Consider the following 72,089-nt stretch of genomic DNA (forward strand, 5'->3'; position numbering starts at 1 on the left):
GAGTTCATTGAGAGCAGCTTAGGAATTAATCTGATAAGGCTAGACTTAGAACCTCTTTTAGTTATCTGTCAAAGCAGTATAAAACCAAATAATTTGTTAGTGTTTACTTATTTTGGAAAGGACTGAATTGACAAGCAAACTTAAAAATATGGTCTTGTTTTCATTGGTGTTCTGAATGATTTGTTTTTAGACTGCTGGCACTGAATAAATAATGGAGATTGACTGTTTTCTGTGTGGCGTTGTGCTCTGGGGCCTACAACCTCATGGCAGGTAATGACAGATCAGCTAAACATCTGCTTTAATATTCTTCTATGTAAGGATTATTGTACTCAATACTTTCCAGGATGAAGTTCTATTAGAAGAAAACAATCTGTAGAAAGCAAGCACAGTGAGAGTAACAGGTAGAACTGATCTGTTGTAATTATTAGGTTTGGTCAGTACGTAAGTTCCCTAGATACAGAATAGAATTGCTGGAAAATGCATGTTAATCAGGGTGTGAATCATGTAGGTACTACTCAACATATGGTCGAATCTCTGAGTTCAAACTCAAGAGCAGAAGTTTTTTTTATATGATTTGGGCTTTCCTAAGCATAGAAAGAAACTGCTTTACTTTTTGAAGCCTGAGCTCACTAATGTGTGCCTCCGGTACATCACAGCAGATCTGAAAGGAAGGCCAAATGGACAAGAATAGAATAAATTACTTCATCAGGTAATGTTTCTAACATTAGTCCGTCAATCTGGAGGATGCTAAGGCAGTTAGTGGTAATTCTAAACAGAATTGCTTCTTTTTGCTTGAATGTAACCAGCCTTCAAATATAAGCATTTGAGTTAAATATGAAGAGTAACAGTGTCAGAAGCAGGATAGGCAAATCCAAAGTCAATTTAAATAAAAAACTCCTACACTTATATTCTAAATAAAATGATGAAACAGCTTTCAAAGTTTTTATGATAGTGGAGCGATTTGCTTTAATACCACAGATGTAGCACAAATCCGAGTGTGTGTTATATCAACATTAACAAAATTGTGATGTGTTGATACAAGTAGTCTTCTATAAGTTGTTCTGCATTGCTGCCTAAGACACCTAGCCGTTACCATGCTGAGATTGTGGCACTCCATCACTCCCAGAGCAGTCACAATGATGCCTGAATGAGCTATATCCCCCTGCAGCGGTCTGCAAATGCAGGATGAAGGCAATCTATGGTGCTTTGGTAGAGTCTGGAAGGAATGGAAGGGCTTTCATAGCTTCTACATTGATGGGATCAGGAGGAGTCTGTCTGTAAGACTAGGCAGGGAAGTAGAGGTTGTACTGGAGAAAGTGATCTCTTACTGCAGCAGGTGGGATAGCATCCCTATTTCTGTGGTACCTCATTCATTAAGCCAATATGAAAACTTCTTATTGGTGTTTGGAACTAATAAGGAAACAACATTAATCTGACTCGTCATAGGACTGTAATATTGAAATATTACTACTGAAAACGTTAGTCACATCAAATATTCATCAGATAATCCTCAGAACGAAGCACTTGCATTAATCCTTTATCAAATGATTTCAAATCCAGGGGCTTGCTGTCTTTCTGTGTCATGATTATTCAACCCTTTTCTCCCACTTCCTTCATACAGAAGTCTTTCTGGCTTTAGTAAAGACCACATGACGTTGATAACTACAGTCAAAGTAATGCACTGATCTTCTTCCAACAAATCCTTTCTTCAATTGGACACTTTCCTATGAAATATTCTGATCTGGGTTGAAATCTATGCTAGATTATATTGTGAAGCTAGATACAGAACAGAGGGAGAAGGAAACTTTTGGTTGTTCTTTTTTTTGTTGTAGTTGGTTTTTGGGGAAAAGGCATTAAACACACTCATTCCAATTGTGTATTAAGATTGCTCCCAAGATCAAACCCAGGTAATTGAAGAACGAATGGCAAAACAGCTAGCTACTGGCCTCAAGATCATAAAGCTGATTTTTTCAGAGTGGTTTTCTCTAAGCCAGCAATGAGGAAAACAGATTACAACTTCTTCCTTAAAGAAACTGAGATATTTGGTAAGATGTTCAATAATTGATCTTTTGATGTTAAAGCATCTAAATATAGAAGATTCCTATCTTAGTTGATGTTAGCTGCATCACTCATTTTAAGATTAGAAGTTGCTATTGGTATATGCTGGAAGAAGCACTGAGACTTTCACAGCATTGGTTTATGTGTGAAATTCTATAATACTTCACAAAGCCCAAAACTTGTTGCATGTTGCCTCCTTGACTGAGTTTCTCCATTTTAGGAGAAATTCTATCAATTCAAAAGAATTAAAGTTTAAAGGCTACCCAGCAGCGTGTTCCTGCAGTCCAGAAGGCCGACAATATTCCTGGATTGCACCAGAAGAGGGATGGCCAGCTAGGAGAAGGAGGTGATTGTCTCCCCTTACTCTACCCTCTTGAAGTCCCATCTGCTGTACTGTGTCCAAGACTGGGTCCCCAGTACAGGAAAGATGCAGAGCTGTTGGAGTGGATCCAGAGGAGGGGCCACGAATATGATCAGAGGGCTGGAGCACCTCTCAACAAGCTGGGCTTGTTCAGTCCAGAGAAAAGAAGTCTCTGGGGAGACATCGTTGTGGCCTTTTAGTACCTGAAGGGAGCTTATAAACAGGAGAGAAACAGACTTTTTACGCAGTCTGAGAGTAATAGGATAAGTGGGAATGGCTTTAAACTTAAAGAGGGGAAATTCAGGTTAGATGTTCGGAAGAAATTTTTCATTCAGAGAGTGGTGAGGCACCAGCACAGGCTGCCCAGAGAAGCTGTGGATGTCCCATCAAGCCCAGATTGGGTTTGGGCACCGGGCAGCCTGAGCTGGTGGGAGGCAGCCCTGCCCAGCTCAGGAGGTTGGAACTGAGTGGGCTTTTAAGGTCCCCTCCAAACTAGGTCATTCTATGATTCTACTTTGGACTGAGATTTCAATTCTTGTTTTATTTGGGTCCGGTATTTGGAACAGAGTACTCTAGAAATGGCATTCTCTCTTCTGTCAGAGAAGAAGGTAGAACAGAGTCATAGCCTGAGAGGTCTTGACTTGCAGCTTTCTTTTTTAATGGTCAAGAGGAGGCTTTGAAGCTATGCTTGACAGTCTGATGGTTTTAGTGCTCTTTGTTGCTTCCTGCTACACTGCATCACCTCTTTGTGGGAAATGTTGTTGGATCTCCTTAATAGTTTGAGTACTTCTGCTGTGTTTTGTGATATATTCATATGCTCTCATTTGCATTTTGTGTCTGCAGTACTGAGTTCTGTTGTTTGTTGTATATCTGTGTTCCTCCATGAAAAGTCTTCAGACATCCCTGTGGTTATTCAATCTGTTGTTCATTTTCCAGTAGGTCTCTGCTTTGTCTATTATGGAGATGAGCAAAAGTATGCCATTTTAAAGCTCCTAAGGGAGATGGGACTTATTCCACTGGGATTACGGATATTGCTATTTATGTAGCATTAGAAAGGCCAACGGTGGCTTCTAGTTCCCTTTTCTGTATTTCTTTTCAAGACAGATGTGAGCCACCTGGGGGCAATTCAGTGAAGGTAAGAGGAAAAAATAAATTTATCTTCCAATTTATATCTGACTATTTCTCTTCAAGCTTGTATATCTCACTGCCTTATGCTCTTCAGAGAAGAATACTATAGAGCATTCCATATATTTCTAGTGTTATCTCTCCAAAGAGATGCAAATTGTTATTTCTCATTCAATCTGATAGATAAGTATTGGAGTACAGTGCCTTCTACTGTACAGAGATGTGACTATTGGATTGCTGCTTTGAATCTTCTAATATTAAAGTTATTAAAAATGCTTTATTTCTCTTTCAAACTTGCTTCCATTCTCTTAAGCAATGCTATGTGTATGATCCTGTAGAATGCAGACACTTTTTAAATTGCAAAATGTTCTGTAAACAACCAGTAAAACTGAATAACATGATGGTAACAATTACAACCTGGAATAACCTACTCCATCCCCTGAGCACTGTTGTAACTATTCTTCAAATTGGTTTTCTAGGCTCACTTTATTTCATTAATGTTTTTTACTGCATCCTTTGGGACATGATACCAGCACAATGTGGTTCTCACCCAGTAGGTGATATTTTTTTTTTTTTTTTTAGCTTCTTGAGATTGGCGACTTCTGGTACTATCCCTACCTTCTTTTTACTTATCTATTTATTTGCACTTTAACAGCAAGAGAACAAATTCAATTTACTGAAATAAACGTGCAAAACAAAGCTAATTTAAGTTAGATTCCTTAATAAGAGATGCCTGAAAGCTCAAGGAGACAGATCACTCAAGAACTGGAAAAATATTATCACATCTCTTCACAAAGAGAGGCAAAGGGTTTTTTAGGGGTCACTGCAATTTCTACAGGACTGTTTGCTCATTAATTTGTATATTCAGAAAGCAAAGAAAAGTATCGTTTGTGTGATGTGGGTTAGCAACGGTAATGAAAGATCACTGAAGTTATTTTAAAACTGCTGACTCTCTTAAAAACGTGTAATGATTTGTGAAAATTGTAGCAAAGGGTAATAGTATTAAGCAAAGTCTTTTAGTACCCTTTCATCTGTCAGTCTTATGTTATTCAAACTGCAGTAGTGAATCGTAAAACGAAAAGAAGAGAAGCTTTATAGCCTCATGGCAATTTTTAATACTGTGTATAGAGAGAATTGTATGCTCTTTTAATGTTACTCATACCTTGACCCAGCTTCATCTCTGTCAGGATGCTATCAGCTTTCTTTCAGTATTTCCTCTGCAGTAGTAGCATCTGCCCCTCTGCATCACTATTTCCTTCCCTCTTTGCCTCCTGTTTCTGTCTTTTCCTTCCTGCTTTCTCCACCTGATACTCCTGTCCAACACAAGTGTTTGTGTGTCAGTTGAACCCCAGTGCCACTTTCTGTTCTCAGTGAAGGCAGACCCCAACTGCCCAATAATGCTTCTGAGTGGAGAAAGATCCTCTTATCTCACTGCTTTGAAAAGTCCATCTCTTTTTAGGCACCATCATGGTCTTGAGGGAGATTGCTGTATTAAAGGGTGTTTATTGTACCATGCACATTTGTATTCTGCCTTTGAAAAGCTGTTTAATGTTTTTAAGACCTTCCCATACTCTGAGGTTATTCTGAGCGGCATTAGTTATCACTGTTTGGCGCTCCAGAATATGCAAGACAAAATTTGCTATTCAAAGAACTACCCAATGTGTGCTGTCATCACCATAGCAGATTTTATTACTGTACATTACTAAGATGTGAAAAGCTTGCAAACTGTTACTTTATTCCTTGAATTAGCATCCAAGTAGATTTCATTTGTTCCCAAATACCAATTGGAAAACAATAAGTGGATCCCATTTAAACTCTGACTCTAAGTAGGCTCATTAATTCCAGCGGGGCAGGACTAAGAAATGCCCTGTTTGAAAGAGTAATACATACTGTTTAAAAACCAGTGGAAGATTTTGTCTACTCACTGAGAGTCTTAACATAATTATTCTTTTGGTTCATTTATGTGAAATGTTGCAATGCTTCTTGTAGGATCACTACCTCAGCTCTCCTGTAATTCAGTGCATTGAATCTAATTTTTTTTTTTCCAAAACCCTGTATTGTCAGTAATATCTAAAGTTTATGCTATGATTTTCTGCTTAGTTAAATTAGTCTAGCAATAAAAATGGGAACATGTAATTTAATACTCATTTCCAGTGGAAAAAAAAAAAGAAAAAGGAAGAAAAAAGTAATTTGAGCAGAGTACAGAATGCATGCTATGACTTCAGATGAATAGAAATACTTGTTTTCAGTCACTGAAAGCAGTCATAAAAATAGATTGAATCTCAGATTTCAAAAGTAAATGACTGTTTTAGATACTTTTGATTTGGGATATCTTTGAAGTTTAATTCTTAGCACATTTGGAAATGAGTTTTAAAGCATATCAACTTTGATACTCTGTATGTGGAAGTGTCTTGCATTATTAATGATTCTAGGAAATGTATGCTTACATTATCAAGGGACAAGTTTTCTAGCAATTAACTGCCAAGAGAATTCCTGCTTGTTCTTGTGGGCAGTGCCAAGGGATGTGAAGATAGCAGGCTACAAGCAGGTGTGGGGAAGTAGGGGATATTGGCTGTCAAATGTAAGTCATCCTGTTTCCCAAAACGACATTGTCATGATGTAAAGCTGACTAGAGGCAATTTTAACTAAGCAATAAACTCTTTCTTCCACTGGACTAGCCAACAGGCAGTCATTCCTCAGTTCTTCATCACATTCAGGCTCTCATCTCTTGTCTTTCACAGCAGTTTCTGCTGAGTTGCAGGGAGAGAGCTTGCAATTATGGAAACTGTGTTTTATTCCTCAGAAACATAGGAAATAAGATTAGAAAGATCAATCAGCTCTACGTCCTTTCATTCAACTGTCTTATGGCAATTGTTCCCATGTAACCATTGAGCTCTCTAGGTTTCACCTGCCTCAAACTTATGCTCTTATAGCTGACAAACAGGAAATCCCAGGGACTTTATTAGAAACTACATTTGTATATCTTGGCTTTCCAAATTACCTTTTGAGAAGAACTTTCCCCTGTTTCAGAATGTCTGGAAAACTAATTAGAAGTTTAATGCATCTTTTCTCTGCTGAGATTCTTGTACCTTCTAATGTATTGGAGTAAACTTATACCTGACTTTATTAATTACAGGCTTCCTGGCATTTAGGGGTCTTTCTGGAAATGGAGTGTAGGAACTGTAGTTGCTGAAGCAATTCTGAAAATCCCACCTATTGTTTCTAATGATTATTTTTTTTAAAGAAAGATAGTAAGCTTGAAGTTTTGACTTGAAGTTTTAATATAGGAATACAATTTTCTCTGCTCTTGTAAAGTAGTTAAGGAACAATTTCCAGTGAGTGGTTTAATTTTGCTGGCTTGTTCATCAGTAATGAGTCTATGTTTTCACACTGTTGATCTAACCATCTGATAGTAATTAAATTACTCTACATAGCAGTCTCTAAGATGTTACAATACTACTCTCAGAGGCTGAAACAAGGCAGTTCTGGAATAAAATTATAACTGTGACATAAAACATTAATGGAGATAGAGAACTTTTCTCTGGTGTTTCTCATATGTCTCCAGAAAGGCCTTGTATTACCAAATGAAATGAAGCTGTTAGTGAGTTTGTTTAACTTTCAATGAGTCTGTTCTAGTAGATGTGTTGTTTAAATAATAATAAAAAGCAGTGTAATTAGCTTCCATAGCTGTAAATGTCTTCTACTTTATTTCATCCTTGCTAGAATTATCTTGAAAAGAAAAGGGACAGCTCTCTGAACTCCCTAGTCTATTGCTGCATGTGCAGACATTATTTTGCTCTCCTCATTTAGAAACTGTTGCTTCTGTCAGACTCCCAGCTCATTGAGGGAATGACTGAGCCATTAATTAGGTCCTTCCCTGTTCCATTGTGGCACATTATGTGGAGCTGCAGTGGCCAACTTCTGCGTGCAGGGAGACTAAGGACCTCTTTGTCCTTCACTGCAGTCAGAAAGGATGATAGCAGTGACTGATGGCTCTCGTGCTACATAGGTGACTCACTTGTCATTGCATTGAGTAAGTGTGACTAGGCATGACACTAAACTTAACTTCATTTGCCTGTTTCTGTGCGAGCCCAGAGATTTCAGGGACTTCTTTAGGTGGTAAGAAGTGTGGGATGCAAGACCAGTAACAGCCTTCAGTGGATCATGTAATGAAGTCTGGATCTTCCTGACCTCCAGCTCATTGCAACAGGCACCCAAAGCTCAGTACACCTGCACGGTCCCATAATTCTGCCATTGCTACATTGCAGTAGCATCCCATGTTGATGAGGAAAACCTGCGTTCATACTGGAGAACCTACAGGATCACAGTCCTGCAAAATGCTCTATTTTCTATGCAAGGTGCTTAAAGCTGTTGACTCCTACAGCTGGTTTTTAATTCTGATCTTTATGTCTGTCTGTAGCTAATGAGATATTTTCAAATGCTTCACAGAATGAGCTCAGTCAGCACATAAAGGTTAGCCAGACAAAGATGGGCTATTGCATAAGAAGTCAGACTTAGAAGAAGGTTAATGGAATTATTTAAAAGTCACCTAAATTAAGTGAGACATAATGATGGCTACAGTGTGGTGATATTCGTGCACATCTAAAATTTTGCAATACATATATGACTCATATGGAGACAGTGATTTCAGTTATTCTGTGAAATTCAATTTGATTTTCTCATTTAACCCGAGTCTGGATAAAACTGATGGAAAACATCAGGACAGTGTCATTGTGTCTCCATCTTCCCTTGCCTTCTGCATGACCAGGTTGGGTGCTGAAGACTTCACCTCTGTCAGACAATACTGTCAACGATGTTTGCCCTCTGGCTGCATGGGAATGCGTTTCAGTACTCCTATTAGCAGATATTAGAATGACAGTTCTTCTCACAGAGAGCTAAGAAGATCTTGTATTGTTTCCCTTTCTTCTGTGTGTAAAGAACAGTGGATATAAATGTATACTCATATGTATACATATGAAATCTGTACGTGTGTGTGAGTATAAGGAACAAGGACCACTTATTAACAAAACTGGGGATTTTTTTCCCCCAACGTTTTGCATAATTACATTAATGTCCATGAAGAGCTTTGGATTTTCTTTGCTTTGTTTCTGTGCATTAAAATAACCTACGTTTTGGGTGGATTGGAGGATAAAATGAGAAAGCAATGATGGTTATGTTAGTATACATGCATCTCTGATCTATGCTCATTTGTTTTCCACCTAGCTCCTTTTTTTTTTTTTTTTTTTTAATTTGTGTGTGTGTGATAGATGCATAAAACTTCCTGGTAGCTTAAACATATGGCAACCAAATAATTTTGGAAAGGTACTCATGGCAAGTTCTCTGTCCTGTATCATGTTTTAGCCAATGCTCAGTGCATTGTCTAGCAAAGATCCCATGCCCATTACAATCATAGGACATAAGCAACTGAAAAGATTCACAGTGTACCCAGGGCCAAGATGCTCATTTCTGTTCTGCATTGGTATTATAGTCTATGCAGAACAATCTATTTATTTTAGTATACATATTTCATTTCTGTAATTCCACCTACATCTATTTGTGGTCGTTTGTTTGTTTGTTTTAAATACTAATTCACCGGTAAATCAGACTGAAGAATTTTAAGCGTCTTCCTTGACCGTGTATCATTTGGGATGATTTCCTGGAGACAGAAAGGGGCTGGCAGAGCACGTACCGCTGCCTTTACTTAAGGGAAGGCTCGGCACAGAAATGCTCCGAAGACTGGGTGCTGTGCTTCTTGCAAGCTTCCACATGGGGGCACAGACGGTTCACTCTTGCAAACCTCTGCGACGGGCTGCGGGAGGAAGAAAACCTGGTAAGTTTAGTTCTGGCAAATCTTACGAAATAGCCATGGGACTGGAAGGTGTACAGGGGGCATGCCTGTTGAATCTCTGCCTGTGCTTTCTGGATACTCCAATTTCTACTTGCAGATTCAGCATACAGATGCTAACTTTCTTGAGGAAAACTGGGTTTCAAAAAGTGTTCTTGGTTTCCACATAGATGAGTTTGTGCATTTCCTTCTTAAAGTGGTTGGTTGTGATTTAATCTGGCAGGTGGCTGAGCACCACACAGTTGTTTGCTCACTCTCCAGCTCCCAGTGGATAGAGGAGATAATTTGGGGGGGAGTGGGGGGAGGAAGCAAAGTAGAACTCATGGCTGGAGATGAAACTATTTACTAAGGTAGAGAAAAGCAGAGGATAATTGTTATGATGATATATATATATATATGTATGTATGTATGTATGCATGTATGTATATAAAATGCTATATGACACCAGACATCGAAGAAAACATAGAGCAGCTAGAAAATATCATCATTCTTGTTTCAGCCATGAAATGTTAATGAGCCTAATAATGTGAAATATTGGTGGCTAATGGGTCATTTTTCCTTCTGGAAGAGGCGTTTAAGGGTTAAGAACTTGAAAGTGTTTTTTAACTGCTAACACACAAATAGATGAATCAATCAAAGTGCTCTGATTTTGAAATATTTTTGTTACTCTGCCCCCCCCCCCATATGAGTGCACTGAAACTTCTATAGATAAGAAGACAGGAAAATAAAAAATTTCCTTTTGAAACTGAGATATAGTAACACGCTATATATTTTTTTTCTTTAAAGAAAGTAAACACAACTGTTTAATCTTATTAAACGAACTTATTAAATGTCATCTTTTTCTCATAACTAATTCTGACAATTTTATTTAAAATGTTTTGGTAGCAGATATCTGACCAGCTCTTCTTAACTGACACTGAGTTAATTCAAGATTTCCTTGTATTTCTGATCCTCACAGAACCTTAACAAGAACAGATGTTTCTGGCACCTCTCTGCGTGTGGGATGTGTTGCACCTCCAGAGCATGCTGTTCTGCCCAACACATTGGTACCCAGAGGCAATTACGACTTACCTGGACATGTGTGCCAAGCTTCATTTTTTGACTGGTGAACTGATGAATTATGACATGTATCCTCTTTATAGAGACACAGTAGTGCTTGATAAATGGGAAGGAATTCCCTGGATTTCCTCACTTTGCCCATCATGATGCACAATAAAAATTACACCCCCTTGAACTTTCATGGACATAAATTTGCCTCCAGAAATCAGACTGAAGGAACCCTTGGAAATGATCTGCCTCTGCATGCACAGCCCCAAGAAGCAGGTCTGCTCCCCTCACAGGCTGGCAGAAAATATAACCCTAATGTGGCAGATAATAACCCTAAATGTGGTTGAACTCTCATCCCGCATGTTGGGTATTCCCCTGGGATGCACTCAAAAAATCTGAAGATTCAAAGAAACTAATCCATAAACTGTGAGCAGGTGTGAAGAGGTTTGCCCACTAAGCCTGAAGCAAGTCTCTAACATCAAGATAACCTGTTCAGCCTCCTCTGGTTCCTGAAGTGCCCTTGTGGAAAAGTGCTGCCAGTGTTACTGTTTTCCTGCTGAGACTGATAGGGTTGGAGACAGCATCTGTGAAATGAAATTACAGCTCTCGATGCTTTCTACTTCATCTTGAGGAGATTTCAAGAGATACCGTGTAACCACTCTCAGTAATTTTTAATCCACTTGCTACTGTGGAAATTAATTAAGAGATTGTGAAAACAGCAGTGCTTTGCGGTGTTGGCTTGAGTCGCGCTTCCAGCACGAGTTTATGGTAGACAAACAAAACCAATGAGATCCACTGTGCCTTCTGAAACAAAGAACTCAGTATTAAACAATTGGAAGGTTTTCATAAGAGAACACTAAGGCTGTAATGGTGGTCTGCTGAGTTTCTGTATATGCAACTAAAATGTCTGGAATTACCCTTGTGGTGAATGTAGCAATTAGAGTCCGGACAACATTGTTTCGTTTGGAGTCATCATGACAGAGGAAAGTTGAATCGCTGTTCACATTTTATGACGTGTATAATTCACTTATAGACCTGGGTTTGAGCTGTCAAGAAATGTAAAATAATCTAAGTTAACTTTTTTCTGAACTGAAGTAGTCCAAGAGAACAGAGTGCTCTCCAGAGTGCTTCACACATGAAGAGGAGGTACAGGTTAGTGGGCCAGAAGAGCCTCAGGGTGCTCTGTGATCCGGCACCTGACCTAAAAGGGTAGCAGGTTGGTGCTAGACTTTACACAACTGCTCTTCTTGATACTACTATGACAACTAAATATTTTCTGGTGGCACTTCCACCAATGAGAGAAGACAGGAGAATATTGTTTTAATCTGATTTTACACTGTATAGTAACTATGCCATATTCAGTATAAGTTTATTTAAATGAAAGATATGTATATGCTTACTGCAATTACCAGGGAGTGAGAGCAACGCACAGATTGATGTAACAGCTGAAAGATAGTCTGGGTGTTTAAAGGTAAAAATCCTTGAAAGGGTTCAACTCTTACTTTGTCACCTTCAGAGGGAAATTTGGGAAAGCTATGCAGAAGGGCAGAGGAGTGAAAGGAAACAGCTATTAAGACAACTGAAAACCTCTATTTGCAGTTAAATTAAATAGTTCAACTACCCAGGACCATATCTAGAGAAGGGCAGTGAAACTGTAAAGAGTCTGAAGCACAATCTTATGGGGAACAGTTGAGGAACTGGGATTGTTCAGTCTGGAGAAGAGGAGGCTCAGAAGAGACCTTATCACTCTCTACAATGACCTGAAAGGAGGTTGTGGCAAGGTGGGAGTTGACCTCTTCTCCCAGGTTACACCAATAGAATGAGAGGAAATGGATATAAGTTGTGCCAGGGGAGGTTCAGGTTGGATAGTAGGAAAATATTCTTCTCAGAAAGAGCGGTGAGGCATTGGAGCAGGCTGTCCAAGAAGATAGTGGAGTCATCATCCTTGGAGATGTTCAAGGAACTTGTAGATGTGACACAGGGACATGGCCTAAGGCATTTATAGGCAGGGGTTTATGGGTTGATGGTTGGAATCGACTGTCTTATTGGTCTTTCCAGCCTTAATGATTCTGTGCTTTAAACTCTCCTTCCTGAGCGTCCACAGAAGCAGCAGGAGGGTGGGAAAGTGAGAGATGTAAGTGGTTCAGCTGGTAAGAGGTCTTGTTTTCCACAGTGAGAAAACTGTTTTGAGAACTGAGAAATCTCACTTGCTTTACGCAGCTTTAACAGATCTGGATCAGTTTACTTGATGTGAATCAGTTTACTCGATTGAAGTATAGAAATTATCAAATACAGGGTACTTAATACACAGAAAGACAATGTCACATTGTATTCAGGCTTTATAGTGTAAGCTGAAACATGGGGCAGTCACTTGGCAGGAGAAGAAACAGCAGATATTAAAGAGCACCTACCACAGACTTTGAATTTTTAATTCAGGGTAAATGTAAAGACAAAAATCAAGTCTCTAAGCACAGGTTTAAACCCAACCTCACTGGCTAATGCAGAGGAGATAAATGTTTTATAACTTGTGCAATGCAGCTGTTCACAAAACCTCATTCACCTATTGGGAGTGCTTTGGGGGAAATGATCAGTTACCAAGTAGCAAGGATTAAAATGTTCATTTCAAAGTAGATATTTCTGCTCATGCAAGGAAAAGGGTCTGTTTTTTTGTTTGTTTTGGTTTTTTTTTTTCTTTGTGGGTTTTTTTTTTTGTTTTGTTTTGTTTTGTTTTTTTTGAGACTACCAAGTTCCCTAAAAAAGCAACAAAAACTGTTCATTAAATCAGTAAAAATTTGACCTTTAGTTTCAGTGAAAAAGAGAGTTGAAAAACATTTGGAAAATGCAGATTTTTAAATGTTAAATTAAGAGATTGAAGTTCAAACACAGCTAAATTTACCACAGAAATTAAAAGCAGAAGAGATATTGAAATGTTGAATTCAACTTACCCAATAATATGAAGACTAAAATTCAGGAAAAATTCAATCTTTTCTGAAGTAGAGGAGTATCCTCAGTACATTGCTAAGAATTCCTTTTTCATTCAGCAACTGAATTAAAACTCACCAATGGCCGCTAGGAAGCCTATCAGCCTGATACTGTGGTTCTGTTCAGAGGGAAAAAAAGGGAAGAAAAAACGTTTAAAACTTCAGTGTGGAGAGGTGTCAGAAAAGAAAAGGATTAAGGAGAAATAGGTAATGGATTTGCTTCCGATTTATTTTGTGGCCAATATTGTTGTCACATCTCTGTCAGTGTTTTTGAAATGGCAGTATAGCATAGGCATTGTTCTGTGCACAGAGAAAGAGTAAGTGAAGAAAAAAAAAACAAGACGGAGCACAATGCAAATACAAAATGACCTTGTTCTGTGTAAGGGATGGCACTTTGAGCACATGGTTATTGCCACATTGACTGCTTGGTTATTGCTGCTGCCTAGGTGCAGGCTTATCCAAGTGCATCTGCATTTCAAACATCTTGCTGTAAGGGATGCCAAAGTTTAATAGCAGTTGCCACTTTCTGCGTGCTTTTATGTACTTTGAAAGACAGGTTCATCCAGGATCACCTAGGATCCTCCAGTTTTTGCTGTAGGTATCTATATGTAATCAAACTGCTTATTTTGCATGAAAGGTAATTTTAGGACATATATATAGGATACCAATTTAAAAAAAGAAGAAGAAGAAGAAGAAAAAGAATTATGTTACTGTTCATCTGTAAGCCTAAGCATTTTGAGAATTGCCAAAACTCTGTAATTATGTATCAGGGAAATATTGAAAAGAATTAGTAGGTATTGTGTAAAACATCAAGTTTCTGATTATTTTGAATTTCAAAGTAGAAAAAGAAAAGTAAAACTATTTCTACTATACATGTTTATAATGATCTGTAGTCTTCTACACTCCTATCCTCCTTGAATGCTACATACCATTTCAGAAAATTAGGACTGATTTCTACAGTGGATCTGTACTCCAAATGAATGGAAATTTTAGTCATTTCACTCAGTAACTGGTTTCACAGCATGACTGTAATAACAATGCCAGGTATTTCATTAAATACCTGAATAATGTAGGCATTTCACGTAAGGCCCAGATAGAGCAGTCAAACGATTCTGCAGGATACCTGTTGTGTCAGTCATTGTGCTGAGTGACCGAAACTCAGTAATTTCACAGAACAACAGGTTACACATGACAAGATGCGTGTTTATCTTCAGACCTTTGCAATTTGCAAAGGTGGATCCACCATATTTCATGCTTGCTTATGCCTAATCTGCTGAGCTCTGCCCCAGTTTTCCAGTCCCACTGTCAGCCTCATGAATTTGGTGAGCACTCGTGGGGAGAGGACAGTTGCTCCAGCAGCATCCAGTCCTGACAAGTCACATGGTGAGGTTCTGCTCAGCTGTGCTGGAAGTGAGGGGATATGAGCAAAGCAAAGGGGACCACAGCATTCACATGCTGCCAGGAATCCTCTTAATTGCTCCCTCCTGGAGAAGAACTTCACATGTCTGAGAAACGTGCTTGGTCTGGATGAAACTTGCAGGGCTGAGTGGAGCTGTACAGCGTGGCCGCCTATCTGAACAAAAAGTGGCACAGATCTGCTGGGTTCTTGCATAAAATAACATCCACACCACTAGTCCACATCTGCTTGCAGCATAAAATGCTGTACCTGCTCTTGTGACAAACATGTAGGGTAAATAATATCTAAGACAGAAGGGAATACTTGGAAACAACAAATGTTGCTTTTCTGTGATGGCTTCAGTGTTTCGTTTGCTTGTTTCAGAGTGAAACTGCCAACAGAAGCCATTTACCATTTTTTTATTTTCCACCATCTCTTAATTATATGAAAACATCAGAACTTTATTTAATCTTTAATTAGCATAATCCAAATACAAAGTTCAGCCTCATCAAGGACACAAAAATATTGATTACCTGTCCTTCCCACCACAGAGCCAAAAATCACTTCCGTGCTGTGCTTATTAATATATGCTCATAGCAATGGCATTGAAATCTATCACTGCGATCAACCTTTATTTTCAGTCAGTCAATGGCCATTGACCCGTGCAGATAAATTACCGCAGTGAAGTTTGCAGCTGCTTGCTCAGACTCTTGTATCAATAGTTGACCTACTGAATGCTTATTCTTATTTTTCTCCTCTTCTTCCTACCAACAAAGCACAAACTATGCACAGAGATTTAAACAAATATATTATTAAGAAGCAGGTTGCAGATTATTTTCCTGTTCTCTGCAAAGACATGTGGTTTCTTTCTTATTTTTTCCTGCTGGTGTCAGTAGAACACCCATTTTGCCAACCTGAAAGGGAGAGTGGAATAGTATTTTAAATAGAGGGAACTTCAGAAAAGGAATGTGTTGTCCTGTTGGCTACAAAAGATATTTCTAAGATTTAGTAGATAAAAATAGTCTTCCTAAGTGATTGTTAGACTGTAACCTACACTACAACATTTTGGTCTTGATTTGAATAAAAAAATCCCAATGTTCAAGTAGGTAATATTAGATTTTTTCTGTCGTGTCTGGAGACCTCCTGCAAGTATGGGGTCTGACTCTGGGCTTTATCCTGGATTTTGAGACTTCAGAAGCAAAATCTTATTTTGACTCATCATTTAAATAACTTTCAACTTGGAAAATGAAATAATTTCTTAGGTTGGCTTCAGATTCCCCTCTTTGCTATACAAAAAATGAATAAACTGACAAGAAAGAAATGCATGGCAAAAAAAACATAAGTCAACTTATTTGTGTCTTTTGTATTTTTGATTCAAAAAGGACGTGATTTTTATGCATCTTCAAAACTGTTTTCTCGTGTTACGAAACAAAGAAAAGTTCTAGCAAGCAGATGGCCTGGTACTTATTGTACAGAGCAACACGAAAGTTAAGGGATGTAATCTCAGTGCAAGTCTTGTGCCACTGAACTGGAAAATCTTTGAGATTTAGTTTTAGCCTATTCACCCTAAAGTTATTTTTTAAGGCAGAATGTGAGTTCAATAGACAAGTATCACACTTGTTGTGCCTGATGAAATTACTGTTAAATGACATGATTCAATAGAGGGTTTTCTGAGTTTTTTTTTTTTTTTTTTTTTTTTTTTTTTTTTTACAGAGCTGCAAGGCAGATTGCAACTACATTGTTTTGCCCTTCTTCTATATACAGCTCTGCAACTATCCATAACACCTGTGTTTACATTAGTGTTTTGTTTCAAGGCAGTAGTTTGGTTTTGGGGTTAATCCCCTGTTTGTCAGGGCCTTGAGAACACTGATGGACCTTAATGCTGTGACTAGTTTCACCTGGGGCCTACACCTGAGACCAGCAGCCCCATTTCAACTCAGCTGTAGGCAATTAGTCCTGGCCTAGGCTACCCTGTAAAAGTACTTGTTTGTCTCTTGCTACTCTTGAGAATTTCAAAAACATTTTGAATGAGAAGTCTCTCCAGTGGTAGAGAACTCTGTGGAAGAGTCAGAATGCTCTTAATTTTACAGTTGCTACTACGTGGAAGAGGAATTACAAGCAATGCCAGGGGTGTGAGGAGGTGAAGACCATTTAGATGCCTGTGTTAGCTATGCTAACGTGTGAGATGCAGTAGGTTTGCTCCATTACAGAGACCTTCAACTGCTGTTTAGATGGACATGTGCTACCTAACCTACTTGGCCTCTCTGGATCCCAGAGCTTTTCTATTGGTCAGTTCAGAAGAGCCAGCATGTTGTGGAACCTGGTAGAAGACCACTGTGCAGATACATGCAGGAACAGTCTTCTGGTTTAGTTTCTTCTCCAATCGATGCTGCGTGCTTCCTTCGGAGAACTTCTGCATTGCTATCGTGGTAGCAAAAATGCTATTCTTTAAATGCATAATGGAAGAAACACGGGATGCATGTGAGTATATATATTATCAGTCTGTTGACTGCTAGAGCTATAGTACTTTCTAAAGCTGTTCCCTGGGACTCTGTGAGAGATCTCCTGTAAGTCAGAAACTAGTCATTGTACTCCTACGCTGTATTCACTCTTTGCTCACACTACTGTGTTAACTGTACATGCAGTAAGAGAACCCTCTTTAGCTTTCCTTCTTTCTCCCTTCTGACTGTGGCTTGTTATGGGCTGATAGCATAGATATAAGAGCACATACTATAGAATTGCAAACCTCATCTCTGCCTCTCAAGCAGTAGGAGTGACAAAGTAATGGGGTTCAAGGCAATGGCTAGAAAGCAGCCTGAGTGCTTGGAGGTGTGTGGCTGCAAAGGGCTACAGCTAGTCTTGAATGCAGATAGGGATACTTGAAATTCAATAAGAAGATGGCAAGGTCAGTGGCACATCCCAAAATTTTTTAGAAATGAGCGTAATATAGGCTTTTTCCCCTTTGGTGCAATCTGAGTGAAAATTGTCCTATCAGTGAGTATTTCTGGTAGGAAACAATCATGTTCGTGTAAAGTAAACATGATATGGTCACTGGCACAGTGCAAGTTTATTTTATGCATCACTCAAGTATTTATTGAGGAAATAGAGGCTGAGCAAATATCCAAGAAGAAATCTTAGTATGATACATGATAATGTTGCTGTCCTTGCAGATGTGCCATTTCAAGACATCAGAGGTCTTGATCACTTGTATGCTTCATTTGAAAGACTTAATAATAGTTGAGCATGTCTGCATGTAAGATGTTGACTCAGAGTAGCTCTGAAAGGCAGAGTAAAAGAGATTGAATTTAAAAAGGAGGGCATTTCCTACAAGTTCACCACTACAACAACTATTTTTTGTCTGTACTCTGTTTTCTTTGGAGATTTCCTGGGGTGGGGGAGGGAGGAATTAAATAGCATTAATTCTCACCGTTAACTTAATATAATTCAAGATGATTTCATTGCTAAAAGTATAAAGTACAACTGGGTGTTCTAATCATAGTAACTACTGTATAATTAGTCTTCCGAATGAATGTTTTCCACTCATCAGAATGACTAAATAACTTGTTGAGTAAAATCCTTAATTTACATAACTAAAAGTCAATAACAGCTTCATCTTCCTTCATCTGATTATATTCTGGTTTTATTTCTACATTTCATTGGCCACCTGCCACTCTCTCAAGAGTAGGAGGTAATTAGAACCAGGGATATTGCACTATAGTTTCACTTTTTACTGCACAGATGCAGTTGGGTGATATTATCATATCTGGTACAATTTTGTGGATAATGTCATTATGTCTTTGCTGCCTATAAATTTAATGGGAAATGTGAATCAATTGAAAATGCATTTTAATCTCTGCATTATGCTACTTTTTGCTTAATTTCAAAGTATATTCAAAATGGTATCTCAAAGTTTTAACAAAAGTGTTACACCATGCAGACAGCAAATCTTCTGTTGCCTCTAACTGTTCTGTTTGCATATATACACACAAAAAATATTTTACTGTGATAAAATAATCTACTGTGCAAAATACAATAGAAAGTATACTGAAGTAAGGGAACTTGATGTTTAAGAATAACTAATATTATTATGCTTTCTATATTGCATTTTCACCTCAACTGACCACACAGTACTATAATAAATTATAAATTACTTCAAGTAATGAAATTGTTACATGTTTATCTCTTTTTAAAATGAATTGCAGTATACCTTACGTAAAAGATTTTTTTATTTCACCAAACTAGTGTGTTACTTCTTATTCAGCTGCTACAAAACAAAAAATAAAAGCAGGTTGTTCTGCAGAGAGAATTGCTGAAGTGTTTTACCACAGAGATTGGAAAAAATAAACACCTTCTATGTATGGCCACTAATCACAGGAACAATTTCCCTGATATGTTTAACCCAGGTAATCTGTGAAGGGAGCTATGTCAAACGTTCCATCAATCCCCCTCCAGGAATGAAACTCATCTGCTACCATATTCTGCAATATAAATTTTTGTCAACCAATTCTTTCCACCTCTAGAAATGACTTCTTATAATCAACAACTTGAAAAAAAAGTTTCAGAATCTGAAAGTGACCAAAACGTCCAGTTGGTCCCACCCATTCGTTAATTAGTTCTAGATAACATTTTATTATCTTAGTTGCATTGGCTATTGATACATATATATTTTAATCTGGCATTTTTTTGTCCCAAGATTATACTACTTCTCTGCTTTAAGAAGATTTTATCTTCTTTTTTTTCCTCTAATGAGTCTGAAAGAAGTCCAAGCTACCTATGAAGTTACCTTACATCATTTTAAATCAGTTCGTGGCTTGGTTCCATTGGCTATAGAATGCAGTATCACAAAAAATGTCATAACCTTTTCCCTTGAGTTTTTCTTATTTTTTTCTTCCATTTGCATCAGCCTCTTAAAATTCTGTTGCATTCATTGCCAGCATATACCTCCTATATTTTTGATTGGCCTTTCATGCCTGTGAAGACATGAAAAATGGGGAGAAAATGTCTATGTCATCTACTACAGCAAGCATCAGAGGCATTTCCTTCCTACCAGATTCATTGTTTTTTGCTTCTCAAGTCTCAAAGAGTTAACAAATCAATCATTAATATGGCAAATGTCACGCATGCTTTAAGATATTTTCTAACTTCTTAGAAATTTGGGGTTACTACATTGGAAAATAAAAATATCTTTAAAACTTGCAGCTCCTGTAAATGGGGTCTAGGCCAATTATCAGATCAGTGTGAAGTAGAAAGTATTGAATGTTTAACTGTTTCATGGGGGACGGAAGCTAAACTTGGACTAATTTAATCCTTGTTTAAATTAAGGAAGAAAAAGCAGGATTAGCATTTCATAACGTTATTTCTTCAGTGACCATGGGTATGTCTATTAATAATGAAGCTGATGAAGAACAGGCACAAATTTTGCACTACGTTAACAAAATTCACAAATAAGAAGTGGGAATTGGATGTAGGATTTTTCAAGTAGCTGTGTCTATCATGAAGTTGGGATGTTATAGCAAAGAGGCATCAAGTGTTGATCAGGTTTGCAATGTGAAATGCCAGCACTAGCATTTTCCTCAAGTGTAGCACAAAACTTGCAGAAGGGATCAGTGTTTGATATTAGAACCATCTCATATGGGATGAAACTTGAACTGAATCTACCTGATGTGTAACTCAAGAAGTCTGATAGACAAATTGATAGAGAGTTTTGTTTCTGTGGACAGTAGAAGACAAATGTACTAAACATGGAGAAGTTGAACAGAAGTTGTGCTACTCTTTTGAAGCAGGAATTTATATTTTAAATTAGCAGCTGCTTGAGGCTTCTTAGGAAACAAACATTTGAACAGTGGTAAGTTGCTGCTGATGATTTATTCATCTAATTGATGAAAGTAATTGAAGCAGCTTCTGGAAGGAAGGTATAAGGTGGAGAACAACAACACAGGAATCTGATCTGAGTGGATTTGACTTGAAAAAGCTACGTCAATGAACAAAAACTTGCATCTCTTTGAATGGATTTTTCTGCAAGGTTTCCTATGGAAGCATATTTCATAACTAACTATTACCTCATGCTATTGTAAATAATGAAAGAAAACAGAAAATGATCACTTATCCTGAGATGATTATGTTTGGTTTCAGGAAAGCAGCTTCTCTTTTTCTAGTTGATTTTTGGGGAGGAGATGTCAATTACTGCTTATTTACATGGCTGTGTGTCAGAGATATCGAACAAGGTTAGAATGCATTTTCCCTTCCCTTTCCCACAGTAGAGGAGACACTTCACCCATGTAGTTTGTTCAGCTGCTGATCTAATTGAACAACTGCTCTAGATGTACTCATAGCCAAATAATTATTCCTTTTCCTTTATTATGAAGAGACTTTGTAATTAGTGGAGAATTACTAAAATATTTCTGTGTATGTTGTCTCTGCTTCTTTCAGGAAAACATATCTATACAAATATGCCTGTTGAAGTACAATATATCCTCTAATTTGCTTATACTAATAACCTGACTTTGCTTTGAAATATGTTAGGACTTTAGAAATTCTTTATTTCTTCTTAATTTGCATTTGGATATATTGTCAAATTTTTTTTCCACTTCACAATCTTTTTTTATTCTGTTCTTCTATTTTTTTATTAGTCTCTCATCTTTCTTTTTGTTCTATAACAAAATCAAAGCATAGTATACTCCCTATATTATCATTCACTTGCTTAGTACTCTTTAACGGTGCATGCCCTTCCTTCGAACAGCTCTAGTTGATATCCGTTGCCTTTAAAAGGTCTCTTTATGCCAAGATTGTCTAATTTCTTTCCTTGATTGCAGATGAAATATTCATGTCTTTTTTCACTTCCTTACTCATATATTATGTTTGTACATTTACTTGTCATTCTTCAAGTTAGTATTTAAATTGTCTTCTCTTCCATTTGGTGGTCTTCCAGCTGAACGTCTTAGTCCTTTTTTCTCTTTATCCAGCAGTCTGGCATTATTTACTATTTAGCACTGCAGAATGACTAGTTAATTTGCTCCTTATAGGTTTATGCTCTCCTATGGCTGCAATTTCTCTGGGATACCTACATCTCTGTGGTTCTCTGTATGTAAACTTTTGAAGATTAGATAAGCAATGTGTTTGATTTATATATCCCATTTTAGCTTTTGCATGCAAACATATTAAATGCAATGAAGTTCTAGTGCTTTTTGTATATACCTTCACCCAACTTGCTTTCACTGATTTTTGTGTGCAGAATAACTGTATGTGCTATATGAAGTTTTCCCTCTATTCCAAAGCTTGAGTGCAATCTTCTTTACAATTCACATATTTGCATAGATGAAGTCTTCCTTTCTTCCTAATTATATGGGGAAGGTCTTAAGGTGATACAGAGCTACTTTAATGACTTTACACCCAAGACTTTCATTCTGCCTTTGTCACGGAAGATGTTTCATGATAAGGGTCCTAAATGTGATTTTCTTAATGTAGGTAAATCTCAGGTTTCTTCTGGAAACTGCTGCTTGATAAATAACACAACCAGGGCAGGTGAGATTTCCTGAAATTTTGGTGACTTTGAGATTACAATAACTGTTAAACGCAATCTTTTTTCCTGTACAATTCAAAACTAGGATATTTAGATGCCTCAGCGTTTCAAATTTCTTTTCAACAACAAAGAAACTTGACTTTAGCAGCAAAAAATGCTGTTTAAAATGCCACCTTGGCTGATAGCATAAGAAAATATCTTACACTTTCAATCACTGTTGATCTGACTGTCTTAGTTGGCATTTGGCTTGGTTTTTGGGAGTTGGGGATGTTTTCAGATTTATGCATGTAATTTCTCATACTTTCCTTTGATTAATGAAAGTTTTTTATTTCAGAGATATGTGAATGCAAATTCAGTGGGAGTTTTGGGAAGTTTGTTTTTTTTTTTTTTTGCTGTTAAGTAGATAATTATGAAAGAAAATATTGGCTTATTGTGTTTGTGCACTCCAGAATTTTGGTATAAACCATATCATCTACCCAACTTACAAAATATTCAGACTGCTATCAGGTTATACTCTTTATCACATCAAATTGACCTAATCTTCTTCATCTATAGCTGTTGAATCATCCTTTACGTTGGGCTTTAAGTCCCTATCAAAATTAGTGAAATTGCGTGTATTTCTTACCGGTTTGACTAGGTCATGTGAGGAACTAAGGAAAAAACTTAAGAAATTGGAGGGGAGAAAGAAGGTGGCAGTTTAAGAGGAGCTCTGGAAGACTTCTCAAAATTGATAGCATGACAGTAGTGATACCTTCTGCACTAGCTACTGCTTAAGTTCTTCCTGTAGAAAAACTTCCACTGATGAGTCCGCCAGTGAGATAAGATCTGGCCAAAACAAGTGATAATACTTGCTTACATCTCATCTTCTTACCAGCTATCATATTGAGCATTGTCACTTCAGAAAAGTGACTTCAACACTGTAGCAAACATTGTTTTCAGTGGTTCTGCTCAATTAAGGAGCTCTGCTAAATGACAGAAGGAAAAGATTTTTTGTTGCTGTTGTAGTGATTGACCATCCGGATGATGTGTTGGTCTTCTCTAAACGGGGAATACCTGAAGTTGGCCCATATATTCTCTTGAGTTGTTTTGTCAAGTCACATGTTATAACTTCTCATTACCTTTGGTGAATGCTTTAAAAAAAAAAAAAACTGAACCTGCTTATGCTTTCTGAAGACAAGAAGCAGCATTCTTTGTTGTCTCAAGAGGCAATCTACTGATGCTTTCAACCGTGGTAGGAAATAATTTTGTTTGCAAACTTGTTTACAGCATTAATGAGATCACCTAATTATCAAGTGTCTCTTAACATCCTCACGGAGTACTACTACCTAAAAGAGTTTTGTAACCACACATGAGCTATGTAAAAAAAAAAAAAAAAAAAAAAAAAAAAAAAAAAAAAAAAAATCTGTTTTAACTTCTGTAAATGTAATTCAAGGTTAACAACTTACTTATATTTGCCAGCACTGTAAAAGGAAGGGATCTAACTGCGCCACTCCTTTTTAAGTGGTCTCAGTAAAGACCTTCTTCCAGTTTTCACTCAGTGCTCATGCCTAATGAGGCCTTCTCTAAAGCTGATGGCTTTGTCACAAATCACTTCTACTGCCCATCTTAACAGTTTTCTGACGTGTGGTATATTTTGATTAGAAAAGACACAAGTCCAAAATGGCCAGTCAATGTTTGTTATTCAACAGCAAAATAATGCTTTCCATAGCTTATATTCTTTATTAAAATACTAGAAAAGTGAAGTTAGCTTTAAATTGAAGAATCTGGGGCATGTAATAGGAGTGAGTCATAACTCATAAAACTTCTTTGTTGGTATAGCATAGAAAATTTTAATTTGTCCCACAAATGAACTCAGGCTGCTGTTTTAAAAGAGCATGTAGGAGGTGTAAATAGATATCACATTAATTTCCTAAGAGTCCAGTGCATCCTGCTGCCGTGGTACTCATGTCTTCAAAGAATCCAGCTCTGCAAAGCACTTGCTAGGAGTACATTTTTCATTAGTATGCCCTTTTCCTTTACCACATCGACATTAAATCAATAATGAACATTTCAGTTTGTGTTTGTCCGGTTCAAAACCACAAAACTCTCTGAAATAAAGTGCATTGAAAGTGGGCAATATATTGATGTAACCAGTCTAACCTGTGGAAGTTTAGAATGCATCTTAATGGAAGAGATGTATGTTCTATGACTGGTTCTAATGAAAAAGAATTAGGACTCATAAGAGATGGTTAGAAGAAATACAGAATGCAAAAAAGAAGTAAAAGGCTTCTGTGCACCAAATCTCAAAGATTTCAGAATAAAAGATGAGCTGATGGCTTGAAAGGCTGACAAACCAAAGGTAAACCCTGCCAGTTAAAATACAGCATAATGTTAAACTCCACCAGGCGGAGTAGGTAATGTTTGGTGGAAAATCTGAGTGTGAAATGACCACAGCTGATTTTCCCCTTCAGGCTTAACTCTGAGTCCAGGATTTGGGGAATGTTGTTTTACTTTTTTTCTTAGTAATAGCACTGTACTATGAGGTTTGAGCCAGGAAGCCCTAGGGAGATGTGTTGCATTGAGTGACAAGAAGAGTTACATGATGGAGGTGGGAGCTGCAAAAGGAACTCAACATTTAATGTGATGTAGAGAACTGTGAGAACTGTGTGCTCAGAATGGTTTATTGATTATTGAGCGTGTTTCTTAAAGTGAGTATCTTTCAACCCACTGTGAGAGGGAGATCTGGATTTAGCCAAAGTTAAATATTGCATGTTGATGAGGTAGAAGAGTGATAAATAACATTCTGGAAGAAAACTAACTCTATTGGGATACTTCTTCGATATAAATAACATGATTGAAAAGCATTGGCCTTCCTCCAGCAACGCACAATGGGTGTTGCTGGTTGCTTACCCCACTGAGCTGTGAAAAAAAACAACTAAATTTTCTGAGTAACATGTTGGTTATTGCTGCGATCCCTCTGTGCTACAAACATGAACTGCTTTTTGTGTGACTCAGACAGCAAGATCGCAGTTAACTCATGTGACAATAGGAAAAAGATTGATTTCTGGTGAGTCCATGACCTGTTTATTTCTGCAGAACAGGAATAGGTGTTGATGCTTCTGCTATGTAGGCTGGAATTGGTTCATAGCTGCCTGAGGGGCTTGAAGATGTGATTTTTATCAAAAGTAAATGGTATTTGGGCTTGCAGATCCTTAAGGTGAGATTGAAAACTTCAGCTTTGGCCCACCTGCATCTCTGCTTTCATAATAATAAGAAAAAAAAAAAAAAAAAAAACAAAAACCAGACTTGCAGCACTTAACATTTGATGTTAGGATGGGAAGCTTCACTCCTCTGGAATCTGCAGAAGACACTGAGATGACAATGTAGGGCAGTTGTGCAGGGGGAGAAATAATCTCTTCGAGCAATAGCTGAGTTTTGGGTGCCAGACCTCATAGCATAAACACTGTCCTCTCACTGCCATGACTACTGAGAAGTTATTCCTTCTGTTTCAAGATGCTGAGAAGACTTAGGATAGCATTAACATTTTTTCTTTATATGCTGTTGTCTTCAAGATATATAGCAAATGTTAAAACAAGTGCTCGTATTTCATTATTAATAGGCAAAGAGATAAAACTGCAGGTTTTTAATTCATTTGTGTAACTTACACATTCACTTTGATTATGGAGACATAATTAAGATGGGTAATTACAAACCTTGCGCTTCCAACTTACTATTGCATGAATATGTCACTATGGTGTCTTACAATATCAAGCTCACACGTAAAGCAAATTATCTATTTAGTTTGAATGATATCACTAAAGCCAATTTAAATTCTCTGATAAGCTTGATTATTCATTAGCTGGCTGCACACTATCTAAAAGCCACTCACATTTTGGTAAAAAGTTGGTGTATTATCCTACTCTAGATACATCTGCTCTCAAAAGCCAAATATACAAGTTTAACAAGTTCAGCCGAGACCGTTTCATTTTTGCAGCTTCTAATTAACTGGAATTAAATTGCTGCTGACACATCTGTCTTAGATTGCATTTCTCTGTGAGCTTCTGACCTGCTGCAAAATCCCTTTCAGAAAGTGGCTCTTAAGGCGTGCTGCGGACTCCTTCTGAACTGACAAAAAGGAAAAAGCAGTTTTCAATAGGCAGCTGGGTAAGTTCCCCTGAACTGATTGTTTCATGCTGCTGAATTTTAAAATGCGCCATTATTAGTATATTAGGCTCTGAACATGCTGGAGAAGTGTCTTTAGGTATTTAAATCAAAATAAATAAAATATTGACTAAGCTGAGCTCCGTAGCTCACTGAATTAAACAGAAGCATTACATTCCAGTTTTAAACGATGCTTTTGTAGGGATTTATTCCAGTTTAAATCAATGCTTAAAACTCTCCACTCTGAATTGATGTGGTACGAACTTTTGTGCATAGACAAAATCTGAGATGTACTGCAGCACTCACTTGAAATTTATAGGAAGATTTATTTTTCCCTTTCCTTGAATGTTATTTCCCACATCATGTTACCATAGAATATCTCGCGTTGGAAGAGATCCTCATGGATCATCAAGTCCAGCTCCTGGCTTCACACAGCATTACCAAAAGCCAGATACAGGGTATGGGAGTGCTGTCCAAATGTTTATTGAACTTAGTCAAGACTGTTGTTGTGCCAGCTGCCCTGAGCACCCTGTTCCAGGGCCCGACCACCTCTGGTGCAGACCCTTTCCCTGACCCCAGCCGCCCTCCCCTGACGCAGCTCCATGCCGTTCCCTCAGGTCCTGTCGCTGTCACACAGAGCAGAGCTCAGCGCTGCCCCTCCGCTCCCTGTGAGGAGCTGCAGCCGCCATCAGGCCTCCCCTCAGCTCCTCTGCTCTGGGCTGAACAACCCAGGGACCTCAGCCATCCCTTGCAAACCCTGCCCTCCAGGCCCTTCCCCATCTTTGTGTCTCTCCTTTGGATGCTCTAAAGTAATTTTATGTCCCTTATGTCACCTTCCTGATTCTTGGTACCATGTAATTTTTCACATATATCAGGCCCTAGGGTTGTCGGAGAATGTGGAACAGTAAAACATTGTATATATACATTGTATATACATATATACATTGTATATGTATGTAGATATATATATATATATATATATTATATTTTTTTTTTCCCTTGGATAAAGAATTCCTAATGATAGTCTGCAGTACCCACTGACACAGAGTTCCAGGTTAGAACTGTGGCCTTTATCCTTATCTGGTTAACTGCTGATTTGAATATTATCACTCTATGTTTCAGTGGGAAACAGCATGTAAGTAATTTAAGGAAAAAATTTAAGACATTAAAGCTGACATTCTAAGAAATAAACAATACAGTTGTGACTTCATGCCATTTCTGGCTTTAAGTTTTAAAGTTATTTTCTTCCATTAGTTGAAGTATGCATGAAGATAAATATATATCAATCCACTGAATATGAGTTTCAGATCTGAATCTCAAAAAAACTCAAGGCAATGTAATACAAAGATTTTTGGGAGTAGATTCAGCTCCTGGTCTAGGTTGTCCTGTAGTAAAGCAAAAATGTATTACACAGAGAGGTGGTGGATGCCCCATCCCTGAAGACACTCAAGGTCAGGCTGGATGGGACTCTGTGCAACCTGATCTCACTGTAGGTGTCCCTGTTCATTGCAGTAGAGTTGGATTAGATGGTCTTTAAGGTTCTCTTCCAGTTCAAATGTTTCTATGAATGAAGCTTCTGCAGTAATAAGGAGAAAAAAACAAAATTTTTTTATGTAATAAATATCACTGGCTTATAGATTTATTAAAATGAGTGTGCCTTAGTTTCAGCCAAGACTGTTAACAGCACACTGATGATTGGTTGTTGCTGAGTTATGGGAGCACACCTGGGGCTGAACTGAGCCTCAGCAGCAGTTGGTGGTGCAGAGCTAGGACAGGTGGCCTGAATTAGTCCATGGATTTCTCTGTGTCAGGTGACACCATGTGGAAGGTTATAAAGCTATGGGCAGTTGGCTCAGGACCAACTCCTGCTGGGGAGTTGTGGGGTCAGCAGGTGGTGAGTAATTGTATTGCAGCTGTATATATTGTTCTCATTTCGTTTTTGTTTCCATTTTCCTCTTCTGTCTTAGTTTTTATTTCAATCCGAGTTCTATTTTGTTTCTAATTCTCTCCTTCATCCCATGTATGGGTGAGTGAGTAAATGGCTGTATGGTGCTGAGCTGCTGCTGGGTTAAACCACAGTGAAGTGTCACATTTAGGATCTTCCAGGAGTATGGAGCTTTGAGCTGGATCTCCTGCACCTTTTAAAAAGTCAAGCTATAACCATTTAGATAAAATACAAACTAGAAAAGAACTTCTTAAAAGGTGAAGAAATAAAAGCTGAGGTGGAAATAAAATAGGATTATAAACCTGAGTCTTCCTTCTATTCTATGTCTTTTCAGCATCTCTTCACACACACACTCTTAAATTCCTTGGTATCCGGCAATGTGCCAGTCAGACCATCACCACTGGATCCTGTGGTGTGGATGGTTCTAGGAACATAAATGTTCTAAGATCAAATGAATGCTTGAGAGTGCAAGTGATGCTGATAGGTCTTAATTGAGGTACAAACCCACAGCATAATTAGTATCTGATTGGAAACATAAGTCTGGAAAATGCTATACCATTTGTTGGTTAGCCTGATCTAGTAGAAGTTATTCCTACCTGTGGCAAGGAGATTAGTACTAAGTGACCTGTAAGGCTCCTCCCAACCCAAGTTATTCTATGATAAATACCAAAATTTTATACAAAATTTGAAATTGCTGCTAAGAAGCACCAGAAAACATGATAGCTGGATTTTTCAGAACACTCTCTTGAGAATTAGAAAGCTAAGACTGGTCTGCCTCTATATATCCAGTCCCTTCTGCAAAAAGCAGCATGAGAGTGAGTAATACAATGCCACTGTGACCTCCGCTGCTGTTCTTAATAAACTGTCCTTTAGCTTCTCTGTTTTTCTTCCTCCTCTTGACTAGTCTGAGAGTAACAGCAAGGAACAGTTATTGTGGAGCAGGCTGCAAGGAGAGTGTTTTTACCATTATAGACATCAACATATAGCCCAAATATTTCCCAAGGGAGATCGTCTGTGTCTCAGTGCAGGAAATGTTTTACCTCATTTGAAATAAATAAGGCTAACAGCAGCAACTGCTATGCCTGAAAGAAGCTATTTCCTACCTTAATAATCCTGGAATTTTTCACTCTCTCTTTAAAATTAAATCTTGTAATTAAAATGCAAATCAATGCCATCATGATATAATAATCGGCAGGTTGATCTGAACCATAATGCTTATCTGTTGGAGAGGAGGTAAATAGAATAAACAAAAAATATTTAGATTTGTGCATTTCAATTACAGCAAAATGTCAGCTCATTTTCCTTTCTTTTGGTGCAGTATTTGGCATGTGAACAGCTACAGTGAAAGATGCTGCTAAGGAGGAGATGTCAATTGAAAGTTTCTAAGGGATATGATGAGTAAGACACTGTAAGTTATTTACTTTTGAACTGTTCCCCCACTAATGTTGACTAACCATGCTTTCAAAAAATAAGTGATCAACTAAAGAAAATTGAACCCAATTGAAGACCCAGGGGAGAAACAAGTAAAAGGCATTTGAGTGTCTCTCTCTGCAGAGCCCAAGGATCCTAAGCCTGAAAGATGCTGCTGTCTGTTCTGCAGGTTGTCTCCCTGCTCCAAAGCACTGAACAGCTACAATTCTTTTAAACTTTATGAATATGTTTGATGTTTTGAAGCCTTGACAGAAAGAACAGAGGGTGCTTCCACCAGGATTCATAAGCATGGCTGCATGTGCTTAAAACTTTAGGTAGACAACCTTGAAAATTTTCCAAGGTTCTTACCAACACCAATTTACGCAATACGACAGCATTCCAATTTAATGAGATCAACTTAACGCTTCAGTTAATATCATGCAAATGAAATGTGATTTGCTGGAACATATTCTACATGTCAAGTGTTATACAGGAGTAAGATTTATTAGTAAATAGTGAGCAATTCCCATCACTGGCTTCATTAAAGAAAAAAAATGTTTTCTTGGAGGATATAGTCAAGAAAGACTGTTTAAAAAAAAAACACAAAACAAACAAAAAAAAACCCAAAAGCATTTGAAATCTGGATGATTAATTTTAGTCAGCTGCACACTAAGCAGGCAGTTACTTTCAAATTTTTACTTCTGTAGGAGATAAGAAAGGAATGATTCTCTGGCTAGCTAGGTATTGTTAAATGTTCTCGTTGGTCTGGTCAGCTGAATCAAGAAATTACTTGAGACTGAAGTTGAAATTGCTCTTTTCATATGTTGACTAACTTAGCAAGTCTTCTATGTATGGGGATAATCAATATAATAAAAATGGAGAGGCTGACATATGATGAGATGGGTTAATATCTTAATAAGCAGTGAAACAGTGCTGCATTAATAGAGGCTTCACATCCTGCTGTGCTGAGCTCAGATTTCAGGTAAGGAATGATGAAAGGAGATGGTGACCCTCTCCAGGTAGGGATTCTGCAGACGTCATGTCTCCTTTATGTTGCTTTGGTAATTTTAAAGGCAGGATATTTCTGAAACCTGGTAGGGAATTCTAGTCAGTGCATTGATTACAAGTAAGTTGAGGGGCATTTTTTTCTGGTTGCAAGTTGGTTAGTGTTTTTGTTTCTTCCACTGTCCAAGACTTTACCAAATAGTCTGATCAAACAATTTTCAGTCTCAGGGAATCTCTTCAGTCTGTTTGTTCTGATCAGAAGCTTTTCTTTGCATGCAGTGTTTATTGTTGGTTCAGCTTGCACTTCTGCAACTTGTAAAGCACTGCCATCGGTGGTGGATAATGAGAGTAACAAATATCTCTGTTCCCACGTGAAAAGGGGCCGAGAGTGTCCATGTAAAAACACTCCTACAAATAAATCTGTATTTATATAGAGAACTTTGGAACATTCAAGTACAGAGAGCACACATGTATAGAACACTTCAAATTAACCGGTTGAAGTTATCCCTGTTTTAGAACTTGGTCTCTTGGGTTGGGATAAGGAATCTCACAATGGTGACTTTGACCTGATCTTAGTTGTTGTGTCTATTCATACTTTTAAATCTTGCTGTCTTTCTCAAGTAAAATCAGAGGTGACTTGCACTATGGTATTCTTCTGGGAGATGAATTGAGGGGAAGCTCATGCTGAAAGAATCCAAGCTATGGTTAGCGTGAAAGACAAAAAAGAGGCTGCGAGTTCTCTCTGATTATACATTTTTCTTTGCCAAGCCAGAGTGCAGGCTACACAGATTTAGATGCTTTTTAGTTATTAGTTTGAGTTGTATGTGCGTATGTCCCTATGGGTAGCATTCATAAAAATTCTTTAGTTTTTCTACACCTCCACCATTATTTAATGCATGAGAGTGATGTCTTTTATGCAATTTATGCCAATGTGTGTCAGCTGAGATTTTTGACCTGTTCTTCTTGACACTGCTTCTAAGAAGGCTCTATTAATTATACTGAAAAATTGCATGACATAAAAAGAAAAAAAAAAAAAGAAAAAAAAAGAAACCATGAAGCTTCACATGATTTTTCTAAATGCAGGCCCAATCTGTTATTCTATACTTGCAATGCAAAAAAAAAAAAAAAAAAAAGTACTGAACACCTACAGTTGGTTAACTATATATTATGCAAATTAATAAACTCTGGTTTGAAAATGATCTTGTTCTGAATTACACACTCTGAAAACGCTGCTGTATTATAGCGCACTACTGCATTTACTGCTGGGGACTTTGCAGGCTTTACTATCTAACTCTTAGCTCTGTTGAAGCAACAACAATTTCAAATAAATATTTTGAGAAATTAAAAAAAAAAAAAAAGAAAAAGAAAAATTAGAGCATCTCTACCTCAGATTTTTTCTATGTCTTCCAAACCTCCACCACAGTGCCTATTTTTCAGCCCTGTGTCAGAACCAGTAGTCATTTCAGATGGAAGTATTGGTTTAGAATTCAGATCTCTGGAGTCAGTATGTGGACCCATCCTGAGGTGGAGAGCATAAAGGAAGGATTACTTGAATTATTTCTCATAATCACCCTTCCACTCATCTCTTAGTAATCAATGGTGCACAGAGTAAATTTGGACTGAGAGGAAGATTTTATATTTGGCATGTAATAGCTGTGACTATATTCTCACTGAAGTACTCGCAGAAATTTAGTAGTTAAACTTCAGGTTGTTGAGATTTTTGGAGAGATTTTATTTGCCTTCAAAAGGACGAAAGGTGGCAGATTAGTTGAATCAAAAGGAAAGTGATTGCTTGCATTACTTTTTTTTTTTCCCCCCCTATATGTGAGGTATGGTCAGTCATCTTGGCATTTCAGAAAGACTGAGAGTATACTGAGGGTGAATACACCTTAACATGCCTCTTTTTGCATCGATCATTTGTGCCCTTCTCTCAACAGAAGGGAATGCCACTTCAACTATCTTCACTCTTTCCCCCTCCTCCCCCCCCTTTCTTTTTTTCCTTCACCTCTCAGTTTAAGGATACCAAAATTTGTTCACCAAGGCTACGTAGTGCTGTATGCTCATGCCTCATTGTACCACAACAATAATTCCGTGTTTGCTGAGTGGTTTGAAATTGCTTCCCATGAAGATGTTCAGTTATGCTAACGCCTTTCATTCCCTGAGAGGGTTCAATGCTGGTGGAAGTACGTTTTCCCACCCCTATTGAATTCCATGATGAAAACAGATCAATCTCTCTATGATTAATTATCCATTTCTCTTAAAATGAAGAGAAAGCTCAAGTGCAATTGATCTGCATCAATTGTTTTCTTGAACAGTATAGATGATACTGTATATCCAAATTAAACACCGTTGTTACTATTGGCTTTCTCATCTAAAAATGTAAGAACAAAAAGGAAGGGTGGACTTTGTGTGTGGCAAGAAATCCTAGGTTTTTACGTGCATTGCTGCTGCAACAGCTGGACTACGTACTCACTGTTGCTTTCCATCTCTTCTGAAAGACTGAGATGCACTTGAACATGGCACTGATTCTTGTTTCTGGCCATGAGCTTTGCTGTACCAAGCACTTTCATGCTGAGCACTTGCTTCACACCTTCTCTGAGGCACAAGGGATTAAGCTTCATTCACAGAGTGATTTGTTTCTGGGAGTGGATATATACCCTGGGAACTGCAGGAAGGAGAGGACTTTAAGTGAGCTTCAGGAAGAGGAAGGAATGATGCTTCCCTGAGTGTTTGATAAGTTTTTATTTTTTCCTCAACATCTCAATCTGTAACTAAAAGTTTGTGCTAATTGGTAATAAGCAAAATTCCTGGAGTTGAAACCATTTTGCTTGCAGCACTGGCTTTATTTGAATTAAAAATGAGCCAACTGCCTGTGCGTGCTGAGATACTCAGATGTTTTCCATTCTTTCCTATTTCTTCTGTCCATGTGAAAGATGCATCCCCTATCTGCTGGCCAAAACTAACAGGAGTGAAACTGAAGATTACAAGTGCTGGTCCACTGATTTGCTGGATTTTAAAGTTGTTCAGGCTTTTGAGCCATCCTGGCCACTGCAGGCTGGAGGTCCTCTGTGCAGGGGCTCCCACCCTAGCAGCCTTCCTGGTAGCTGTCTGTCTGCGGACACGACCTGCACAAGGATGCTCTGATGGGCATGCTGCCCTGTGTGAATCTTCCTCTGAGAGGTACTAGGGGTGTTATGGAAGCTTCAGATTGAACTGGAGGCTTAAGAGCCCTTGGGTGACAGCTCCTTGTTTTCAAGAGTTATGTGCTGCTGCTGCTAGTCAAGACACAAGTGAAGGGTCGGACCTGGAGCTGCAGGCTGGTAAGATTGCTGAAATAGCCCAGGGCTGTGGAGGTTTGGGGATGGACAGTCCTAGGTCAGCAGAATAGGCAGGAAGGCTGCCCCAGTGCACCTGAGCCCCACAGGCTGTAGTTGCCCTGGGCTTGTCTTCAGAGAAGTTCTACAGAATGCCTTAGGCTGTATGAGTAGAACAAGCAGCCAGTGTGGCAATTGGTGATGCCTTTCTTCTCCTTCATTTTGTCTCCTGTTCCACTGTTAAATTACAGAGTTGTTTTCACCCTTCAAGGATGTGATATGAGATCAATATTAGAGTAGAAATTTTCCATGTATTGTTAATGTTTGCTAACCAAACTGTGTAAATTAGTCTTGTATCTATTGCAAGGATTGGATTTCTCACATAACTTAAACCTTTTCAGTAACTATTTAGGGAGAAGTCACCATTTAGTGACAAAATATAGACATAAGCATAATTTTTTCACATTTCTGTGCTGTAAATTTTTGTGCAAGCAAAATACCAGAAATAAAATAGGTAAGCATAAACTGTGCATCTTCCTTATATTCACTCTAATTAATTTTTGTGCCTCTGGAATTAAACTCCAACCATATATACTCTTAATCTTATCGGGGAGATCAATAAACAAATATTTAGGCATTTAAAACCTACGTAAAATACTGCTTCAGTAGAGCTCCTCCCAGATGCTCTCTAGTAAAATGTGGGAGCTTCTGACTCAAGCCTCTGAGGTCAGTGGAATCTCAGTTCTAATGACCATAGTGCAAAGATGCTACATCTTCATGGTGCTGTGCAGGAACAATACTGGGCTAGGTTCAAGTCCTCAGCTGGGATTTGGAAGCAAGATGTATCTGCTGCAGAAAAAAATAAGCTGCAGGAGATGAGTATACATCCAAAATTCTAAAATGTTCTGAAATTTTTGGAACATATTAAATTCATTGTGTCTTCATATAATCTTATTAACGTCTTGAATTTACTATGCTGTGATGTATGTCTCATTATTCACAGACTCCTGTGAGAAAAGAAGTGCTTGCAAATTCCTTGTAAGTTACTGTTTTTTGCTAAGGCAGAGAAACAGACTGATAACAGGATAGATATCTCACTTCCGTAAGCTGTGTTTGTATTGTGGCAGTTCTTTTTGCTGTTGTTTGTTTTTTGTTGATGGTAAGTCTTGTATTGTTCCCTTTTTAACATGACTATGTGGATTTTCATCTGAGGTATAATAAGATTGTTTTCCTATTAGAGGACTGGTAGTAGAGATTTTGATGGAGACCAGAATTTCAGTTAAAAAAAAAAAAAAAAAAAAAGGGTGGATCCTATTCAGTATTTGGAAATCAGAAATACTGATGGTAGATCTTGAAGTAGTAAATACGATTTGCAAATCCATCTGGAGCAGTGGTCAAAGGATCTACTTTAAACAGCATAAACTTTGACACTGGTAAATATAACCTCTGCATTTGAGGGAAAGGAAATATCTCAAAGTCCACGCTTAGTAATAGTATTCTAATCTTGATTAAAACTGAAAAAATTCAAGGGTGTGGTGAGCTAAATGGGGAAAAAAAGGCAATCATAGAATCACAGAATATCACAAGTTGAAAGGGACTTGATAAGGATCATTGAGCCCAGTTCATGGCTCCATACAGAACCGCCCCAAAATTTTTGGGGGGGATTTGAGAGCATTGAACTGGCACTTCTTGAACTCCAGCAAGCTTGGTTCCATGCAATATGGGAGATCGTGTAGAATGGTTGGATAAGAATACATCAACAGAAAAGCAAAGCATACATTTTGGTGAGTGTAATTATGTTGGAAGAAGTTATCTGGATAGATCCTGACTCCATTCTTTGAAGGTTCTAAATTTTTCTAGACAATTCTAGAAGGCTATTACTCAAGCAGGGATTTTGTGTGTGGGCCTGATGCAGAAATTTCTCTTAGGAATTTAGAAGATGTTAATCATAACCATAATACTCGTTCTATCTCTTGCCCTTCAGCCAGTGCAAATCTTAGATCTCAAATCTTCTGAGGTTGATTTTCATTTGAAAGTCAGGAGGAAGAAAAGTCAAATAAATTAATTATTATATAAATTATTCTGCAGATGTACAGCCAAGGATTTATAAATTCCTTGTTATTCCAAATTGTAACGATATCCAGAAGATCAGTCTGGACTAAGTGAGACAGTTTTAAATAAATTCATAATAAGCGATCTCATTCTCAAAGTGGCAGAGCAGCCCTGGCTTTGTTAGAATTATTTTCCAAGTGTCTTCCAAAATTAAATCTGAACAACAAACCTGATTTTAGAGTCCCTGAGATAATATATTGCCAAGATTCACACTTTGTGAGGTTGAAATTTCCAGTCAGCTTTGGTTCTTTTTTTTTTTTTTTTTTTTTTTTTTTTTTTAATAAAAAAATCCAAAAATAAATTTTTCCTCCATAAATCTTTTATTAAGGAGAAAATGAAACACTGGCATTCTGTTGAATTGCAATAACTATATTGCTGTTTTTAACTGTGTGCTTACAAAAAGATCTGTTAGATCTGTGCTACTACTTTTAGTGTTGCCTTATGTTGTCCCAATCAGTTCTCACACATAAATAGCATAATCTAGATTCTGCCATTAAGGTACTGCATTACTTTGAAAAGCAGTATCAATGAGTCAAGCCCAACCTGTATGTGTGCTTGGATCAACTTGTCAGTGGAACCCTCTAGGACAAAAAGGCTGAACCTCAAGGTAATCTTTCCATTCATTATAGCAGCTTTATGTTAATGAAAATCCAATAAATTTAATAGATTTCCTCTTAGTTTACATCAGTGTAAATGGAAGGGAAACCAGACCTCAAGCATTTTAAAGAGAAGAATGACAATCAAATTTGTCTTTCTCGGGTCATTTCCAAAGGCAATTATAGCGAAGGCACCACAAGCTGTAATTTTGATCTGCAGCTAATGTGCAAGCTCAGACAGTACCTACATGTGTGGCCATCCTACAGAACCACTGGTTTGCCACAGTAATTTGTGTGTCCCAGCATGTGTAGGACTACCTTGAAGAGTGCTGTAAGGACCAGGCAGTAATTTCTTTCCTGGCATTAGCATTTCTATAGGACAGAGTGCTTTTAAATAAGAAAAGTTCATGATGCTGTGTATGTCTCACACTATCATGCATTCCACTTTCGTAAGTGTGAACAGGGTTTTGGTATATGGGTGCATGCCCTCAAATACTGGGGATGGTCATGCCTGCAGGCAGGCGTAGGTTTGTGGTTATGTGTAGAGAAAAGGTTTTGTTCATTGTTCCTCTTTCAGTTGTACGGCTTTTATTTCCATTTACTTAATAAGCAGGACTGCAGCACTTTTTGAGATAATAAGAGTAATGGTATGAGGCAAAATGAGAAAATCGAGCATCTCTCTCCTGTGTGGAGGGAAATACAGTCCATGAAGGCAAAAATGAAGAAGTGAGAATTTCAAATTTATGGCAACCCTAACCTGTTCCATTTTTTGATGTGTTGGAAATGGATCTGATGGCTATTTTCACTGTGCCATCACAAAGCTGAAGTGTCATGTCAGCTTCAGAACAGAATGAGCTAAAACATTCCCTATATTAGCAGAAACTTTGCCCAAACTTGTGACTCTTACATTTAATTCCTTTTTTTTTTTATAAAAAGACTTTTTACTCTATTTATGTTTGTGTTTGTGAAAGACATTTTTCATATTTTCTTTGAAAACTCTTTTTGATTACTGTTTTTTTTAAATCAAAATACTATTGAATTTCACCATCCCTGTAGAGTTTTTGTTTCTGAATTGCAGAAACATGGGGAAGAACTCAAATTTCATTCCTTCTCAACATTCAAAGTAACAAAGATGTGTGGATTTTCATTTCTTAGTAAAATTCATTTATTTACCAGAACTTTTTATCAGTCCTATTAATTTTTCATAATTTTTCATTAAACCTTGATTAAATTCTTACCTTGTTTTTTTTTTTCATAAGAATGTGGTGGATTGGAAGTGGCAGAGGCGAGTTGGGAATCTGCTGCATCACATGCAGATATGTTTTATTTGGCTCTGAAATAGAAAAGTTGATGGACAGAAGCTGCACAGAAGCTTGTCTTTCTGCATAACAGTAGGTAGTCTGGAGTACTTTTTAGTCTTCCTGTAGTGTTATTGCTATGAAAACAGGCTACTGTATCTTGTTTTGAAGTAGAGCCTGGAAGTTCAGCATAGCATAAAGCAACCGTAGCCTCTAAGAAACAGCTCTGATTTTTCCTCCAGCCTTGCAACTTTTGTTGGTGCTTTTGTGTTAAGATGGTGGCCTCTAACTGTGGTACAAAGCCTCTCTTGCAAGCTGTGCACCAGAAACTGGCTGACCCAGTTGCATCACAGCTCATGAAAACAAATTTCTTGAAGTATATTGCACCAGACTGCTTGTGCCCCTGGAGATGTGTTAAACTCATCCCTACAGATGTACACAGGACTGCAGAACACTTCCAGTGCCTGAACTGAACACATCTTTCCCAGCGACTGTTCTTCCTCAGTTATGCTGAGTCCACAAAAGGGTGTAAGTGCTCTGCTTTATGTAGAGCAGAAAACCAAAATGCGCATCTCAGGGCCCTCATCCGGAGTTTAGCTGCTTGTGCTCAAGGCTGGCTCTGAAGTGTTGCAGCTGAGTTGCACTGGAAAAGAGTTGTGTGAGAAGCCTCTCCCTCAGGAGCCACATTTATGCTCAGGCCCATGCCTGAGCTGTGTTGCAGCTGTGGCTGGCTGTGAACTCTAATGATCTTGACCTGATCACTCTTGCAGACTTCCTGGCTTGGCTTCAGGCCTGCCTCATTCCTAAGGGATTGCCTGGTGCCCTTGTGTGCCTGACCCTGCCTATGGTCACTGACCTGACCCACTCTATTCTGTGTGTTCAGTTGCCTTACCTGCCTTGTATTCTCATCTTCAGACAATTGATTTCTTCTCTGTGAAATGCAGCATATTCTTGCTGCTCCTCAAAGAAGCTGGAGTGTGATTACTCTTGCTTTTTCAGATGTGCTATTTGCTAATGACTCTGTGTCTAACCAAGGGAAGTTTTCTGGCATAGTACAGTCCTGTTTTGTTCTTATTATCAATTGCTTCCAAAAAGAATAAGGCACAATGAACAGGGGTTCTGTCCTGATGTCTTTTTACAGTGGGATTATGACAAGGCTTATCGTATTCCTGATTAAATATTCATAATAGTAATTGTTCATATTACAATACTTCCTGCATGTCCAAGCTAAGATTAATGCTCCACTGTGCTAGGTAGTGCACAAATGCAAACAACCTAGGGTGGGGGAGGAAAAATTGCATGAGAGATGACAGAGGGCATAGCGAAATACATAGAAATGATCTGAGATTGAAGATTTCAGTATATTTAAAAGAAAAAAAAAAAAAAAAGCATCTTAAGATTTTGGAGAAAACAGAAACATTGCAGCGTTGTCAGAAAACAGATGCCATTTATCAGTTAGGAAGGAAATAACTTGCATGCTTCTGGCTGAGAATCTGCTGCTCATTATTTTGAGAAGTCATCTTGCCACCATCCCAGATAGTTGCCTGGTTCTCAGACTCTGACTGCTGCCCGAGTGGTCTGGCTGTTTGGCAGTCCTCCTATGTGGCTGCCAAGTAAGTGACCTGAGAAGGTATACAGCCATTTTGCTGCTACCTCTGGGGCTTAGGGTGGAAATCTAGCATTTTGTGTTGGAAAACAGATCCATTTAATCTAGCAAGGATAAGGCTGTTAGCTAAGGATTTGGGAAATAGCCAATCTCACTGAGCCCCTCAGTGTAAGTCTCTGAAACTTGTTTATGGAGGGGCGTGCACAGGAAGTACAATCAATACACGAGGTTCCACAAACAGGACAGAAGTGAAGTCAGTTCTGAGGAAACCAGTAGAGATCCTGAATGTATTCAGATCCCATGGAAGGGTGCTAAACTCAATGAATCCAATGAAAGCAACATGCAGTTTAAAAGCTGCACAATATATGCTGCAAGTCAATTGACATATTTAGAAATTACTTTAAGGGTAGAGCCTGAAAGAAAGCCATGACTGCATTTTACTTTCCTGTTTAATCTATTGTATGCAGTTTACTTTTCTAGTGCATTATTTTACATACATTTATTTTTTCAAAAGCCATTCTCTATTTCGTGTGTAATTCCCTTGTCATTATGCATGTAGTTGGCAGCTCCTCAAAATCATCTTTTGATGTAAAAGGCAAAACTCTACTAAAGTCAATGGAGCGCTAACTATTTACATGTGCAAAACACTTCTCCAACAACAGTTAATATTATTACTTTGTTTTGCTGATGCATAAACACTGAGAGGAACAATTTGCATTTTCTTAGATCCTCCATTTTGTTCTAGTCTAATTCTTTACAAAAAAGTTACGATGTATAATATTTATTCAGAATGGGAGGGACTATATCATCAGAACTACCTCTTAAACAGTCGGTGTTCTCTGCAGTCTTCTCTGGAATGGGGAATTAACCATTTGTGAAATTATGTTTTCACAAGAATAGATCAGAATTTGTGCTTTGATGGTACAACAAATCTAGACACTGAACTGGAGTTATTTCAAATTAAGAGAGTTGTTGTGGTTGTTTGCTTTGTTGATTTTGGTTGTTGTTTTGGTTTTAGTCAGATTTGTAACTTTAGGTCTCTATCAGACAAAGTACTGGCTGCTTTCTTGTAAACTTCTTAAATCTAGAATAAAAACAGAAGGTTGTCCTATGCTGTTTCATGTTTTCAATATTTCAAAGGAGTTGTATTAGTGTCTACGAAGGTCTAATGCCTACTATACTTATTATAATTCATATTTTGAACAAGCTAGAAACTTTCCTGCTGTGTTTTTTCATTTGTTTTATTTTTTTCCCTCAAAATTTTAAGGATGAAGAGTTATTCTCCTGTTTTTCTTGAACAACAGCAAAATTAAACTGATGTGCAAAATGAGGGTGCTCTCTGTCCATATGAGCCACAAGCAGCCAGATGACTTTCATTAAGGTTGTCCCAGCCTACTGGTTGGCATGGTCTTTAGGCAACCTTCTTCAGGATATCTAGGAAATTCTAGACAGGCATTTTCTACTCAGTATGCTAACCTAAGGCCTGCCCACTCTGTCACAAATTAAGTCTATACCACTTGTGATGATCTGTCATTCTCCATCCTTGCAAGATCTAATTCCAAATCCCGTTGAAGATATCGGTTGTAATAGAAAATGTATCAATGGTCAGTGAGATATATTTTTGTTTTTACCTCCTAACAGGCTGAATTATTCTTACAGACTGTTTCTCTCACTTGTTCATGGTTTATACCTAGAAATCAGAAAACAGAGTATTAGTTTTCAGCTTTATTCCTCTCATTTAAGAACTTCAGGTTTATTCCATACTATGAAATCCAGACTTGAAAACAATCTTTAAAATCACAAGTGCAATTCAGTATATATGTTTTAACATTGCTGTTCCAAGATTGGTCGGAAGATGTGCCTGAAAGCACTATAAATTCTTTGGATATTTATGGTCTTTGTGGAAGTGTGAGCTGAGAAGATTGTTTTTATTTTTAAAGATTCAGTGAGATGGATTTTTTTTTTGCCACTCCTTTCATATTTATTTTTTTCTTGTTTAAGAAAATTAATGTGTAAATTTAATTGTTTAGAAGTTTAATTGTTTGTAATTATATAATTTATATTGTTCATAAGAATTTTTGAGGTTGTTTTTTCTTTTTGTCTAGTCTAATAGGATGTTACCCACATGGATACCGTATCACAGATGGCCATGAATCTAGTTAACTGAGTTGACAATTGCTAATACTCAAATTGGTGCAAATTGACCTCTTCGTTAATAACTGTACACACAGTTCTCCACCTGTCAAAAGAAATTGATTCAGTTAGGCTTAGCTTTTCCTAGCATGTTTCTAAATGAGAGCAAGACCGATGAATCTGGAAAATAACTGCAGTTGTAACATATCTATCTGGCAATGTGATACTCCAGAAAGCTCTTTTCTGTCTGTTATCTGATAAATTAATTGCCCTTGTTGTAAGGCTTGGTTGGCCTATGTAGTTTTCCTCCACATTTCCTCATTCCTAAGGGATCTGGTACAATCTCAGAATGATCTTAAGTCAGTACTTAAGGTCCATTTATAGCAGTGAGCATAAAGAGTACAGAGCAGGACTGCTGTGGCATCTTGCACATCTGGAGTTCAGCTGATCTGCATTCTATCCCCCTCTTTCAGGTGTTTCTTTCATGATCATCTTCAAATAAGTTGGATCTGCAGGTCTTGTCTGTATAATGAGTGGGAATGCTTAGCTATCATGGTAGGAATGGAGAGTAAAAAAGAAAGATCTGAGATAAGTAGTTAAATTGTGATACTACTGTAATAATATATAGAAACAGTGGTCAAGCCCATAAACTTATTCATGAAGTCATCACACAACACCTTTTGAAAGAATGAAATAGCTTACAATCTGATCAGAGAAGACAAAGATGAAAAAGAGACAGACTTGAAAGTGATGCTGCTGTACAGAAGGCGTTATTGAGATGAAAAATGCTACCTACCCCCTTTCTCTCTGAAAGAAAACTAGACTTTTGTCCCCACTAGTATTATACTATTGCCTTTCATGGCATTAGTCCCAGGCATGGATTTCTCCAAAATAGTTTGGTTTAAATACTACAAAATAAAAATGCCTTTTGTTCTAGTATTGGCGTGGGTTGGTTGTTTTTTTGTTGTTGTTGTTGTTTGTTTGTTTTGAAGAAAATCTGTGCTTCGCTCTTAATGGTATCATGGTACACCATAAGGTTTTCATTCCCTTCCAATCACTAATTTTTAGTTTTAATCTTTGTTTTTCATTTGAATTATCAACTCTCTCTATGAAAATACATAAAAAATTATTACTGAGTGGTTTGAAATTGGATTAGAATAGGTTTCTTCTTTGCCTGGTTTCCTGATGATTTTTGTGGTTTTGTTGTTGTAGTAATTATAGTCTGCCTTAGTTTAGATTTTGCTATCTCCCAATATGTCCCATTTAATTAGAACATACCCAATTAATGAATAATGGGCTTATGACTACGTAAGCCTGAAGATATTGAAACAAGATTTCTCTGCTGGGAAGGTATTATATTCTCAACATATGGTCTGAGCTTTGGATTTTGTGATTCTGAAGAATAGATTCACTCCAAGGTTAACAAAGAGTGAAAATTGAGATGTTAGAGGCAGATTTCAAATGTCGTACTCAACATGCAAGATCCTGTATGCTTTGTCAGTCACCAAGCTAAAGTACAAATCAATAACACAACTACAGGTGTTTATCTCCCAGCAGGGTTCTCATTCACATTAGCTAACTCAAAAGAGGCAATAAGGAAAATACAACTTTTCTTTTTTTTCTTTTTTCCCTAGACTTTGGTTCAGGAATCACTTCTATCAATTACAGTCTGAAGGATCAAGCCATAACACCATAATGCTGTTACCTGCAATTCTTACTTTAGATACTGTAATAAATATACTATAAATCTTGTTTTGAAATCATGAAAGGTTTGAAAGCATGTCTGATTCTGAAAACCAGAAACTTCTTCCTATGCTATGATAATTTCAGCCTTTCCATGTTCCCGGACCTTCCTGCTTGTATAATGCTCTTAAACATGCTGAACTTTGGTTTGCATATCTGTCTACCTGTGCTGTAGAAAGCACAGTTTGGGGAGGAAGGATGTGTTTCTGAATTTCATCCTGCTGTGTAAAAAAGCTTTCAGAGGATATTCATGCTTACCAGAGCTCAGAACAGACTCTGTCAGAGTCAGAGATTATAATTTGTTATTGATCTGAGTGGACTTGTGGCCTGCCAGTTTTTCCTTTCTTTCTCTTCATTTTATTTTCTTTTAGACTTTGTAAAAAGATGATTGAAACATTGAGTGTATTTTATTCTTTTCAGAAAGATATGAGATTAATTTTACAGTTAAGAAATGCATTGAGTTCTTTATAGGCACCCCAAGCAGTATACATATTTCTGCTGCCCCTAGGTAGCAGAATTTAAGAGGTCTGAAATCACAGGTAGAACACAAGTGAGCTATTTCTATGAAACACTTCAGATACTCTAGAGTGCTTAAAAAAATAGGGATTTGATATAGATGGGTTTTTAATATTCCTCATAGAAGTAGATAGACCTTTATAGATATTATAAATATTACAATGAATTTTTTAAATGTATTTATGAACCCTGTAGGAACTTCCCTGATTCTTCCTATATTACAGTGAACTCCATTGCCATCGTGCTCATGCATAGAATGCTATAAAAACAAGCATACTGGTATGTTCAGTCTTGTTTCAGGCAACATAACTAATCTACCTGAATGCTACTGAGTTGAGCCTGCAGGACTCATGTAGATATTGGAATTTTTGAGCATCTGTATACTACTGTTGGAACAGTATTCACTCATTTCACAAAATCAGGTTAAAATAAGAAATAGAAGAAAAAAGAATCAGTATCATAGCAAAAGACAAGTTATAAATGTCTTAGATTAATTGTCTTCAAGATGATTACTGAAGGCAGTAGCCAAATTAATGCATTACAGCAATTGCTTGCAGTTGGCACTCTTATTTTTTTTCCCAGCCTCATGTGATCAGATACTGTTTATGTCTCATGATACAGTGATGTATTTTCAGAGAAAAATGTATTCCTGCTCATGTGCTGACCTCTTCAGGGATGTTGTGAGGACTATCTTAAGCTATCTGTTTATGCCACTGGACCTTAGTTAATCACAGGTCATTTCAGTGTTATGGAGATGTAACCTGTAATGCCAGCTCTCAGCTGCTCAGCCTTTCTGGAAGCAATCAGAAGATTCCTGCACAGTCCTTAGCCTACCAGTGAAGATTCACCAGTACCAATATTCTTTACTGTATCAAATCTGCTTAGTAATTTAATCCACTCAACATCATGATCAGCCCTCTAGTCTTGTGGGCTGGAGGGAATGTCTATATGTGTGTATATATATATATATATATATATATATGTGTGTGTGTGTGTGTGTGTGTATATATCTATTTTTTTTTCCTTTTGAGAGAGAAGAAAAAAAGTTGCCGAACTCATCATTGTTTGTAGATACATGGGAGAACACAGATACAAGGGAAACAGTTATAATGTGTCTGGATTGTAAGAATTTTGGGACTGTTAAAAGCAGATTTGGAGTGAGCCTCCTCCTATTAAACAAAAAGGAAAAAAGCCATGAAAGAAATGAAGAATTAGAGAAGGAACTTTTAAGGAATATATGGGGATGGGTGCAAGCATTATGACTGCAGCATCTTTTGCTTTCATATAGCTTTGAGGCTAACCAGATTGGGTTTCAGTAAGTGCTGGCATGCTGGCAACACCAAAGAAGAATTCAACTCATTGTTGGACCTACTTCTTGTTTGTGTTGTGCCGTATGTTGTCCACATGTAGGAACTGGGATGCATTAATCAGGGATTGAAACTCTGTACAAAATGGAGTCCCTTGAAAGCCTAATTCAGTCCCTGAAAACACAGACACATAAGCACAGGGGCATTGTGTGTTCCACTGGCATTAAATATTTGTTTTCTTTCTGCAGTATTCATAACCTTACCACTTGAACTGACAGATATTTCTAGCCACTGCCTGGCTTCTCAGCTATCCTCAAGTCTGTCGAGTTTTTGAGCAGTTTTAACAGAGCTGGCATCTGAAATTCTGAAAATAAATTGTTCTTGCCAGTAGTTCTGCTGCTAATTCCTATAAGCATTTGTACTCAAACTGTATGTTTAGAATATCTTTTTCTCACTCTAAAAACAGTCTGAGAAGAGAGAGTTTTCTCCTATCCAGAGAAGGAAGGAAAAGGTTAGTGTTAATACCTCCTTGTGTATTGAAATATGTTCACTAATTCTGGGAATGTGGTCATTAATTCTCATGCTTCTTTTTTTGTTTGTTTTTAAAGTGTTGTTTCATTGTGACGATTTGCGAGCAGCAAAATGAAGGTAGAAAAAAAATCAATAACCTACTATAAATTCTTTCTTTCAGGAGAATCTGAATTCAAAAAGAACATAAAAGGATGAGGTCAGGTAGTTTAACTGTGATAACAAAAGTCCATTTTTAAATGCTAATTAACTCACCAAACACACACCTGGTTTTTAATTAAGGTTTCTAATCATTTCACTTTAATGTTACATATTCTATCACAGATTAAAAAATTAAATATATATACGTACAGATTCTTGAATTTGTCTGAAAAGGGACCAGACAACTGATTAAAAAGAATGAAATCTACATGCAGAAGGAAAATTTAATGAGATCTCATGAACAATTAAAGAGACCATTTGCATTCTTCTAGCTCTATTGGAAAAGAAAAAGAAAAAGGAGGAACTGAAGAAAAAAAATCTAAGGAAAGTTTAGATACAATCACATGCTGTGAAGAGATAGAAAGGAGAACATTAAATGCTTTTCATGATTCCTCCTCAACTCCTCAATAGCACCACAGGATGCTTATTAGCATGCATATTGGTGTGACCTGGTTTACCACAGCTTTGCGTGTAGGCAGGTGCTTAAAACAGGTGTACAAATCTTCTCTATTTTTTTTCTTTCTCAGAACTCTGATAATATGGACAGGTTGCACAGTTTATATCTGTTCTTTCTGTTGGGACTTTATGGCCCCTTGGTTGCTGCAGGTGGCTTTAGGCGATCTTGTTCAAATTGATTTATAATCCTTCTGAAAGAAAGCAGAAAAGCGAGTTCTCAGTCTCGAAGAAAAATTTCCTTCCTTTCACATAACATAAAGCATTTCAAACATGCAGTGTGTTTGGTGTTACCCCCAAAGTGGATGTTAGTTACCAGAAACGTATCAAGCAGTAATTGCCACTATGTCTATAGCCCTGCTAACAACAGTGACATAATTGAAATTTAACATCAGTTTTCCTGTTTAATTCTCCCTATCCATCATCGTGTTATCTGACATAGAAGTGGCTTGGAGGGGAAGTAATGCATCATGCAATGCAAGCTGGACCAGGTGGACAGTTGCGAACAGTTATGAGCATTGATCCAGGCCTGAATATGTTGTGTCTTTAGATCATAAAAGTGGAAATACCTAATACCCAGTAATCTTTTAAGTACATTTAAGTCTGATCATGCTTAGAGTTCTACCAGTGATATCAACAGAACCGATGTTGGAGGGAGATAATGGAGCTCAGAGCTGTGGGAGGTTCTTCTGGGAACTTTGCTCTTCCCTGCAGGATCATCCTCATGCAGTTCACTGAACAACTTTCAGTGACTCTTTGAGAGCAATCTGTTTTGTAGAGCCACACTTTCCCTGTGAGACCATAGCCCTACACTTTGTAGTCACTTAGAAAATAAGCTAAGAGAATCACTGCCTGGAAAGATTACAGAAAGACCGCGTTATGACAATGAATTTGGTGCTCATTCCCATCTGATAAGATTAAGATTCAGAACAATTTTGGAGGTTTTACATCCAGAATAATTTCTCTGAAAAATCTTCCTTTTTTCCTTTCCCCCTCTCCTTTCTTTTTCCTCTTCCCACCCCCCCTTCCCCCCTTCTTTAAACCTCTTACATAGGAAAATAATTATGCAAGCTGAAAAGGAACTTGTAATTCACACACAAGCAAGCAGAGAAGTGAAAGAGCAGCCTTCAAGCTATTTGAACTTTGTGTGTAACTTTAAATGGTGCTGCTCTAATCGATATTTTACCTAGCAGGAGAAGAGAAAACTCAAGCAAATAGTTAGCAGTTATTTTGCTTTCAGAAAGAACCCTGTCATGGACATCTTCCTACAAATGCCACATCACTTGCTAACAAGTTGTTCTGCGAGAATCTTCTTGCTGATTTATGTGCTGCCACACAATTATTTTTCAGTCACTGTGAACATCTTGGATTTTCCCTTTTGTTATTATACAATGAAAGATGCCCTGAACATGGACAAGAGAGGCTGTTAAACTGTTCTCTTCTGGATGCTAGGAGCACAGGAAACTAATGAACATGCTGTTCTTTACGTGTTATATGCATGGAAAACTATGGAAATATACATTATTTTCTGCCTTAACCCTGAAGTAGCTAATATCTGTTTATTATGCCTGGAGCATGGGGACCTATTCCTTTTAATCCAACAAATCAACCTCACAACTTAAATTTAGCACTAAGCGCTTCTGAAAGGAGCAATATTCCCTCTACTGTTACAGAGGAAGAAGAGTACCTGTAGGTAAGGCATTAAATTGGGAGTCAGGGGACTCAGGGTCAGTTTCTGGCTCTCTGGCAGGGTTTTGTGATTTTAAGCAAACCACTTTCCTGCCTGACTGCGGTGCTCTGAGATAACACAGAGACTTGGGAGGGATGTGAATACTGCACAGTGAGTGGGGGCTAGCAAACAGCTAGGAGAGTTCTCTTTTCTCAGTCTTGTGACTTTTTTTGCTGGTCAGGAATATAAAAGATTTGTGAAAGTTTTATTTTAAGCAGCAAAGCCGATGCTAGCTGCAGCACTGGGTAAGAATATCTGCTGTAAGCAGGCAGGTAGGGGTTTTCTTACAGCAGGCGCTGTTAGTTGTTGAACAACTTCTGGAAAGTTTCAGATGCTTTGGAACAGTAGGAATAATTCACATCTCATTCAAGGGCAGGAAACATGGTGGTGATGATGTATCTTGGTAAATCTCATGTGCATCTGCATCTCTGATGTCCTTGAAGTTATACACATTTGTACCTGCATTTGGAGAGTGAACCCTCAGGAAAGCACAAACCTGTCTCTTGTGGCCTAGTGCTGACTTGGTGTTAGAAGATTTTGAAGGAAGCAGAAAGGCTTCATACTTATGTCACTGGGAATAACAACATCTATTTTTTACGGTTTGCTTTCTGTTAGTACATGCAATTAAAATTTTCCCTCTTCAGAAATTAATAGCTTTATTGCTGAAAGAAACTCTGGGTTCTCTAGCCAAGATCTGTAGTTGGTAACACATCATTAATAGTAAGTAAAACAAGAAAACCTGCTTCCTATGCACTTGTTGTTTTGCTCTTATTTTTGAAGGAGAATTCCTTCTGCTTTGTGAACGTCGCCTTTTAGAAGGGATGGGGAGGACCAAGTAAAATGCTATACATGTAACTATAACCAGGCTATTGGCAGACTGTAACTGTAGTTGTGTAGATGACACAACTAATTTTGCTGTTGAGAGATAATTTATGTGGCAAGTTTTACATGTAGCTGTAGTTTGTTACTCTGTCTCCAGAGACAGTAGATGCATATAGCTTTGACCATGAGTCAGCCCTAAATCTGCATATCCCTTCCTCACAATGTCATTTGTATGCAAGAAGCTGTCCTGTGACATTCATCTCAGTAGGAATTAATTGTGTCACTTCTTGGAGAGCTTGTCTTGCTGCATAGATGTTTTTGTTTAAATTCAGACCAGATGTTTTGCAACCAATCTTCTACTTTGAATTTTGTCTGCTAAGAAAATAACTAATTAACATGTAATATTTCATAGTCTGCAGAGAAATTTTTATAGTTTATATATACTTATCTTTGCAAGGTTCACCAGATTCTGATTTTAAATGTTTTCAGTAATTTATCATGATGTGCACTTGACTCTCTCATAAGTAACATTGCAGCCATGTTGGTTTGAAAAACAAAGCAACAAAAATACAGCATAATAATGTGGTGAAAATCACTGTTTTATTCTCCCCCAGATAAACTCTTTCAGGGTAATTAATTAATTGCCTTTCTTTGAGGCTAAGCAGCTAATGAAGCATTCTTCACCAGCCTTAGCCATTGACTATTTACTGAAGGGACAATGTAGTGCCAAGGATGAGCTGAACTGTGGACAAAAATGCAACCTACGTACTTTATATGTCTGTAAGGGATGAACGTTTTCAACTTGTTTATTTATATTAATAGCATTCATAGACACAGAATTGTATAGTTGGCTTTTCATAGCCTTAAGGTTTGCTTTTAATTTTCAGAACTCATATTGTTTATTTAGAGGCGCAGACAGATCATATATCTGAGAAGAACATGTATTTGAGGGTTTATGTTTTCCTTTTTAAGTTTGAGATATGTGGGGAAAATAATTTTCACTTCCAGTCCTGGTAGCACTACTTTGGATGAGCAAAATGGAACACTGCATTGCATGTGGGGTAACCATTTATATCTGTGCAAACTGACTTAAATGCAACGTTGTAATCATCCACTGTTTCATACTTGCTTGAAGGTCTGCTCAAGATAGAAGTCACACAGACTTTGCAGTTGATTTCAGATCAGTCCAGCCATGTCTTAGACACTAGGGACCCAGATTTGTTGGGGGGAATGGGATAGCCCTCGTTTTAACATCAACATGCTATAGAGAAGAGTATTACTTATATTATTACTTATATGTTTATTACTGGAAATGTTAATGACTAAGGCCATTGCAGACGTTTTGCTTCATGACTCTCCCTGAAGAGGATTTGCCCTCTTCCTCTTACTAACAGTGACTGTATTTTGGTGTTCAGTTAGACAAGAAGGGATAATTAATATTATGTGAGATAATTAACATTATGTGATATTAATAATATGTGAGGGTCATCCTCACTGATTGTTCTTTTGTTCCAAGGAGGTGTTTTGATACAGTCCTGATGGATCTCCTTTTATCTTGTGTCCTGGCTGATGCCTATATGGTGCTGTTAGAAGGGATAATGAATAGGGATTGCTGTGATGTCTGCATTATACAGCTTTGTGATTTACCTGGTGTGTAATGGATATGAGACCATGGATGAAGGCTGCCTGTTGAAATTCAAGCTGATTTATGCAATGTTTGTGGACTGGGAGATGACCCTACAGAGCTGTTTATATACATACCTTTAATTTGAAATTATATGCCCTATTATTTATTGTTCAAGCTAATATTCCTCTCTTTGGAGGCCAAGGCAATATTAATATTTACCAGCTCAATTATCCTGCAGGAAACAAGTTGTGATGGAGCTTCTCCATGGTGATCCTTGACAGTTAACTGCTAACTGTTCGGTACTTTCTCTCATGTGGCCCTGTGTTGTCAGTCTTGGCTACAGCCTGTGGCTCTCTCCATTTCACTTCTCCGTCTCCATCCTTTCCAAAATAAGCAGCAAAAGTTCAAACTTGGCATACGAATCCAAAATATCCTGGGCAGGTTTGGCAGTACTATTTCTTTTCACTATATCAATGAAATTTTCAAAACATCATTTACAGTTTTTAGGGATACTGATTCCATCTTCATGTTTAGACAAAGAAAAAAAAATATATTCTTAGCCTCATGTGTGAAGATGAATTATTTTCATTAAGCCAGAACACTTAAAACTTAACAGTGAAAGAGGTTTTTAAAGTGGCTTTTAATGCATCTGTCATTCTTTTCATAACTTAATTACTAATACTCTAGCAATATTTTGCATTCTACTATTTTATCTGTAATTAGGTTGTCCTAATGTAATTTTTTTAGATGGAAATAACTTCTATGAAATCTGGAAAGTTCAGTTGAACCACTTTAAGTTGTTAAAATAATTGCAGAATTTAAAGATAATTGATATTCTGTGAATAAAGAAACAGACCCATTCCTTGATTTATTCAGATTGAATTAAAATCATAACATGCCATGCAGCTCTTTGTCACTGTTTTCTGTGCTGTGAATGAAGTCTAACACAGCATGCGGGAGGGAGATGAAAAATAATATCCCATGTTCAAATCCAAAGGTCATACTCAACTTTCACTTATTTCTTAGCCATCTATGTCTTCCCATGTTCAGTGCTATTCTAGCTGAGCAAATCCTAAGAATCAAGCAAATGACCTAATCATCCTAAGCCTATTTGCAAATGTTCGTTTACTGCTGCTGGATCTGAGAGTGAGTTGGCTTTGGAACTGTTTAGCTAGCAGACTGTTCAGCCATGCAGCTAAAACACTATAGTAGATACTTCAGTGGGATGGCATTATGTTTCACACTACAGCCTTGTTAATTCCTCTTTTTGCCAGTAGGTCTTCCATTATAATATAATTTTGTTGTTGCTATTTTGTTTTGGATAGATTCTTGTGTTTGTTTGTTTTGTAAGAGCTAAGTAGCTCTGACAGGAAAGGCTTTCACTACTAAATTTTATTCTGAAATGTATAGGTGACAAATCAGTGCATGTGAACAAAGACCCAGGAATGCATGTAGTGTACTGAAACATTGTGCCTTGCAAGAAGCAAGTAAAACTACTATTGAATGGTTCAAGTCTTACAGACCTGGTTCTTCTGTCATTTTATAATTTGGATTGTAAGTTTATTTAGCCTTCAACAAACAAGTTCTTGGATAGGGAAGAGTAAGGGGGAAAGGAACTTTAGGGACAGTAAAATGTTTCCAAAGGAAAACTAATTGGTAAGGCAAAGCAGCAGCTGGCAGCTGAAAAATGTACAAGAAAAAGTTGGTGAACAGAACATCCCAGGGTGCACCTTGTTTCCAGAAGTCATCCAGGAAGGGGATTTCAGCTGCTACAGGGCTGCTTGTGTGAGTGAGCAGTAAGTTTGTCTTCAGTTCATAGCAAGCTAGCAGTGACAATCTTAGCAGTCATGCTCACTCACAGAGCAGGTCCACCTCTCTTCAAACCCTGTATTTCTAAGCACCTTCATCCAGACTGGAGCACTAGTTACTAGATGACATAGTTTCCACTCCTGAAGATAAATATGGGTGGGTTTTCTTTTATTTCACGAAAGAGAGAGAGTGAGGGAGAGAGAGAGAAGGAAGTTCATACACCACTCAATATTAACCATACTTACACAGCAAGCTATTGCACTTCATGAACACACTCCCTGAAAGCATCCTGTGACAGGTCGAAATGAAATTTAAGGGGAAAAAAACAAACAAACAAACAACAAACCCTGCTTGCCTTTTTAATAAACAGGCTATTGCACTTTCAGCACATGCTCAACTGGATGAAGATGTTTGTCTCTATTTAAGACATTCAGTGGTAGATGTGAAGGTTTAATATGTGTCACAAATGTAACAGTTGTTTTCATGTACAGTTTCCTATAGAAGTCAGATGAGATATTCTGGAGTTGTTTGTCTTAAAAGAGAAAATTCATCTTTCACATGAAAAATCTCAACCAATTCAGTATTTTTGGATCCTTCGTGTATTAATGATGAAGGTGAGAAAGGCAAAAAGAGAGCTAATGAGCAACTCAGTGGACTAAGAATCTGAACTACTGCTGTCAAAGCAAATAGCAAGAAAACAGAAGTGTATGATTGAGTTCAGCCTTCTACACCTCAAATAATTTCTTGGTGACCTTTTCTCCGTAAGTTGTGTTAAGAGCTAACTTAAATCATCCCTGCTGTCATCAATCCTGTTTTCACTGCTGCAATTGGAAAGATGTACTACCAGTGATCAATTAGAAGACACTACTGCTTTTATAGTGCTGTGGCCCATGAAACAATACTGTCATATGAAGACTACTTTGTCCTTCTCAGCGTCCTTGATACCAAAGACAACCCTTAAGAGGAACAAAATAGTGAGTAATGTTCTGTACGTGCTTCATCTTCTTTCACTGCAAATTGAATTAACATAGCCCTGAAAATGGAAAGCGACCAGTTGAAAATGAGTGTGTGCCTTCCTTTGTGACCCATGGAAGTCTACGTAACAAGCTGTAAAAGCTGTTTCAGCCTCTTCTCAGTTGGATGAAGAGCAGCTTCTAATTAGCTACTTACCTAGTAAATTAAATAAAGTGAATCCTTATGGTATACACTGTAGCAAATGTAGGAGGAAGGGGAAAAGTAATACCATGGATTTCTTCAAGGTACGAATTCCAGGTTTAGCAAACTATGCTTTTATATATATATATATATATATATATATATATATATATATATATATATATATGTATATTCAGCATATGTTTTTATCATGCTGCTGTGCAGGATACACCATGTAAAGAGGCTCATACCTCTCATCAGGTTTTCTTGGTACAACACAACATATATTGCCCTACTCGACTTTCATGAGAAAGCTTCCTGGGGACTTAAGAGAACTGCATAAATTGTCTGTATGATTCATACAACTTATTAAGTAAATGCTCCACGTGTTGCCAGTTGAAGTGGACACGTTTCAATTAGCAAGTTTATGTATCAGGCTCTAGTGAGCTATAATTCATTTGGGTCATGTGCTTACATTCACAAACGAGATAGTCGAAAGCAAGGTTATTGCAGATGCCAGGGGTGGTAAAGTCCCCAGTTGCTGCCGGGGAGGAGAGGGGAAGTGTGTGTGGGGAGATGTTACATTTGGTAAAACTATGTTATTGGCTATTAGGTTGTTGGTTTTTTTTTTTTCCCTCACTCTGCCTAAGGGGTTCTATTTAGGGGCCTGGGATTGGTTTTTTGACAGCGAGAGGAAAATATATCTGTTTCATCCAGGATAAGCTCTCACAGCTGCTTCCCTGAAAAGCTTCAATACACCTGTGATTTTCAGAAGCAAATTCTGCACAGTTATCAAGGTGTTTGTGTCTGTCACAGTCTGCTCAGGTTCTGATGAGTTATACTCTGCTCAAAAACCTCTCTGATTAGTAGACTCAGATACAAATCTCTCTCTGTTTTGCGTTCACTGAGCACACTCCCTCCCCTCCTGCCTGCTGGGAGAGAGGTGCCATGAATGTACTATTCTCAACCCAGGAGGCCTCAGGACAAGATTTCAAAAGTGAGAAGAATTTCCCATGCAGGGAAAAGAACAAGAGCAAAACAGCATGGTGATATGGCAAGGTTGTCCGCATAATTTATGCTTGTGCAGCTCATTTTTACAGCGAGATTCTTCTAGTAGTGTTATTGAAATGACTGTGTTGCAAATGACTCTGCTGGTATATATTCCTGGCCTTTAATGCATAATTTCAGGCTATGGCAGTGTTATCATGCTTGTTTTTAATGATGATACTTTGATGAATAATGAATCTTGTAAAGAGATTGCTGGGAGTTGGATGCTGATTTGTCCTATCTTTCATATGAAAACAAGGAGGAAAAGAATAAGGATAGTCACCAGAAAAATACAGAAGAGACCCCAGAGTCCAGTTTGCAGTAGGAAGGTATAGGCTTATAGGTATATATAGGTATAGGGTTGTGCTGGAGAAAAAACAATTGATCTTGCTGAATAGGGGCTGCTGGACAAGACATTGATCTGAAGTCTTTTAACTATGAGAATAAATGCTATGATCTTTGGCCATCCCAAAAACTTGGGCTTGCCTTGAGTAGTCTTTAATTTTGCTGAGGAAACTGAAGGGAGATTTGCATATGCAAACTGAATTGAGGGACATCCTTCTTAAAATTTAAAAAAAGCCAGGTGTCCCACCTCTATGAATATCTGAAAGAACTGATTTTAAGCAGTGTGTGAGCTCACCTATTCATCTCTATTGCCTGACTTTATTTTTAGGAAGAAACTGATTGTGAATTCAGAGACGGTATGTGTGAATCTTTTCACTGACATCTCCAGAAAGGTTTAAAGCAGAAGGTTTACATTTTGCAGGAGGAGAGGACTTTAATAATGTGCAACGGAGAGCTTCTGAGTATCAGGTGCTGAGGAAAGCAGTTATCAAGAGACTTCATAGAACTGGGAGTTGATGCTGCAGAAATTTCTGTAAATCACCAATATGCTCAGAGACTCTTAAATTAAAATGTAGTACTTGGGGTCTCTTCTAATATTAAGCTTAAACACAGGGTGTCCTTTACCTGCAGCAAGAATCTGGGTAGGTGAGAGGTTGCAGACATGGTGAGATCACTATCAAATTCAATGGAACTAATTTGGTGTAAATTGGAAAACCAAAGCTGACTAGAGTTCATATGGGTACAAAGCAGAGGATGAATGGGATGTTAGGCTGAAGAGATTTGGGAATTATGTGGGACTGACTGTGGGCAAAGGCTGTATAGGAGGAGTATGTAATGAAGCTTGAAAATTATGGGAAAGAAAATAGCTGCCACTCATCCTGTAAAACAGATTTTTTTTAAAAAAAGTAATCACCATTGCATGTTTGAAAAAATGACTGTGATCTGGAGAGCAGAGGAAAGATGCAAAAAAAAAAAAAAAAACCAAACAAACAACATATGCCTATTTTTCAGCTATGGAGATCAAACTCCTTAAAGGTTTACTCACTCCTTGACTTAAGTGACAGAGGTACATGTGACATATATAAAGGTTTTTATCCTGCAGTCTGGTGCATGTAGAAATGAATTAGGGAATGCAGGGTGTAGTTTCCAACTCTTGACATTTGTTTCAGTTTTCTTTTTAAGTCTGTGGGTAATCTACCAAAAACACTGCTGTTCAAAGAATGCTCCAAGAAAGCAGGCTGTTAGCATTTTTTATTAGAAATGTTAAACAGTCCTTGCTTTTACAGTAATCTCAAATGATTATTATGAAGAGAAATCAAGGTTTATGAAGCGTTTGTTACTATAATGATAGGCTTCCTAGAATATCCTACTAGGAAAAATAAAGTTGTGTGTGGAATATGCTGCATGGGAAACTGTACAGCGATGCACACTTCAAACATTCAAATTAAAATATTTAACAGTGAAAATCATTTGAAAAAGTCTGGCTTCATAAAATTAACATTATTTTGTTTTGTTTTCTGAAATTAATGGAATTCATGTAGTCTGTAATCTGGAAATATTATACGTATGTGATTTCAACTGTTTCAAGTCACTTTTCTATTGTGATAAGGGTTAGTGATTTGTGGAGTTCAGCTTGTAAGCTGAGGAAAGTGGCTTTTCTTTGCATCTAGCTGTAGTTCAAGCTTTTGTTTGAGTGACTTCAAAATGGATGTATCAGGCTGTTTAAATCTCATATTCCACTTGAAGTACTTCTGGATTCTAGGGCTGCTTTCTCTTAATTATACTGGAGGGGGTGAAAGATATAATTCATGTTCATTTTAATTAATTTAAAAAAGACAAAATGAACATTTTAGTATAAAATTACTTCATGCTTCTGTTTGTGGCCTCTTGAGGGCAGTAGTCTTTCAGAGCTATAGAAACAGATTTGCCTAACTTTTCAGTCAAAGCATGCTCCTCGTAATAATCATAATTATCCATTGGCAATGCAGAGGGATGTGAGAATTCATTGTGTCATTCAATCAATAAAAATGCTGCACTCAAAATTTTCAAGCCAGTTTGTTCTTAAAAGTGTCACACAAGCATTTCTATTTGTGTTTCATTACGGTATAATCTGTATAACTGGACCATATGTTCAGCTAAAACTAGGCCTTACTCCGAAAATCTCCAACTCCACTAGAAATAAGAAAGCTTTGAATAAATCTTTTTGTTTCCTTGGAGAGAAGGAGATTTCACAAATCTTAGAGATGAACTCTGCAAACCTGACTGAGTCTTCAGTCTTTCAAAACCTACTTGTAGGTAATGAAAATGTATCTTATGCATTTTGACATACAAATGCCATTTGTTTTATACTCTAGCATTAAAATACTGCAGTGTGGCAGGCAGGCATGAGATCCAAGACTGTCTGGTGTTCCTAATGGGACCTCACTACCTCCTTGATACTGAGAATATTTAAACTTTCTAGTCAAGTAAATAAATGGTCCACTGGATACAAATCCAGTTTGAGTTGATTCACAGTCAAAACTGTGAACTTACAGCTGTAGCAAAATCTGGAAGGAAAAGGAGGGGAAGCCATATTCCAACCCTGTCCATATCTTTCTCATTGCATGCCACAGTCACTGACTAAATGCTGGTATTGGAGTGGGAATTTATACCACAAACATTCCTTTCCAGATGAACATCCTAAGACCCAGGCTACACTATTAAGCTCTGTTCTGTATTCTGCAACACCAAATATTATGATTTCTTTTCTATTAGAATATCCTCAATAGGCTGGGTTGTGTGCCATCAGCTTATATAACAACCACAGCTGGTCCCTTTCGTTGAGAGAAATGTGTCTGCACCTGCAAGCACAGAGAGAAATTTATTCCAGAAGTCCTACTTATCCCACAGGAATGTTCTAAATGCAAGCTTTTTCATGTTAAGTAGCTTTTCCTTTTCCTAGAGTTCTTGCTGTCTTTAGTTTTAAGTGGTGACAACCACAGTGGTATCTGACAGACCTGCCTGTGGGACAGCCATATCCAACCTATGGCCACACCCTGCCCCATGCCATCATGGCGGTGTCTCTGCCCCATGGTGTGGCCTGGCCTGATCCTGGGCATGAACTCATTGCTCACAACAACCAAATAGCAGTGTGCACTCAGCTCTGCCTGGGTTGAAACTGCAACAGGGAAAGGGCACAGTGCAGTGCCCTCAAGAATCAAGTGAAGGCAAGTGATTGTATATATTCTGATACAATGGCTGAACACGGTTCCACAAACAGTGAAAAATATGCAGCTGTGCTTTCTGTTTCAGTCAAGGAATTTGAGAATAGGTTTCAAGAATGCAGAGAAAACATCTTTTTTTTTTTTTAATAATGTAAAATGTAAAATATTTTGAGAAATAAGTGTATCATCTTGTAATAGCTATCAGCTGAAAATTCAGAAGTCTGAAATATTTGAAGTTGGATAGATATTCTTGACTAATATTATGCGATATTGGCAAAAACTTTGCTATCATCTATTTTTTTCACCTAGAGCCTGCTTTACTACTAAAACAAGACCGTGTTTGGCTTTCATAATGACTTGTTTAGAAGCTCTTTAAAATGCAAGCAGATTTCACAATTATGTTCTATTATGAGCTACCAACTGCAATTTCACTTCTACTTATCGAAGTTATCATGCAACTTACATCCCTGCAAGCAGAGGAAGATTTATACAAACATGGCACGGCAATAGCAACTTTGCATGCACGTCCTATTTATGTATTTCTTGCCCACTGAGCCAGCAGAGCCAGATGTTACAGGTGTCCCCAATCTCTGCTCAAGCCTGCTTCCCTACTGCCATCTGATTTCCACCTGGTAGGCTTTGAGCTGTGCTGAGTGAAGGAGACTCTGGCCCAGGCCAGCCACTTTCTTTTGGCACCAGGTTTCTGATTGAAAGGATGATGCGTTCAGTCATTTGAGATTAGATGCTGTAATGCAGCTAGATCTTATGTGCTAGGAAGGCAAAGATTTTTCAGCCTGCATCAAGTCAATAAACAGTAGGACTGCAGTTGATCTGTGCCTGTTCACTCATGTCAGTTCAAAGGATGGTTAAGTTAGATATGCTGTTTTGCCCATAGGTGAACTGCTCAACGCTGTGCTATTTCTCTCAGTGTTAAAACATAATACTGGTTTTAAGCATGCGTACGGGTTATGGATGCCTGGCATTATCCCTGGCAATTCTGTGTGTAACAAGGCCCCATTGCAGGGCATAGCTGGACACCCTGGGGAAAGCCTGGGGAAGAGGGCACAATGTGGCCACAAGCAGAGGGAGAAACAGCCCTGTCTGCACCTGGAAGAGAGAAGGAGGAGGGCAGGAGGGGCACCAGGCACAGTGGAATAGAGATCCCCAGCAGCCCTGGACAGGAGACCCTGAGCTTTTACTCAGCTCCTGGTAGTAGACAGTAAAAAGCAAGCCTGGTTCTTTCTGCAATTCAGAGTAACAAACATTGCCCTTCTGATTCCCCTCGCTCCCTGGAAACCAACATTTCAAAAGTAAAAGTGAACTTCAGTAATCTATTCCATATTATGAGCTACTAGCAATAGCTGGGGTTGCAGTTTGAAACTATAAATTACCATGCATAGATGATAGCTAGTCATTTTATTTATTTTTTCCTATAAAGCTTCCTGTTGTGTTTAAACTGCTGTAATCCTTAGAAGTGAAAGAATTTGTGGGGCATAAAAGCTGTCTTAGTGTAAAATTATGAGATATGCGCAGCACTCATCAGATACAGGAAAACCAACTCTGCTTTTTGTACTTCAAATATTAATTAAACTAAATATATATAGAACCTTTTATTTTTTGTCAAGAAGAATGGCAGCAGTTATTGCTATCTCCAGCAGCATTGTGTGAATTGTTAAGGGAAAGGGAGAGGCCAAGCTGCAACTTACTATCCAAATAGAGATGTACGAAAGGGAACCTGATGTATTCTGACAAAATAAAACAGTTGTGCAGCCCTGAAGAAGAGTCAGTATGGAAGCAGAGGTAAAGAAGCAAAACACAGGTTGATTTGGAGATCCAGGGCCAGGCCAAGCCTCCTGAAAAGCAGCTCATACAATTGAAGTTAGCAAAATCTTCCATGCTTTTTTTCCGTTCTCGATTTAATTTGACACAAACTCTCTCTAATTGCTGCATTTAAAGTGAGAGTCTTTCCTCTGGAAAGCTTTTGTGGGTTTTTTTTCCCAGTCATTTTTTCTTCAAAGTCCTGCTCAGGGTGAGACAGGATAGCTGGTGTCTGGTCCAGAATTTCTAGGCTGGTTATAATGAGAATCAGGCCTGGGCCTTTCATGTCACTGCACAGAGAACAAGCCCAGGGTGCATGCTTCAGAAGGCAATGCCAGTGCTGTCCAGAAGGTTCAAATGACTTTTTGTTTCAAGACCTCAATTTAATAAGACCATTTCTTGGCTGTTATGTCAATCAGCATATTTGCTCTGCATGCATGTAATCTTCCTGCTGAAAATCTGAGCTCTTAGCTGTACTACATACAACAGAGTCTATTAGATCAAATAGAGGCAACCACAACAGCATGGGTTTCAACTAGGTTTTATCTGGCTAAAGATAGATGCAATAAATAAAATCCCTTTCTCCTGTTGCGCTATTTCTGAATTTGTTTTTGATATCTCCAGTAATGTCCCTACAAATTTCTGGATAACGCACTAAGAAGGGGCTGTATTAAAGGTAATTCAGTATAAATTACAATGTTCATTTAAGGGAGTTTTAGTGGCAGAGATCAGAAGTTTGTATGTATTAATTTTGTAACTTCTAGCTGTGCCAGCTGTATGACTTCTCCCTTCTAACTGCAAAAAATGTAATCCTTTTTTCTTGAACAGTTAAGAGAGGTGCATTTGGTGCTTTTTCTTTCTTTCAGTTGTGCAACTTTCCTTCTCTTTCTTCTGTTTTCCTTGACAAGAAGGAGGTAATTTGAAAGCAAAACGTGAGCATCTTTGTTTCAAATTTCTTCTGAAAACATTATTTTCCCTGTAATGAAGAATTAATGGGAACTAAAAATAAAATTAAAAGTTGGCTCTTTTTCTTTTTAATTTTTTTTAAGCAAGGTATTTGATTGGCTCTATTTATTTATTTATTTTAAGCAAGATATACCTTAACCAAACAATGATATAGAGTTAATTTCACTCTCAGATTAGTGGAGATTTCCCTATGTGTGGAGCATTCAGACCCTAAGAATAAAGAAGACAAATGGTATTGATGAGCTTATGTGATGGTATTCTTTCTTTCCATCTACCCCTGTTCTATCTGTGGGTATGGAACGTGGAATGTAGCAGATAGGATGGATGCAAAAGACAGAGAGAATCAGCAGGCTGGGAAACTACCAGCATTTGCAGAAAAAAAAGTTTCGCACAGTAGTGCTGTAAAAAACCTCTGGAAAGTTGCTGAATTACTTGATGCAATCTCTGGCAGGTGTAGGAGAATGTACATAGAGATTGACAGACATGGGTGTAACCTGTTAGTGAACAAATTCTCTTGAGTAAGTCCTGAAGAACCGAGTTTCGGTGGGGATACGGGGAGGGAATCATGACAAATGGAAGCTCATGGCCTTCATGGGGCTTTTCTTTTCCTGACAAAATTTGTTCTAGCGCCACTGAAGTTCTGTTTGCACGTCTTGATGGATTGTTGACCTTACCCTCCCAGCTTAAATGCCTAATAAATTTTTGAATCTTTCCTCTAGGTTTAATTACAGGAAGTACTTTTAAAGCACCAAATGAAACAGTACAAACAATGCACAGGAGAAGGAATTGACACCCTTTCTGGCAATCTAATTTCTTCTGTGCTTCTTCTTGAACTACTTCAGAATAAGCTCTCCTTCTTCAGAAAACAAATCCAGATGTTAAACATTTCATACTTGAGTTCTCTGATCACTGTTCAAGGCATTGCTAGATTTTTATCTGCCTGCCTCTGACAGTAAGTAACAATTACTTGCTTGTATTGTTTGCTGAACTCAAGTCAGAGTTACAATAACCAGCTGTAAATTTCAAAACAATCGTAGAAATGGGTTCTACTGTTATTTGAGTGCTTCTCAGTATGCTTGATCCAGGCCACCTAATTTGAGGCATAGATGAAGATGCAGGCTTTACTGAAAGAATATAACCTTGAGGAAATAGGTGCAAAAAGAATACAATGGTGCAGCAGTTATAGCTGATGCAACGTAAAGATCCAAATGGTGCAGATTCTGCTGTTATCTTCACATGCTCCGTCTTCTATTTTCTTTGGGGATCAGTATTTATTTGTCTGTGCTGTGTGGAGGTGAGACAAAGACAGGTGATATCACACATAATGTTTGCATTTGAAAGTGGTAAGATGTGAAGAACAGTGTTGGAGAAAGGAAGTAGCTTGGAAGATGGACTGGGAGGATAAACAGTTACTTTTTTTTCTATGTTTTTTTCAGCAGTTTTTGTTGTTGAGACACCTGAAGTAATAGCCCAAACAAAGCTGGACATGTCAGGTTTCAGAAAACATCTTCTGCCTTTGCTCTTCTGCTTTATTTACACCTGTTATTCAAAAGGCAGCAGATGTAGAAGCTTGATGGTACTCAGTGAATAGCTGATTTCTTGAGAAATGTGTTTCTTGAGAATGCACAGTTAGTTAAGTGTTCACTGAGGGGGAATATATCCAAGTTCTGGGAAATCCGGGGAACTAGAGGAGACTGTACAGGAACTGTGGGCACTGCAGAAGGAAAATAGAGATAGGAGATGGAGTACGGCTTGATGTATCACTGCTGGCTACTGATAATTAACTGCAAATTCAACAGAAAGGGAGAATGGAATTGAAATAAGATATCAAAGTAGAAATTAGAAGATAAACTGTAGGAGGGTATTAATTGGGAGATTCAGACAAGATGGAGAGTAGCCTGAATAGGCAAGTCAAATCAAACAACAGATTTTTTTCTAATGATTTTCTCAAAATCACAGAATTGTAGGGGTTGGAAGGGACCTCTGGAGATCTAATTTAATGCCTTGCTAAAGCAGTTTCCTACAGCAGGTTGCACAGGAAAACACCCAGGCAGGTCTTGAATATCTCCAGAAAAGGAGACTCCCCAACATCCCTGGGCAGCCTGTTCCAGTGCTCTCTGACCCTCACAGGAACTAAGTTCTTCACAGCATGGAACTTCCCGTGTTACTGCTTGTTCCCATTGCCTCTTGTTCTGCTGCTGGGCACCACCAAAATGAACCTGGCCCCATTCACTTGACTCCTGCCCTTTAGATATTTATAATTAGTCTCCAGGCTGAACAGTCCCGGGTCTCTCAGCCTTTCCTCATAAGGGAGATGCTTCAAGCTCCTCATCACCTCTGTGGCCCTCCACTGGACTCTCTGCAGTATCTCCCTATCTTTCTTGAACTAAGGAGCACAGAACTGGACACAGCACTCCAGATGTGGCCTCATGAGGGCAGAGTAGAGGGGGAGAATCAACTCCCTCACCCTGCTGGCCACTCTATTTTTTTGCAAGTACAATTTACTGTAACATAATAGCTTATTCTGCTTTACATAATTTATGGTAACAGTGGAGAGGCTTTTTTCTCCTGATGATATGTGGTAGACATAACGGGCATTACCCTTTAGTGACAGGAATCCGAACAAGAGACATATTGCTGTTTAGTTATATTTTTTTTGGATAAAGAAAAGGCCCTTCTGCTTTCTCCAGCTCTTAAATTGTTTCCTAGTAGGATGGAGTCAGTGAAGTTGATGCTGCCTGAATAAGTGGACTCCAGAGGACCAGGAGGACAACACTGGAGGCTTGAGGCATAGGAAATAAAATAACAGACAGGGATGTTAATTGAATCAGAACATTGGACTAGTAGCAGCTTAGAAGAAAGTCTTAAACCCCTCAAGGACAGAAGGAAGGAGAATAAGGTGAGATGTTCTGCTTTACAGGGTTAATAATAGCATGGTGTTTTCTGATTAAGCTTCTGTGCATTCTTTATGGGAGGATCCAGAAATTGAATTCATACTAGTATTGCATTTTCTCATTAGATCCTCTAAGATGGCATTGTTTGCCTTTTTGAATATTTTAGGCTGGTTTGTGCTTCTAAGGGTACTGCAAAAGGTTATTGCCGTAAATAATCATCAGGGATTTGGTATTCTTGCCAAAAATGTTTTCATTTTAATCAGATATAAGTATATTTGGAAAGCTTCAGAACTTGATTAGAAAAGTTCTCAAGTGGGGATATTTGCTTAAAAATATACCAGATTTTAAAGTCATATTTCCACACTTTTGTCCTCCAGTTATTCCATCCAATTTTTTCCCCTCCTATTAGGTGGTGACAGTCTCATGCAATCAATCAGAGATTCTTCCTAAGGCCAGGTAGTGTGGAGAAAGCAAGGTTTTGGATTTGCATCCTTAGAGGCTTTATTATGATCCTGAATTAAATACTCTTAAGAAAACTGAAGGTGAACTGCGTTACAAGTAACATTTAACTCCTTAACTCCTCTTATCTTTGTAAAAAAGTCCAGAAGATGGTTCCTTTCTCACTATCTGGTCATTATCTGTAAGTACACAACAGAACACACAGAACAAAAGTACAAAAACTCTTAAACAAAGCAGATGATAAACTGCTGGGTATGCAAAAATGAAGGGTCACAGCAATCTAGTAGTAAATAGTTTTTTTTTACTTTAAAATCCAAAATAAATGAACACATCTTGCTCTCTTTTACACCTACGTAAATCCTGTTATATTCAGCAAAGATTTACAAAAAAGACAAAACTCATCATTTGCAAATTAAGAAATGAGCACATAATAAGGAAGAAATTGGGTGCCTACTATTTCCCAGGGCACTTATTTTTCGCCATTGAAAATTTACTTAAGCATCTTATACTTTATGCTTACTCGGGATCTTGACCACAGGCTGCACCTACGCTGTTTCAACCTCCCAAGTCCACTTGGCTGCATTTAGAAGTTGGATTTGGTACTAGCTACTTGCTGTCCTGGGACCTGGAAAACCTAGCCAAGTTTTCAAAGTGTGGGAAGTATCCAGTATGAAGTTTTGCTACCCATTCTGTGTGGGATGGATGTGGATTTATCCCTGGGAGAGCATCTGAGACTGGGACACTGAAAACCTAGCATCCTAAACAATTGCAGCGAGGTGTTATGAGACTCCTGTTATTTTAATGTGCAACCAGCTGAGGCCAGCTAAAAAGTAAAGCAGAGTTCTTAAATACCTTGAAGCACTGATTGAACACTGGGTACCTCCTCCCAGCTCCAGTGAAATGTATAGAAACTACAGGTGCACAATACCTCACGGATAAGGCCCTACTGAGCAATTTGTACAGTCACTTTTGTCACTGCAGAATCCCTGAAGGAAAGTTAATGCTCTGAATCCACATTACACTGGTGTAAGAGATTGATTAACAGTACACAAAGGGTAGCACATCAGGCACTGACTAAGAGACCAATGGCATCACATGCAAAAAACAAAGCTTATGAGAGTCAGTTGTGGTTTTGGAATCACACAAACACTTAATGTGGCTGTGGCATTTTTTCAGATTGTAATTTCCTCTTCACTGTTATTATAGTCCTTGAAAAGGGATGACAGCCTACTACCTTCAAAAAATGTTCTCTGTAAATAATAATTGCTTATTTGAATCTTTAACCTGCTGTGTTGCATAATTGCTGAAACACACTGAAAAATTATTGAATATATTCCTGAGCAAATATAATATGGCCATCTTTTGAAGAAAAGAAATTATCTTGCTAATATTACTGACTGCATGCTTATAGTTTTGCCTGCCAAGATAATGAGGAAAATTGTACACAGACTACTCTTCAATTACATATTGGGGAAAAGTCTTTTTTTTTTTTCTGTCTGTCATGATTTTGCCCAGAAGTAGAGTACAATTTACAGTCTTATTCTGAATTGTTTAGCTGTTGGTTGAAGTTTCAGATACTGTGTAGCAAAGCAATTTGTTTCTTCTACATTTCTTTTTCCTTTGTGTTTTACTGTTGGTATTTTTATATAGGATCACAGAAAAAAAAAAAAAAACCAAAAAACCAAAAAAAGCAAAGCAAATGCTTGACTATGACAAGTAGAATGGTACACCCACCTGCATCACAGACTGACAACATCGCTGTACCTGAGTAAATGTTGAAAAATGTTGCGCTTGAGATACGGTTAGATTCTTCCCTATGAACACAGGACTTAAATGTAAAATATGATGCAGCAGGCTGCTGATTGTCTTCGTGGTGCACCTCCACAATGAGAGATTGTAGAATAACTAATTCAAACTTTAATTAACAAAAAAAAAAAAAAAAAGGAAGTCATAAGAGTTTCGGGGGTGGCTTTAGTTGTATTTGAAGGTCTTTCCTTTTGTATGGCAAATGTCTTTTTTTTTTTTTAATGGAAAATGTGGCATAACCAGTATTTTAAAGCAAATTTAGCTTGAATGAAAACAGGAAGTAATGTCTTTTTCTGAATTTCATTTATCTTTACACATTATATCTCCTTTGAGGGTCAGAAGAACTGAAATGCTATTGTTACAAGTACAAAACAGTCCGACAACCCAACCTTCAACACGTGTCTGTTATTCTGGAGCAGAGGCCCTTATTTTTCCTAGCACAGTGTTTCTTGTTCTCTGAGCAGACATTTGAGGTGAAAGTTGAAAAGAAGGTGTTCTGAACTGAGAATACAGCCTCAAAATAATCTGCAATTTCTTTCTGAGATATTCAGTCCTTCATATTTGAGTTGCATGTAGCTAATGTATTTGTGACTGGTCCTCTCTTGTTCTTCCCAGAGTACTTTGTGGAGAAGATAATCTTGCAAATATCTTTTCCTATAATTATTCTGAAAAATAAACGCTTAGAGGAAAAAAATCAGAATGCTGTATTTCACTATGATTTAATATTGGTGGTGGTGGTAATAAAGTAGATGTAATGCCATTTAAAGACAGCTTAAAATTTACCAGAGTTTGCCCTTCAAATGGTAACCAAATACATAACATACATTTTGCAGATTAATTAGATTAAAATGCAGCCATGAACAGATATGTTTTCAATACTGTAAATGGGAGCGGGATAGAATATTTCAAGAGTGTTACACTGTCAAAACTACTTAAATAATTTTAGAGAACATCTTTAAAAGAAGGTTGTACTTAAAGGTCACTGTTACCTTATTGAAAGGTTATTTATTCCTAAATGTTCAAAACATTGCTGCGTTAGCTACGCTTCTCACATGTTGAGCACTCGCTTTGATTAGCAGCTGTGTATTGATAAGCAGTCCCTGAGGTAATTTGATGCCCTGAGGGACGAGTGCTCAGAGAAACAGATTAAATCCAATTAAGAAACCATTTACCTGCCAGCTGTTAGCACATAGTGGTTTCTGAGGCCATGATCTGCACTTAGCTTGGTGTAAATCAGTTTATTAGCTTGTTTGGATGTTTGGAGTCTCTTCTACCTGCTGTTTCTGAATATTTCCTCTAACAGTGGTAAATTCTGAATCGTGTTTTTTTTCCAGTTCTCTTCCCCATATTGAAATAGCTGAGAGAAAATGAGTGAGGGCCAACTGAAAAAACTGCTACAAGTAATGAGGTATGTGTATGCTGTCCTGCAGTCATAGTTTAAGTACAGCATATTCTTCGGTCACGTGCACTCTACTTTGCCATGGAATAACATTTTAAAAAGCTGTTGGTCCCTCCCCCCCTCTTTGTAGCAGTCAAAGAATGTTACCACAGCAAATAATTTCTCAGTGACTGATAGATTGCATGTGTTAGATTCATAAAACCAAGAGTAAGATTTGACAAATATTTATTCATTAAAAAAAATAAATTTACAGGCTATGTAGAATTATGTTGTATATATCTATATGTATTTATCTTTGATACGGAACAATTTAACTTGTTATGTTACTACTGAAAGTAGGAAGACAATTTCAAATAGAAGCGTTGTGGTTTAGCCTGGAAGCGGCTCAAAACCACTTAGCCATTTGCCTACTTCCCTCCATGCTGAGTGATGGAGGAGAGAATTGTAAGCGAACAAACAAGTAAAACTTGTAGGATGAGATTAAAAAACAACTGTCTACTATGACAGAAAAGAAAGAGAGAAATGACAGTCATGATAATTACAGATCTACAAAACAAGGGATGCACAACACATTGCTCACCACCCACCGATACCCGGCCAGGCCCTAAACAACAGCTACCCCTCAGCCAACTCATATCAATTTCACAGTTTTTTTTAACTGATGTAATGAGATATGGAATATCCCTTTGGCAAGTTTAGGTCAGCTGTCCTGGTTCTGTCCCCTCCCAGTTCCTTGTGCCCCTCAACCCCTGTCACTGGCAGGACAGTGTGAGAAGCTGAAACACCCTTTGCTCTGTACAGCACTGTTCAATGACAAGTAAAATGTCAGGGTGTTATCAACATTATTTTTTCCTAGAGTCAAAAACAGCATCATACCAAACACTCTGAAAAAAATCAACTCTGTCCCAGCTGAAACCAGAACACTAACCTAGACATAATCTAATCAGATTTTTCTCCCATTTCTCTTAGAGTTATTAATATGATTATTAATGCAGATTTTCAAGTGTTATTTCTGCTTGCTGCAGTTTCTCAGCTGTCTTTGTCATGGGAGGATTCTATTTAACCTGTGCAAAATGCAGAATTCAGAGATGTTCAACAATCCATTTAAGAAACACTGTGTGGGAGGTACAGAAAAACATTTCTTATTCATTTTGAAAATTTAAAAGGCTATTATGTGTCTCTAAACTCTTCAGCAATTTTGTACCTTTTGCTGAAATTATATTTTCCTGCAACTGATGCTCCAAAGTTGTGCCTTAGGAGGGTCCTTTGTTAATACACTGAATTTTCATGTGACTAATGCCTTGAGGAGATGACAATGTAGCAGCCTTTTCCCTTGTTGGTTGAGCGAAGTCACCTATTCAACAGCTGAGAGGACTTTGCTTTGCTCACAGGATGCAGGTCCTGTTTTACACTCTGATAAGAGATCTGCTATGAGAGTACAGACGATTGGCTGGAGGGATGGAATGAAACCAAAGAGTTGCAATTACCCATGCATTAGCAAAGACTGCAAGGGCTGTAAATCAGAATATTTATTACATCTGGCACCTGACCCCACTGTCTTTTCTGACAAGCAGTTTCTCAGTTCATGTTTCCTTTTAACCTTGTTTAATCTGTAAGCGTTTAGATAGCCTGTGACTCTATTGGTGGTATCTGAAAATGAGCCCCCTATCTTTTCATTCCAAGTATGAAGACTAGAATTCTAAAGGGATCATACTGGATACATTGTCTTTTTTCATTTCTTCTGCCTGTAGAACAGAATTTGGATTATTGTTAGGAAGAGAAGTAAAAAAAAAAAACCAAACAAAACCTCAGCATGATAAAAAGTTAAATCTTCTAATTGTATGAAGGAAAACAGAACATTAAAATGCCTCACAGCTACGTGGTTCTTAATCATATAATCATCTAGCATTAGGTTGTAAACTATGCACAAGCTATGAAACAAGCATGTTCATACTGTATTAAGCAACTTCATTAAATCATGTTGGAGAACTGTATTGGTCTGAGCTTTCACTGCCAGAAACAGCTGTGCCTACAGAAAATGAATTTATCATGACCATATAGACTTATATGATTCATTTTGACATACTTTTATTTTTGTAAGGTTATTTGAATGAATTCAAGTGATGATCTAATTGTGGCCTTCATTTTGAGATGGGGTAGATTTGAGCCCAATGTTTCAGATATCTTTGGTCTACCATACCACTTCAGTGGTGTTTCTTATCTTTAGATTTTTCATTTAAGAGATCAGGCATTCAATTTGTTAAATTTACTCCTCTTTGAGGTCACTAAAGTTTCTTGGTTTTTTCTTTTTTGTGGTCAACGAGGGAAGAGAGCTGTCTTTTCTTCTCTCTCTCTTTTTTTTTTTTTTTTATAATTTGTGTATGACTTGAATACCAATTAAATGATTAAAGCAAAATAATTCTCTATCATCGTTGATGGCATCTGAATGAGCTGTTATTATGCAGGAAAGGGAGCCAGTCGTTGCTCAAATGAGGTCAAGAAAAGCACATAGAACATTAGAGGCCGTTAGTAAAGGCACAGTGAGCAGAACTGAAAGTGGTATGCCACTGTATAAATAATGTTTTTCATGTCTTGAATACAATATGGCATTCTTGTTATTCCACATTGAAAGGAACTAATGGAATGAAAAAATAAAAAAAAAGCACAGATAAGAGCAGCAAAGATGATCAGAGTTGTAAGATGGATTGAATAGACTACACTTCATCAAGAAAAAGAGGGATATGATTAAGGAGGGATATGATAAGATGTGGTCTGCTGGAAGTTGGTAATGTGATATGTAATGAATGATTATCCAGCATCCTTCACAATGCAAGAGGCTGACGGTACCAAAAGAAGCTAGCAGACTTGAAACTGTCAGCTTTAAAACAAACAAAAAAACAGAACTCCATGTAAATTTGGAAAGTGTAAATGATGTGAAAGTCAAGTAGCTAAATTCATGGTGAATAGAATCATTGAGTGGAATCAGATATGATGGTCTCCTCACAGCCTTGGGCTCCACAGTCTCTAAACTGGTGATTTCCACTAGATTTGACAACAACATAAAGGCAGAGCCTATCTATTCTTTGTTAAACATGTTCTGGTGACCACTGTTAGACACAGGTTAATGGATCTTTTTATCTGCCTCAGTGAGGAAGAAACTTCCTATATTTCTCAGAATTTTAAACATCATCCCCTCAGGAATTGCTACATGTGCCCTTAAATAAAAACACAGTTACTGCCAGTTTGCTGTCCCTCAAATTGATAATGGGACTGTGATCACAGCCTTCCTTACTCGCTGAGTCCTTAGCAGCAGCTCTGACAATTGCCATTTGTATTTTATCTGAGATTGGACAGGTAGTGGTTGATGTGCACAAGTTTCCTTTTCCTCAAACTGACACATATTTAATTTAGTTCTGGACTTTGTTCAGCTGCTTTGTTTTGCTGAAAAGCTCTAGAGGGTGAGTCAACAGCCACAAATCCTTCCAGGTTTGTGTTCAATTTGCAAATCCTATATTTGTAAATGAAAAAAAAAAGCCCTTTCTGTTCTCAGTGGGAATGTTTGTCAGATCTTTTTTGGCAACAGCAGTAAGTAGTTTATGGTCAATTTTGTCTAACAGTGGCCTCCCATAAATAAAGATGTGGAACCTTTTACATTCATTGACTGAGGCCAAAGGGCCTTATTCTTTTTGCACACATTAACACTTATATGTTTTAGACACTAAAAGAAAAAAAATGACATTGATCAGCAGCTGTGACCAGAACTGGAGAAAGCCTGTACTATGACATGAATTTCTTTTATGCCCATTAGAAAATTTACCTCTGAATTTGTTGTGTGTTTTGGCTGTCTGAGATGCTCTCAGAGTCTGAGAAACTGAATGTCAGCTCAAGATTGCCTTGTTCATAATACCTCTATGTTAGCACAACCTCAGTACTGGTTTAAATAACTAATGAGATGCTAAGCTACCAAACTGAATTCATGCTCCAATGATTGTTTTTTGATTTTTCCACTCAAAATTTTATAGTCATCTTATACAGTCTTTCTAGCCCCATCAAATGATGAACAGTTGTATCAGCTGCTTCTTGTAGACTTCCATATCTCATTAGCTAGAAGAAAGTATCCCATACTTTCTGTCATTTCACTTGGGTGCATAGATGAGATCTGGTCTGTTGTAGTGAACAGTGTGAGTGCGTCTTGATTATCAGTCAAAGAACAAGTAATTGAATGTTCTTAGGTATTTTTTTTTGGAAGACCAGTACAGGTAGAATAATTCGCCAAGTTAGAAATATTTTAAAACTTAGATGTTTCAGACCTCTGTCCTACTGATCTAATACTTTATATGGTACAATGGAGATTAATTATTTTAACCCTGT

This window comes from Centrocercus urophasianus, unplaced genomic scaffold, assembly GCF_019232065.1.
Source record: "Centrocercus urophasianus isolate 14NV4802_14NV808 unplaced genomic scaffold, USGS_Curo_1.0 seq_11, whole genome shotgun sequence".
NCBI lineage: Eukaryota > Metazoa > Chordata > Aves > Galliformes > Phasianidae > Centrocercus > Centrocercus urophasianus.